We start from the raw sequence: 72,089 nt of genomic DNA, 5'->3' as shown, positions 1-72,089 counted from the left end.
AAACGCGCGAGACGATGCACCACAGTTACGACACTACCGCGACGCGGCACACGGCTCGACTCTACGTAAATTCGATCGAAACAAAGCTCTTGCCGCTTGCCGCAAGAACACGACCGTGCGTGCACGCTCACGTGATGCTCACGATTCGATGCGTGCAACGCTCTCGGTTCCCTGAAGCGCCACCGCTAACAAATGCCTGCGCTTCCGCACATAAAGAATAACCTCATTATTTAGTAATACTTACTAAATTACCAAATTGCTTACTAAATAATTGAGTAACTGTCACCAAATCATTTAGATAAACGCTTTTTCATACAATTCAGTACTAATTATCGAACTGTTTGTTATTTATCACTAAGCTATTTGTACTATATAATTTAGTTGGCTCAACTAAACGCAAAATTGGCTCTTTCAAAATGTTTATAATTATTACAAAATGTTTTGTTATTAATATCATATTCGGTAATAATAATCAAATATTTTAAAAAGAACTGTTACTAAATGTATCTCACAAGATTACCAAGGATTTTTTTTTCAATGTACGATTTATTTAATCTTCTTCACTATCACACACTGTCTATTACTGGAATGTTATTTGTTTTCTTAAACAGATCGCTAATGGGCTACGAACAATTGGATGCTGCTGTCATATTGCTGCAATTATATATTATCTATTTCATGCAAGATATTTAGCGAAAATTTTGAAACCAGCAGAAATACTGAGCGATCTGTTTAAAAAAACAAATAACATTCCAGTAATAGACAGTGATAGTGAAGAAGATTAAATAAAATCGTAGGTGTAAGGCGTAATGAGAAGCGAGAGGTCTTACATTCAAAAAGCACCCCGATTTTACGGAAACGTAGTGAGAGGCGAAGGGACTCACGTTAAAAAAGCACCCTGATTTTACGAAAACGTAGTGAGAGGCGAAGGGACTCACGTTAAAAAAGCACCCTGATTTTACGGAAACGTAGTGAAAGGCGAGAGGACTCACGTTAAAAAAGCACCCCGATTTTGCGGAAATATATAGTGAGAGGCGAAGGGACTCACGTTAAAAAAGCCCCCAATAAGGAGTTTAAAACCGTACTGCAACCTCCACGTAGTAAACTCTGGAAACTATAAAAATTAAAAAGTATACATATTATAAAGCTAATTGCAGACGTACATATGTGCTAGTAAATAAGTTACATCGAACACCCGCAACGCGGAATGGCACTGCACTGGTGCGCCGGAGTGACGCGACGCTTACAATTTTCGTATTTTTAACTATGTTCCACCATTTAAAAAAAATTTAAAAAAATATATGTTATAGTGGACACTTTAAGAGAAATTTCCGCAAAAATTTCAAAGAAGTACCTCAAAAATATCACTCTAAAAAAATATTAAAAAGTTCAAATATTTTTTTTGATCTTTTTTTTGACAAACATTTTGGACATTTTTTTGTTAATTAGTTTTATTAGTCTACATAACATATATTTTTTTTATCAAGATCGGTCAAGTGGTTTTTGAGAAAAATACATTTCTTTATTTTACTTTCTCCCTGCACATAACTTATAAAAAAGTGGATTTTTTTAAATAATGTTTGGTGGAAAGTTTTATCATATTGGTACTAACTTGTGACATTAATGTCAGCTCTGTATGATCAAGGGCCAATTTCACATGCTTATTCCGCTAGGCCCTTTGGTTTTAATTTGATTCTTATTAAAACGTAATTTTGTTTAAATAATGTTTAAATAATATTTGCGGTAAAATTTGTTTCTTTATTTGTCGAACTTAACATGTAAAATATTTGATTCAAATTAAAAAAAAAATAATATAGTCATATAAGATTTGTGACGTGACAAAAGTCGCGTCCCTTACCCCAGATGGGAGCTCGGCCGAGGGAGGCGTCAGGGATGGTGCCTCCGCCCGAGGCGGGCGGAGAGCGAGCCTTTAGGTTAGGATTAAGACCTTTTGCGAGCGTTGCAGGTCGAGGGAGTGCGGAGCAGATGGCCAGGGTCACGACGAGTGTAACGGCTTATGCCGCGTCGAGGGACTTACGGCTGGACAACCAGGAGCTTCCGAGGGCGTACGATCGGCGGGCGGGTCACGCTGGGGCCCACAGCCGGCAGATCAGATGACCTGTCAAGGCGTCACGGATGGCACGAGCGCACTGCAGCCCGGATACGGGGGACGCCCCGACGAAGGTCCCCGTTAAGGAACGGGGCCACCACCGCTGGGTACCGCTCCCGGTCGACGAGCCATGGCCCGTCCAGCCTGGCCGTCGAGGAACCGGACGATGAGACGCGGCCTGGACAGCCGGTCTCAAATAGGCGGACTTCAAAACTACCGCCGGCGGATGGGCGCAGTGACGAGGGGCGCTCGCGAAGGGCGCGACGATCGCCTAGAGGGATCGCTGGCAGGCCAGGGCGCAGCACCGATCAGGCTAGGGAAACCGGCGCGCGCGGGCGCGCGCGGGCCCTGCGTGGTCCCGCCGGATCAAGGAAACGCCACTGTCGAGCGAGCCGCCATCCCGGCAACATCCAGCCCTAAGAGCGAGTGACGAGCCGCCGGAACGAGACGAATTTGTAAGGTCACTGCTCAGCCTTCCTCGAAGTAAGATCGCGAGAATACCTAGGCCCTCCCGGGAGTCGCGTTGTGCCGCGGTAAAGTATGAAATCGGCTGTAATTAAAGAATATCGAGCGCCATACCGCGGGAGGGCCCGTGCGACGAAGTGATCGCGAGTGCCCGCCTCGGGGATGAAAACGTACGGCCGCCGACAGTCAGCGTACATGTAATTTCGTTGTGATATCGTTTCGTGTACTTCGTTGCGTATGATTTCGTTGTGAGTAATTTCGTTCGCGTAATTTCGTTGCGGGTGATTTCGTCGCGTGGAATTTCATGAACGCCGTTGGCTTAACCGTGCCGTAGTTTTGAGAAGTGGCTCTCGCGCGTGAGAGGGCCTCGTAGTTATCGTTGCCGGTTAAGTTCATGCCATTTGTAAGTAGCTATACGTGCGTTTCATCGGGATTAATGGCCCACGGTTGTGTCGAGTTAACGGGTGGGGCCATTCGTGCGTTTCGAGGGGAGAGAAGATCCCCGGCGTTGTCGCGGTAGACCGTAGGGAAATTGCGTAATTGTTTAAGGAGATTGCGTTGGTTATTTGTTAGCATCTCGCGTTTGACCGTCCGGGTGGAATTCGCTGCAACTTATGTCGGGGAATACTCTTGTGCGAATTCAATCGGGATTGCCGTGCAGCTCAGCGACGGAATGAGTATCGCGCTCGTGGGGTGACACGTGGCGTGTGCTCGAATTCTGCTTGTTCGCCGTGGAACTCGCTATCGTCCACTTGTTATCTGCCTTAACCGAAATATAATTTAATGTTTTATGTATTTGAGTGTGATGATTGCGCTACGCTCCCTCTCCTATTCCATCCGCGGTTGATCAAAGAAGCCCACGCCTGAGAAATACTGCGATCTCGTGAATCGTGGTGCGAGGAATCGCACCTGGCGCCCAACATAACATCTCTAAAATACTCAGTCGAGCTACCATCGGGGTTTCGGAGAGCAGTATCGCGAATATTGATAGAGATTATAGTGGAGAAAGCGACGGCGCGCTCCTCCACGGCCGGCGAGACCGTGAGGACATCGTCGTCGTCGTCGTAAATTTTGGCGCCCAACGTGGGGCCTCTCGCCCGAAAATTACCAATTAACGAAAATCGGGAGAGAGAGCGTGCGCAAGTGAATTTGTTTTGTGCAATCATTATATTTATGTGTTTCCCTATGATTTATGTGATTCTCTTGTGTTAGTTATATGTTCGATCGGGTTTTCGAATTATTATTTCGTGGCCCTGGAATTTTGGTGCCATGAATGCGGTGTGTAGTGCCGAGTGAAGGCCGCTTCGCTCGACTTTGTTTTGGTTCGCGCACGGCCGGTATTCGGGAACTTGAGTTTTTCAGTCGAATTCCTGCCTGTTTACGATTTCGGGGACATGCCCTAGGTGTTCGGGAAACGCGAAAGGGGGTCAGTAGGACGGGTCCCTACGCCCCCAATTATCGAGAACGAGGCCCGGACCGCGAATACCCCGGAAGAAAAACTCTCGTACGTGACGCTCGATCCCGACGAATTCCCCCCGCTGAAGTATATTACAATCCGGATAGGCGGCCGGCCCCTGTTAGCGTTGGTGGACTCGGGCTCGAACATGACGCTCCTTGGTCGCGAGGGGATGCAAATAGTAAAAAGTTTAGGCGTCCCAACCACGCGAGAGGGGGGCGCAACAATCCGAATGGCAAACGGACAAATAGCCCCGATTCAAAAAGAAGCCTCGCTTTCTATCCATCTAAAGGACCGGAGTCGGAAGATCTCGGTAGGCATATTGCCGGATTTGGCCGTGCCGTGTATCGTGGGGATGGACTTCCTGACAAAGTTCGGTATCGCGCTAGACTTCGGAAAAGGGGAGTGGCATTTTGCGGATAGGCCTCGTGTCCGCTACCAGTTTCAATTGAAAGAAACAGACCCCCGCGTTTGTGGGCTCGCGGAGCTAACTAAAGATCAGGAAAAACATCTGAAAAATTTTTTACCGAAAATAGTAGCACCATCGGGAGACCCCGGTCTGACCAACCTAACCGAACATAAAATAGAAGTAGGAGAGCATCCGCCGCTAAAGCAACGCTGCTACTTAGTCTCGCCAAAGGTGCAAGAAGCAATCCGCGCAGAGGTAGATAAAATGTTAGCAGCCGGAATAATTGAGCCGTCAGCAAGTCAATGGTCGAACCCAATCGTGATGGTGAAGAAATCGAATGGCAAGTACCGGTTTTGCCTGGATTTCCGCGGAGTTAATAAGATATCTAAAAAGGACGCGTACCCGATACCACCAATGGACGGGATACTCAATAAGTTACGTTCGGCAAAATATATTTCTACAATCGACCTTAGCCAGGCTTACTTTCAGATTCCGTTGAATAAAGATAGCCGAGAGATTACCGCGTTTAGCGTCCCGGGAAAAGGCTTATATCATTTCGTCCGAATGCCATACGGATTAACGGGTGCCCCCGCGACGTTCCAGCGACTATTGGATAGTTTAATAGGCCCGGAAATGGAGCCTTTCGTTTTCGCGTACCTAGACGATATAATTATCGCGACGGAAACTTTCGAGGAACACCTCGAATGGCTAAAACGAGTGCTAGATAAAATTAAAGCTGCGGGATTAACGATTAATATGGATAAATGCGAGTTCTGTAGATCTCAGGTTAAGTATTTAGGCTTCGTGGTGGAGGCGGGAGGCGTCTCGGTGGACCCAGAAAAGACGCGACCCGTGCTAGAGTACCCGGCGCCTCGAACACTGAGACAATTGCGTAGATTTCTCGGGATGTCATCGTGGTATCGGAAGTTCATACCGGAGTTCGCGACGCTAAGTGAGCCCTTGACCCGCCTTTTGAAGAAGGGCAGGCGCTGGGAGTGGGGGGATGAACAAGTTCATGCATTTAATAGCATTAGGAGTAGCTTAATGGCGGTCCCCGTCCTGGCATGCCCAGATTTTAAAGAACCTTTTGTGTTACAAACCGACGCGAGCTCGGTTGGGTTGGGGGCGGTCTTGACTCAGAACCTAGAGGGGGAAGAACGCGTAATAGCCTATGCCAGTCGCGTGTTGTCGGACCCGGAGAAGCGGTACTCGGTGACTGAACAAGAGTGCCTGGCCGTGGTGTGGGCCATTCAGAAGTTTAGGCCGTACTTAGAGGGTTACAAGTTCACCGTAGTTACGGATTATAGTAGCTTGCGGTGGCTCCACAACTTGAAAAATCCCACGGGTCGTTTGGCCCGATGGGCGTTAGAATTATTAGAGTATGATTACACAGTGGAGTACCGCAAGGGAGCCCTACACCACGTGCCCGATGCCTTGTCGCGAATGTATGAAAGCGCGGAAGGTGGAAGAGTAAACGCCGCAATCGAGATCGAGGAGTGTGAGGGTACAAGTGACGAGTGGTATCGCAGGCGGTATAGGGAGGTAGCGACTGACCCGAAGCGGTTTGCTCACTGGAAAATAGTTGATCGGCAGCTATACTTTTTGCGACCGCGACCGGTGATTTCGGACATAGTTGAGGATTTGGACCGGTGGAAGCTGGTATTGCCGAGAGAATTACGCGCCGAGGCCCTTCGCGAATCCCACGACGCGCCGCGGGCCGGTCATTTGGGAGTCGAAAAGACATATCAGCGTCTCGCCGTGTCGTACTATTGGCCGAATATGTTTCGCGAGGTCACTCGGTACATTCGGACGTGCGACACCTGTCAGAGGACGAAGGTCGAGCAAGCTAGTCCCGCGGGGTGGATGGGCCGCCGCGTTATAGAAGGGCCGTGGACTTCGATCGCCGCGGACATAGTGGGGCCCTTGCCTCGCAGCAAGGCCGGCTACCAGTACCTTCTGGTGATCCAAGATTTATTCACAAGATGGATCGAGTTGAAGCCTTTGCGAGCGGCTACCGGCCCGAAAATTAGAGAGGCGTTGGAGGATCTTATCGTGTCGCGGTGGGGTACGCCGAAGATCCTCCTCACGGATAACGGAACTGAGTTCGTGAATCGCGTGATGAAGGGTTTCGCTGAGGAGCATGGCATCACGCACGCCACGGTGCCGCCGTACCACCCGCAGGCCAATCCCGTGGAGAGGGTCAATAGGACCCTGAAAACAATGATCGTGTCGTTTATTGAGAGGGATCATCGGGAGTGGGATAAATACCTTCCACAGTTTCGTTTTGCGTATAATACGGCGGCGCATTCGTCGTTGGGAGCGTCACCGGCGTTCGTGAATTTGGGACGTGAGCTAGTGCCGCCGAACTTGTTGCGTGACCAGGGGGAGGACGTGACTCAGGTGGAGCCGCGGGACCCGGCGGAGTGGTCCCAGCGGATGATCGAATTAAGGGCCGTTCGAGAATGGGTGGCGGAGAATATGGACCAGGCGAACCAGAGGCAGGCCGCGCATTATAATCTGCGTAGGCGACCGCGAAGATTCCGAGTCGGGGACTTAGTATTAAGGCGGCAGCACGTGCTGTCGTCAGCCGCACAGAATATCGCGGGAAAACTGGCGCCGAAATTCCAGGGACCCCTACGAGTGAAACGGGTGATCTCTCCGGTGGTGTACGAGTTGACACAGCTGGACGGGTCAACCGTAGGGAAAGTGCATGTTAAGGATGTGAAACCGTACTACCCCCCTAACACCGAACCTACGTGTGGTAATTGAGCGTGTGCATGTCGAACCCTTCCGCCTCCTTCCTGTTCCCTGAGAAGGAAATTCGCGTGGAGGTTGGAACGGGGCGAGATGAACGGGGTGGGGCGTAGTTGAGGAAATTTGGAAGGGAACAAAGTCGGGAAACAATGGTGCGGTGAATTGGTCGGTTAAATTTGGGGAAAGATTGGGAAGTAATTCGGAGATTTTCGTTTCGGGTGATTTTCGTGTACTGTTGAGTAACGTTGGAAGGGGAGACGCATGGACTGATCGGGGTCGGACGGGGCAAAGCCGTCACCGACGGAGTGAGGTCTCATGAGGGAAATGAATGAAGTATATCAGAAGGCTTGAGCGGTGGTCTCCGGCGGACCGGGGCGGACGTCCCCCTCGGCACTCGTCTGGGAGCGGGGAGTTGTGACGTGACAAAAGTCGCGTCCCTTACCCCAGATGGGAGCTCGGCCGAGGGAGGCGTCAGGGATGGTGCCTCCGCCCGAGGCGGGCGGAGAGCGAGCCTTTAGGTTAGGATTAAGACCTTTTGCGAGCGTTGCAAGTCGAGGGAGTGCGGAGCAGATGGCCAGGGTCACGACGAGTGTAACGGCTTATGCCGCGTCGAGGGACTTACGGCTGGACAACCAGGAGCTTCCGAGGGCGTACGATCGGCGGGCGGGTCACGCTGGGGCCCACAGCCGGCAGATCAGATAACCTGTCAAGGCGTCACGGATGGCACGAGCGCACTGCAGCCCGGATACGGGGGACGCCCCGACGAAGGTCCCCGTTAAGGAACGGGGCCACCACCGCTGGGTACCGCTCCCGGTCGACGAGCCATGGCCCGTCCAGCCTGGCCGTCGAGGAACCGGACGATGAGACGCGGCCTGGACAGCCGGTCTCAAATAGGCGGACTTCAAAACTACCGCCGGCGGATGGGCGCAGTGACGAGGGGCGCTCGCGAAGGGCGCGACGATCGCCTAGAGGGATCGCTGGCAGGCCAGGGCGCAGCACCGATCAGGCTAGGGAAACCGGCGCGCGCGGGCGCGCGCGGGCCCTGCGTGGTCCCGCCGGATCAAGGAAACGCCACTGTCGAGCGAGCCGCCATCCCGGCAACATCCAGCCCTAAGAGCGAGTGACGAGCCGCCGGAACGAGACGAATTTGTAAGGCCACTGCTCAGCCTTCCTCGAAGTAAGATCGCGAGAATACCTAGGCCCTCCCGGGAGTCGCGTTGTGCCGCGGTAAAGTATGAAATCGGCTGTAATTAAAGAATATCGAGCGCCATACCGCGGGAGGGCCCGTGCGACGAAGTGATCGCGAGTGCCCGCCTCGGGGATGAAAACGTACGGCCGCCGACAGTCAGCGTACATGTAATTTCGTTGTGATATCGTTTCGTGTACTTCGTTGCGTATGATTTCGTTGTGAGTAATTTCGTTCGCGTAATTTCGTTGCGGGTGATTTCGTCGCGTGGAATTTCATGAACGCCGTTGGCTTAACCGTGCCGTAGTTTTGAGAAGTGGCTCTCGCGCGTGAGAGGGCCTCGTAGTTATCGTTGCCGGTTAAGTTCATGCCATTTGTAAGTAGCTATACGTGCGTTTCATCGGGATTAATGGCCCACGGTTGTGTCGAGTTAACGGGTGGGGCCATTCGTGCGTTTCGAGGGGAGAGAAGATCCCCGGCGTTGTCGCGGTAGACCGTAGGGAAATTGCGTAATTGTTTAAGGAGATTGCGTTGGTTATTTGTTAGCATCTCGCGTTTGACCGTCCGGGTGGAATTCGCTGCAACTTATGTCGGGGAATACTCTTGTGCGAATTCAATCGGGATTGCCGTGCAGCTCAGCGACGGAATGAGTATCGCGCTCGTGGGGTGACACGTGGCGTGTGCTCGAATTCTGCTTGTTCGCCGTGGAACTCGCTATCGTCCACTTGTTATCTGCCTTAACCGAAATATAATTTAATGTTTTATGTATTTGAGTGTGATGATTGCGCTACGCTCCCTCTCCTATTCCATCCGCGGTTGATCAAAGAAGCCCACGCCTGAGAAATACTGCGATCTCGTGAATCGTGGTGCGAGGAATCGCACCTGGCGCCCAACATAACATCTCTAAAATACTCAGTCGAGCTACCATCGGGGTTTCGGAGAGCAGTATCGCGAATATTGATAGAGATTATAGTGGAGAAAGCGACGGCGCGCTCCTCCACGGCCGGCGAGACCGTGAGGACATCGTCGTCGTCGTCGTAGATTATATATGATCAGATCAGAATATTGCATCTCAAAGTATCCGATAGATGGCATTCGATGTGATCTGTTTCTCGTAATTAAAATTTGACAAAGAGTGTTATAAGATTACGGTATCAAGAAGACACGACACTGTCTCGGAACGACACAATTTTTGTATCAGTTATATCGTGAAGTCTACTCTTATAATAAAGTAGCACGCTTAAAAAATAAAATTTTATATAATCTTGTTTAAGTTTAAATTGGTATAACTTTAAATTTAAAACAAAATTATATAAAATTCTAATAAGATCAAATAACATTTATATATGACAAATTTGACTTATATGACTTATATGATTATATTTGACTTATATGATTATATTTGACTTATATGATTATATTTGACTTATATTTAATATATATGATTATATATGATTATATTTAACAAATTAATTTTGAATTTATTACCATATTTAATCCACATTTGGCAAATTAAAACCATATTAACTCTGTATTTTTTTGGTCTGTGCGGCTGATTTTGCATATTTTAACAAAGCAAGGGCCAGTTTAATCCATATATAGATTAAATAAGATGGGGTACTTTAATTTGATTTAAATATGACATATTTAAATTATAATTGATTTGCATATTCGATTCTAATAAGATTCTTAATAAATTCATATAAGCTTTTAATACGGTTTTAATACAATCGTTTTTCGCGGGGTGCGTCATAGCCCGATAAATTATGAAACACTATGGGAATGCAATGCGAATCTTTATAATTTAAGTTACAATTTGAATGCGCGGGACCTCTGTATCGACCGGTCAGGTGACAATGGTCGCGTACTCGCACGTCGTCTGGCTCGAATAGTTCTTCGCACACGTGACAGTGCGTTGCGTTGTTAAACTTTTCCCACTCGTCTCGCGTGAAATTTGCCATGGGTATATTAGTGGACAAAATGGTCTTTACGTCGTGAGCTAAACGTTTTAGCTCCTCGGCGAACCACGCGACGCAATCCTTATCGCGACGAAACCGATACATAGATAACGACTCGTCGTACGAGCAACGCACGTAGTACCCTATGCTAAACACGCGATGATGTTGATATGTGTACCTGGACATTTCCGGATCCGCTTCCATCTTCTCCAGGGTACATTCCAAGTCGGCGTATACGACAAACGGAACTCGTTCCTTCCTGTTGTGATTTTTAAAGGCCAACCACTTGTCGTTATCGCTCGGTAACTTGATCGCGCAGTCATTCATCTCCCGACAGTCGACGGTGTGGGCAGCCAATTTCTCGTTGGAGCTGAAGTAGTACAAACATCTGTAAAAATAAACGCAAATATTATAAATTTTTATACACAAAATATTTTATATTTTATTAAAAGAACTATAGGTATGTACATACCGATCGCAAAAGTATTTTTTGTTCGTATTCTTGCTCAATTGCGAGCTCACGAGGCGGGATAGGTTCTTGATCCACGCAAAATGTCCCACGTTGTCGTTATGCACGTACAGCAGATTTACGTGTCTGTCCATCTTTCGGTCAGTAACACGTATTGGCATGATAGCAAGTTTCATATTTTTTTTCTCGATGCTGTACACGTTGATGGAGATGTTGTTATGATTTTCAAACCGTTTAATTTGATTCAACGTCATTGGAAACTCAATGTCCGTAAGATCTAGCACTCTAGCACCGACGTGTAATGTGGATACGACGATTCCCGTTCTGTATGTCTCTTGGCTGGATACAGCAGCCACCACTGACCATGCAAAACATGCATTGTCTCTTGATTGCACGTTTATCACCGCATTCTTCTTTTTAATTTCTTGCGGTATTTACACAAAACACCCCGCGTGCAATGGATTGTATTTGTTCACGTTTACCGTTAAATTGAGTATACGCGACAACGCCCATCCGCTATCACGTTCCTGGAATTCCTCCAGCTTTGCTAAATTAGGCTCGATGACGTGTCTTTTGTACCACTCATGCAGATCGGACTCGCGAAAGAGTTCATAGTTTCTCGTTGCAATACTTTTATTCGCGCGTTTGTCACCCGCAACAAATTCACCATATAAACACTCTGTTAATTTTTACATTGTCATATCGCTGCATGACGTTCCGCACATGACTGAGTACAATTTCTCTCGCATTTATAAGAAATTGACGAGGGTCGATGTGTTTGGAATTTATCACCGCACCAGTCAATATACGGCTTTCAAAAGCTGATGGATCTATCTCGCGCCATCTGAGTCCTGTCTCACTCGCACTGCATTCAGCACCCACATGTACGGAACGTTGACGTACCAAGTCTTTCAAACCTTCGAGTCTTGCGATACATGCGACCAATGACTGTTTGAAGCCGATCGATGACTGATCGATTGATAATCGTGGCCGCTTAATTCGGCTTTGTTCTTCCAATGATTCGATAAACTCGTCACATCGTTGCTCCCACGCGGCAAAGTCTTCCCTCGAATTTAACAGGTTTAACAGGGATTACTTCAACAACTTTTGCTCCATGTTATTGCACGATCCTCTTGCTAACGCCATTTGTTGCACTCACGACTTCCAGTTCTCGACTATTGAGCGTATCCTCCAGATTCGTCATTTTATATTCTACTAATGATGCATCGTTTGCTTATCGTATCTAATTTCATCTCAGCAGCAGTACATCGGCGCTATTTGGAAAATTTGCAGTTTTGCACGTGTTCGATGAAATCATCGCGAGACATGTCGCGACATGTTCTTCAAAACAATAACGCTCCATTGAATTATGCGAAATTGCAATTTTTGCAGTTTTGCACGTGTTCCATGAAATCATCGCGAGACACGTCGCGACATGTTCTTAAAAACAATAACGCTCCATTGACTTATCCGAAATTGCAATATTTGCAGTTTTGCACGTGTTCGATGAAATCATCGTGAGACACGTATGCTGTTGAAAAGAAATCATATTTGATGCCCGATGAGGTGATCTCATCACGAATGTTCTTGACAAAGATATCACATTTAACGTATATGTGGATTGTGGTGGCGGTCACCATGCAGCAGCCGTACATTGGCGCTATTTTTGCAAGATTTGCAGTTTTGAGTATGTATAAATGGTTTACGAGGATTCTAGAGCGCAGTCGAGAGTTCGATATGGTTCGAGTAAGTTGCAATAAACAGCCTCCAGATACGATGAACACTCACGGTGCGAACTACTACGTTCCAATTCAGGACGAAACGTGTGAGAAATAGCACAATGAGTAAGTACCGCTAATTTTCATATATACTTGTGCAAAAAACTTTTATAAACATATAATTGTATTTTTTCAGTTTTGATAAACCCCGCTACACGCCACGTATTTTGGGAAGGAGATTTGCCTTGACATCAACTGCGTATAAATTTTTGGATGTCGGAATCAACGCGGGACTTATGTCCTCTGTGGATATACTTATTGGCGATAACCGAGGCAATCGGATAATTCTGCCACATGCAACGTGGGTGACACTCATCGAAAAACATGCATATATACAGCGACTCGTGCAGTCATTGGCACCATCATCGCTAACGTTTCGAGATCTGGAGCTTGTTAAAATACGTGACGCAGATATTGTAAAATTGACGTCGTGTGTTACCAGCTTGTACATGAAACTATCAACTGTACTCTTCCTGTTTGAACTAGAACATTGCGTCGAGAACGTGTATTTTCAACTATGTCAAAATGTTCACGGCGTAAGTGAAAGATTCAAACAGTTTGTAACAATTTTACGTTAAAATTGTATCACCAATAAATGTAACGCAGTTACAATCTTGCGTGAATTTTACGATAAAAATTCGATTATTGATTGCGAATTATTAGCTTACGGTTTGGATACTATTGTGTATAATGCGCTACATGATAAATAAATGCATATAATATAGTTAAAAATAATTTCCTTTTCATTTACCGTTCCCTTTTGTTAAGCTGTCTTCGTTTATTGTTTACTTAAATGTATAATTATAAATTAAATATTAAGATCTAAGCGATTAAATATTGTTGGCGAAGAAAAGATACTCAATCGTGAGCAAGAACGCGCGAACGGGAGAGAGAGACCGCGCGAACGAGCAGACGCGCGCGAACGAGGGCCGGGAGCGAGCGCGCGAGGGAGAGATAACACGAGCGGGAGCGTGCCGTGTGACGTCACGCGGACTCCGCGGCGCGGCGAAACGCGGACCCCCTCGCTCCGCTCCGCGGCGAAAACGCGGTCGCCCCGCGGCGCCGGAAAACGCGGACCCCCTCGCCCCGCGGCGCCGGAAAACGCGGTCGCCCCGCGGCGCCAGAAAATGCGGACCCCTTGCCCCGCGGCGCCGGAAAACACGGCGCCCGAAAAACGCGGTTCCCCCCTCCCCCTCCCTTCCGCGGCGCACAAAAAACGTGGTCCCCCCCGCCGGCGGTTCCCCCCCGCCGCCCGCAGTTCCCCCCGCCCCTCACCCCCCCTCAGATCCCCGGATCGGAACAAACGTAGCTTACCTACTTACCGGAACTGCTACGAGGAGATACTCTCCTCTGGTACCGCAATAATCAGGCGGCATGGGACCCCTGGGAGGATTTCCAAAGAGACTTCCGCAACCAGTTCTTACCCCGGCGATACCGCGCGCAACTGTCGCGAGAAATCCAGGGGCGGTTTCAAAAACCCGACGAGCCCTTCCACAAATACGCGACGGTTCTCTTTACGAGCATGCAACGAGCCGGAGGATTTCCGGCAGACGACCAACTCGAACGGCTCTACGATAATATGAGTCCCGAGTATAAATATTACATCCGCCTAGATGACGTCACCAGTCTAGAAGACCTGCACGCACGTGCCGCGGAGTATGAAGCTATCGAAAAGCAAAACTGCGAGCGAAAGGCAGAGCAAAAAACGGCGGCCACTGCTCCGTCCGTTGCCAGTACAACGTACAACCGGGAGGAGTGCTGCTGGCGCTGTAAACAGCGCGGACACACCCGGTTAAACTGCAAACGGCCGGCCAAGAAATTTTGCTCGCGATGCGGCAAGGACGGCGTCCTCACCCGCGATTGTCACCCGACTCCGGGAAACGCCGCGCGGGCCGGGGGCGAAGCCGCCGCCCCCCGGACCCCGCCACCGTCCGAGTAACTTACCAGCCGCGGCCGCACATCTCCGTCCGCATACGACACCGCGCTATGCGGGCGTTGATCGACACGGGCTCTGAGGTGTCCTTTATTAATACGGACACCGCCCGCTACGCGGAGAACCTCGGATTTGCGACCCGACAGGGGACTAGCTCCGTTCATCTGGCGGACGGAGGGTCCACCCCGATACCCAGGACCATGACGCTCCCGGTGAGGATTGGCCGGAAGGTGCTTGAGCACGACTTCCTGATTATGCCAGCGTTACAAAGCGCCGTGTTAATCGGCGTCGACTTGTGGGCCCGGACCGGAATCGTCCTACGGGCAACCGCACCACGCAAAGACGCACCGACCTTCGAATGCGGAGCCGTAGCCCAGGGACTGGTCTCCCGAACCCCCGACGAGGAACGTCGCCTCTAGGAGTTCCTATCCAGGGAACTCGCCCTATTCGAGGGCATCCGCGGTCCAACCGACCGAATAGCGCACCAGATCCGGGTGAAGACCGACCGACCTATTAGGCAGCGCTACCGACCCGGAACCCGGCTATGCAGGCAGTTATCGACCGGGAGGTAGAGAAAATGGAACAAAAAGGCATAATTGAGCCGTCCCACGGAGCGTGGAGTTCGCCCATTGTGCTGGTTCGAAAGAAAGACGAGGCGTACCGATTCTGCATTGACTTCCGGCAAGTGGACGGAGTCACAGAGAAGGACGCGTACCCTCTACCGCAGGTCATGGCCACCTTGGATAAACTCCGGGGAGCCCGGTATCTGTCAACGCTAGACCTGAAGAATGGGTACTGGCAGATACCACTAGCGCCCAATAGCCGGCCAGTCACCGCCTTTACGGTACCAGGAAAAGGCCTTATGCAATTTCGGGTGATGCCGTTTGGCCTCCACTCCGCACCGGCCACCTTCCAACGGCTACTCGACGAAGTACTGGGGCCGGACCTAGGACCACACGTCCTCGTATACCTGGACGACATCATCGTGGTCAGTCGCACCTTTGAGGAACACCTCCGATTACTGGGCAAAGTGTTCCGCCGCCTCCGAGAGGCTAGACTTCGCCTGAACCCGGAGAAGTGTCACTTCTGCCGAGACCAACTCCGATACTTGGGCTACGTTGTGGACCGTTATGGCCTCTGGACCAACCCGGACAAGGTAAGCGCAGTGGCCAGCCCTCACGACCGTGCGCAAGGTACGACAATTCCTGGGCATGGCCTCATGGTACCGGCGATTTGTGGCCAATTTCTCAACGGTAGCCGCCCCGCTCACTCGCCTGACCAAGAAGGGGGTAAAGTAGGTCTGGAGACCGGAGGAGGAAAGCGCCTTCGAGCGCCTGAAGGAGGCGTTGACCTTCACCCCCGTACTGACTTGCCTGGACTTCGACCGCCGGTTTGTACTCCAGACGGACGCTAGCGCATACGGATTGGGGGCTGTGCTAACCCAACACCAGGAAGATGGGGAGCGAGTGGTGGCGTATTCCAGCCGGACGCTCAATGGCGCGGAGAAGAATTACAGCGCCACCGAGCTGGAGTGCCTCGCGATCGTCTGGGGATCCAGAAAATGCAAGGATATCTCGAAGGGTATTCCTTCACCGTGGTGACCGACCATCAGTCCTTCCGGTGGCTGCAACGCCTGGAAGAACCCACCGGTCGGTTGGGCCGGTGGCTGTTCGAACTACAACAGTACGACTTTGACGTACGATACCGGAAGGGCAGCCTTAATAAAGTCGCAGACGCGCTCTCTCGCCAGCCGGAAATATGCGAGGCGCAGGCCGCCCCAAAGTGCCAATGGTACCGGCAGATCCTGAATGGCGTGAAGCAGCGCCCCACCGAGTTTCCCGACTACCGCATCCAGAACGAGCGACTATATCGCCACATACTACATGACGTGGATTTTCGGGAGGTCGACCCGACGGAGCAATGGAAGCAGTGCGTTCCGAAGGAGGAGCAGACCCCGACCCTGCAGCGATACCACGAGGACACCACAGCGGACCACTTCGGGGTCGCTAAAACTATAGCCCGCATGGCCCGATTGTTCTATTGACCGGGGATGTTCCAAGACATCACCCGCTATGTCCGGCAGTGCCCGACTTGCCTGGCGCACAAGGCACCTACGACCAAGCCGGCCGGGAAACTCCACACGGCACCCGTCACCGAGCTCTGGCGGCAAGTGACCCCAGATCTCGTCGGACCGCTGCCCCGATCCACCCAGGGCCATGCCTGGCTATTAGTTATGCAGGACCGATTTTCGAAGTAGGTCGAACTTAAGCCCCTACGCCGGGCTACCGCTCCCGCCGTTACTAAGGCAATCCTCGACCGGATCGTATACCAACACGGGTGCCCCGACCAGATCATTTCCAACAATGGGACGCAATTAAAATCGGACCAACTCGAGGGAGTCTTACGGGCATTCCAGATCGAGCACCGAACTACTCCCGTGAGGGCACCCCACTGCAACCCGGTTGAGCGCACCAACCGGACAATAAAAACCATGGTCGCTCAGTATGTCAGGAAGAACTATCGGCATTGGGACGAACACCTCTCACCGTTGCAATTCGCGTATAACACCGCCCGACACGAGGCCACCGGGTACACCCCGGCGTACCTCAACCATAGACGGAAGCTCGCCCTCCCGCACCCGGAGGACCGCCGCCACGCAGCAAATGCGGCCCCTCACCAGACCCGACGACGGCTGGAGGAAGCCTACGAGGTAGTCAACTTGGCTCAAGCCTTTTAGCGGCAAGAGGCCCACTACAACCTGAGACGACTGGATTGGCGACCCTGCGTCGGAGACCTGGTTTGGAAGAGAGAGTACCCGCTCTCAAAGAAAGCTACGGGCTTTAACGCCAAGCTAGCCCCCCGCTTTACCGGCCCGTTCGAGGTAAGGAAGATTATCTCGCCCGTTATAGTCGACTTGCGCGACACCCGGGCATAGACACGTACACGTGCAGGACTTGAAAAGCGCGCCGGAATCTCGCGCTCCGTGTCAACAACCGCGCACCACCGCGCACGTAAACACCGGCCGGAGCGTTTCGCGAACAATGGCCCCCGCATTCCCGAGTCGGAAAAACGCGAAAAAAAGAAAAAGACCGCTACCGGTATATAAGCTCGCGGCGCGGAAGACTTTCAGTTGCTCTAGAATAACCAGTCCGATAACATGGATACACGCGCTAGGTTAGAGGAACTATTCGGCGATATAGATGATCTCGACGACCTGTGGGAAGAACCGATCGATCCTGGGCCGACCACCAGCCCCAGAGACGGTCCCCGTCGCCAGGCCCCCAGTGTGGGGACCCGGATCCAGAGGGGCGACGCGGAGACTCGTCGCCGCGCCGCCATATTCCTCGAGACGGTACCGGCACGTCCGGCCCGGCGCCCACCAGCCACCTGCGTACGGGCGAACCTGCGGCCCACCGAACGACCACCGGACGCCGACCGACCACCAGCCAGACCACCCGCCGGACATTCGTCCTCGGCCCCGCCTGGCCGCCAGACTGCTCGGCCGACCACCGCACCCGCAACAACAGCCTCCAGGGGGGCTACACCGAAGCCGGCGACCAGACATCCGCGGCCGAACATCGCCGAGGCCCGAAGACCGACGGCCCAGACCCCCGCCACCCCACCAGCGTGCACCGCCACGATGCCCCCCCATTACCTCCCTTACCACGGCCCGACCCCCTAACCGACCAGGCTCCTACCCCCCCCCTGACCGCCGAGATTGCACAGGCTTCCGCCATCTCCCGGCCCCCAGGACCTGATGTGGATCCCGCTACCCACCGGAGGGAGGGTGCAAGTGCCCCGATCGGCGATCACGATTAATAGGAAGTTCCGAGTCCGTGCCGATGGAGCCCTGTGGGTATTGCAATTCGACCCACAGGGCAATCTCCGGTCGTGCCAACGTCGCTGAAGCGAGCGTACTCTGTAGCGAGTATTCGAAATAAAAGACTGTTATAAGCGTAAATAAACCTGTGTATTTTCTCTCCAAACGGGGGGGGGTGATATGACGATACGCGTATTCGTCACTAGCGCTACGGCCCTGGCGGCCACAAAGCACATGTTCAGCGTGCGCTCCTGTGCCCGGGCGGTAGGGCGGTCGAGCGATGGGGCAGCCCCAGCAGTGGGACAGCCCCCACCGCCCGCACTCGGGGTATAAATAGGGGACTCGAACCGACTCGAACCACCACCGACCACGGGGGTGAAAGTAATAGGAGAAGGGGAGAAACGTCATGGCGGCAGGGCCAGGCAGGAATGGGGAGCCAAGGCAAGCCGAAGACTGTCGATCGGGCACGAAGTCGAAAAGAAAAGTGAACCTACTGAAGTCGTTGTTCTAATGTTGAGTGAATTGAAAAATGGTGAAAAACGCAGATCCCGAGTGACGGTGACGACGTTCTTAAATTCCTCCGAGATAATCTCGCGTTCGCTGCTGCACATGTTCGTCCTCGTAGAGAGATACCCTGGCGAGGAACAGATTTCGTGAGACCGCTGCTGCACGTGTTGCGAATTGTAAGATTCGCCCTCGTACAAGAGATACCCTGGCGAAGGACAGATTTCGTGAGACCGCTGCTGTGATTGTGAGATTCGTCCTCGTAGAGAGATACCCTGGCAAAGGACAGATTTTGTGAGACCGCTGCTGTGATTGTGAGATTCGTCCTTGTAGAGAGATATTCTGGCGAAGGACAGATTTCGTGAGACCGCTGCTGTGATTGTGAGATTCGTCCTCGTAGACAAATACCCTGGCGAAGGACAGATTTCGTGAGACCGCTGCTGTGATTGTGAGATTCGTCCTCGTAGACAGATACCCTGGCAAAGGACAGATTTCGTGAGACCGCTGCTGCACGTGTTCTGAGATTTCTGAGATTTGCCCTCGTACGAGAGATAACCTGGCGATGAACAGATTTTGCTGCTGATGCACGTGTTCGGAGATTCGCCATCAAATCATCCTATATTTGTAAGTACAAATTAATATATGTATAACCATACACTGTTCACATTTGTTTTATATACAATCTGATGAAATGCATATATTTCAGATGAACGAAGGACAGATTTCGTGAGACCGCTGCTGCACATGTTCTGAGATTCGCCCTCGTACGAAAGATAACCTGGCGAAGGACAGATTTCGCTGCTGATGCACGTGTTCGGACGAATAAACAGTGTGATGTCGAAGGTAAATTTCCTTTCTTAAATTTGCCTAATTTTTTACTTTTTTACTTCAATCTAGAATTTTTTAAATTGGCAATATTTAACGTGTGAATATAATTCATCATTACAGACTGCTGCTGATATTAAAGGCAAAACATTTGCTCGGAGGAATTTGAGGAACAAGAGGAAATAACGGGAGGCCCACCAGTAATGCACAGATAAGCGAGAAGACAAAATGTGCGGTCCAGTCATAAAAAAAAGTATGTAATATTATGTGATATTATGTAATATACTCGCGTAGGTAGGATATACTCGCGTAGGTAGGATTCGACGATTATATGGTTCCTTATGCGTGATGCGTGCACATATTTAGGTTATTTGCAAGATTATTTTGCCTTGTGTATTATTACATGTTATACATTATGTATGCTGGTGGGTGCTGGGACCATTTGATTTGGGGAATAGAGTCCGCTCTGGCTACACCGGTAGGTGCTGGGACCGTCATCCGCTGGTGACGGAGTCCGTACCGGCGCAGTTTGTGTAACATTAGCTAGTGGGTGCTTTGACTATTTCCGATTTCGGTAATAGAGTCCGCTCTGGCTACACCGGTAGGTGCTGGGACCGTCATCCGCGGGTGACGGAGGCCGTACCGGTGCAGTTTGTGTAACATTAGCCAGTGGGTGCTGGGACTATTTCCGATTTCGGTAATAGAGTCCGCTCTGGCTACACCGGTAGGTGCTGGGACCGTCATCCGCGGGTGACGGAGTCCGTACCGGCGCAGTTTGTGTAACATTAGCTAGTGGGTGCTTTGACTATTTCCGATTTCGGTAATAGAGTCCGCTCTGGCTACACCGGTAGGTGCTGGGACCGTCATCCGCGGGTGACGGAGTCTGTACCAGTGCAGTTTGTGTAACATTAGCCAGTGGGTGCTGGGACTATTTCCGATTTCGGTAATAGAGTCCGCTCTGGCTACACCGGTAGGTGCTGGGACCGTCATCCGCGGGTGACGGAGTCCGTACCGGCGCAGTTTGTGTAACATTAGCCAGTGGGTGCTGGGACTATTCTCCTTTGAGGATGTGGAGTCCGCACCAGTTTTATAATACAGTGTATTACATGTATTATTACATGTTATACATAACTTATAAATGTATGTGATTTTATTTATAATCAACTTTTTTCACATTTACTTTGTAAACTGTTGTATACGATGCCTTCACGAAAGAAATATTCTTGCAAATTTCCCAATTGTGCCAACAGCTATTATTGTTCGAAAGGTGAAGCCAATACAGTCATAAATAAACGGTTTTATAGATTTCCCAAAAATTCTGACATTTCTACGAAATGGAAAATGATTTGTGGCATCGATATTACTATTAATTGTCAGAATATGTATATTTACGAAGATCATTTTCAGAAAGAGAAGATTTTGTTAACTGTACAAAATCCCAAATGTCGTACCGAAACACATTGATATCTCAAACAATTTAGTCACAATAGAAGTTGCTGCTTTTGACTGCCAGTCAATAAGGACTGAAACATCTTTTGCCGTTTGTATCGATTTAAATAACGATTTGGATAACGATTTAAATTCTGATTTAAATAACGATTTGAATAACGATTTAAACTCTTATTTAAATAACGATTTAAATAAAGATTTAAATATCGATGTAAATAATGATTTAAATAAAGATTTAAATATTGATTTAAATACAGATTTAAATAAAGATTTAAATATCGATTTAAATATCGATTTAAATAACGATTTGAATAACGATTTGAATAACGATTTACATCACAACTCATCATAACAAATGCAATTGTGCAATTGCAAGATATTGGACTGAAAGTAAAAGCTATTGTTTGCGACCAAGGTTCAACTCAGAGAAAAGCTTTATCTGCATTGTGCGCAGAAAATAAAACAAACCCAACTTGTTACACGTTTGTAGTCAAGTCTAAAGCCATAGTAATTATTTATGATGTTCCTCATTTATTAAAATGCACTTAAAACGCCTTGCTTCGTTGTAAAATTAAATTTGCAGAAAACAAAGTAGCTAAATTTCAGTACATTAGAAATGCTTTTGATGTTGATCAAAATTCTTCTTTAAAATTTTTTATAAATTAAAGAAACATGATTTTAATTTCAAAGACTTTTTTATTAAGATGAAAGTAAAAATTGCAGCACCTCAGTTGAGCCATACTGTTGCTGCAGCTATTAATGCTTATAGCATTTCTAACGTGAAGGGGTTGTTTCCAGTTGAATGTATACAAACGGCAGAGTTTGCTCAACTTTATAGATGATCTCTTTGATTGTTTAAATGGTTCAACAATAAATCCAGATGATGGCAAGAGGTATAGATGTTGTTTGCAAGACAGCTCGCCTCACTTAATGTTATATAGCAGATTACTGTCAGAAATGACTAAGTGGAAATTATTTGATTTAACTAACGGAAAAGATGTCACAAATCAATATTATTTCGTGAAAGGTTGGATGATAACAATCAGATCGGTCATGTATTTGTGGCATCAATTAGAAGCTGTTGGCTTCACCTTTCTAAATATGAGAATTTAAATCAAGATCCACTGGAAAATATGTTTTGCCAAATTCGGCAACATGGAATTGCAAATTCTAATCCCACTTGTCATCTATTTGTAGCTGCCTTAAAAACTGTAATATTAAATAATCTCGTTGCACCGGTCTCCAAATCTGCGAATTGTGAAAGCGATAATTGTGAAAATTTGGACAATTTTCGAAAGTTTTTAAGTAATACTTGTGACAGCGAGGGCGAAAATAATAAACCATTAGAGAACACTAGCGACTGTACTCTTCCATGGGTCGATTTTGAAAATTTAAACACTGATGCCTCTCAAGCTCTTTCTTACGTGTCGGGTTATCTTTTAAAAAGGCTACAATTTCCTGATGAAAATTGTTCAAAATGTAAAATTGATTTGTTTTGTACACAACAAGAACAACATCATCTGTACACAGTTTTTAAGGAATATTCAGAAAAAGATTCGTTAACATATCCAAGTAATCAGGTGATTACATTAATACAAAATGTACACAATAGATTATTTCACTTTTGCGATGAAAATGGACATAAGTCAAACTTAATCAACTTTTAAAAAAATATTTTTCAATAACTACAGCAGTGATTTCTGTAGCAATCATCGATGTGATAATATAATCGTCGAAAATAGTTTAGCGTTTTTAATACATAAGTATACTAAAGATAAGAAAAAACCGGTACAAGTAACTTCAGGCCATTACGAAAAAACCAAGCAATTTAAATCATTGTGATTTAGTTGCATTTTCTGTTTATTTGCATTTTTGGTTTCTCTTTTTGATGTATTTGGCTTTCGAACTCTTTAATTGTACGGTTTTTTCTTTTTTCCTCTTATTATAGAATCGCATAATCTGTTATGTGTTCTATTATTATAGACTTTCTTTCGAAATCAAAGTGTATTTTATGTTACACACTTTGAATTAAATGTGATAATACAATCGTCAAAAATAGTTTAGTTTTTTTTTAATACAGAAGTATGCCAAAGATAAGAAAAAACCGGTACAGGCCATTACGAAAAGACCAAGCAATTTAAATCATTGTGATTTAGGCTGCGGTCCACTTGACGCTACAAATGCTTCGAAGCGTTCATCTTCTCCTTTCTTTCAATAAAGAAAGAAGGAGAGGAAGAACGCTTCGAAGCATTTGTAGCGTCAAATGGACCGCAGTTATTGTTGCATTTTCTGTTTATTTGCATTTTTGGTTTCTCTTTGATGTATTTGGCTTTCGAACTCTTTAATTGTACGGTTTTTTTCTTTTTTCCACTTATTATAGAATCGTATATTCTGTTATGTGTTCTATTATTATAGACCTTATTTTGAAATCAAAATGTATTTTATGTTACACACTTTAAATTAAAAATGTATTTCATGTTCAACTTTTAAATTAAAATGTATTTGATGTTACACACTTTAAGGGCGGGGTATAGTTAATTCGGCGAAAAAAAGGCATGTTTTAAAATTTTTTTTTGGCGTAACGGATAGTGTTTGTTTATTAAAAAATTTACATATAATAAAGTAACATTTGAACAACATTCTCCTAAATTTTCATTGCAAAATATTCAAAATTGAGCGAGTGAAAATTAAACCCCGGAGGCGCCTCGAAAAAAAGTTGGTTTTCGTAGCATTTTTCGTAGCATTTTTCGTAGCACTTGGGAGCCAAAAACCCGATTTTCGCTAAAAAAAAATCGGCTAATTTGTTGTTGAAAAATTAGTAATTATTTAAAAAAAAAAACAAAAAAGCTCTCGACAATACCTGGTGAATTATGTGAAGAAGTACTGTGCAAAATTTCAAAGCGATTGGTCCAGTAGATTTTGAATTATCGTGCACACGGACTTCAAATATGACAAGTCTCAGAAAAACGGTTTGAAAAACGCAGAAGAGTTTGGTCGCTTAGCGCTCATTGCACATAAGTTTGAGAACACTTCTCGACTGCATAAAAATCTTTAAAAAAATTCATGCATATTAAAGGTACTCAAAAAATTAATTTTGCATAATAATAATTCCAAAATGTTATTAACAAAATGATGAAAAAAAAATTAGTCAACAAATTTCCCCGCAACCAAATTTTTTTTCGTGATTCGTTCATTTTTCTGAATACGTATGAATTTTTTCAGATTTTTCAATTATCTTTGAATTTTTAGAAATTCAAAATAAAACTCGATAATTTTCTTATACTCACTCAAAGTCGTCGATGCCAGGTCCGTAGAGCAAAAGGCTTCCATCAAGATGATCGAGAGCATCTTTTTGCGTTTGTCTACGCAAAACTCTTTCTTCTTTACTGTCGTGCGCCGCTTGCTCCTCTGCTCTACTAATTCGCAAATCGTCAACTTGTCATGCCTCGAATATACATAACGGGACCGGAACAGGCCCGTTTATCAAGAAATTTATTCGGGGTCGAAAAATACAATAGCGCGCCGCGCAGCTGCCGCCCAGGTATAAAACCCGGTATGGAGCAATAGACGCTCAAATACTCATAACTTCGTCAATTTTACTCCGATCGACTTGAAATTTTAACACAATATTCTTGAGATACTATGCATTCATTTAAAAAATTAAAAAAAAATGGAAAAAAAAATTTAAATACTATACCCCGCCCTTAAATAAAAATGTATTTTATGTTAGACATTTTGAAATAAAAATGTATTTTATTTTATATACAATTTGTTCTTTATTGCGCATTCCCTCATTTATATATATATATATATATATATATATATATATATATATATATTCACGAAAATAACATATTATTTACTAACATATATTATTCTATATTATTTACAGCTTATATAGGCCGTGTTCCGATATACACTGCCAGTATTGAAAATCTATAGTTTACGTATAACGTAAATTATAGATTTTCAGTACTGGCAGTGTATTCGGAATACGGCCGCAGATATAGAACATAGTACCGGGGCCAGGCCGCGTGGGATCGCGCCGATCGCGCGTCGTTTCATGTTCCCACCGTAAAGCAATGAGCTTGCGCTTCTATATTAGTATATGTTCTGTGTGTCCGACTCCTGTTCCCGACACGACCGCTCTCCGAGACCGCTTCACCACGTTGGGCGCTCCCAACGACTTCCTCCGTACAGAGAACGGGTGCTCCCGTTCTCACCTGGGCGCTCCCAGGGTACGGGCCTCCCCAGCTGGGTGCTCCCGGTTGGTATTACCAGCCCTTTCCTGCCTCTGGGTCGAGTGCTCCCGACCCTTTCCGCCGTACGGAAGACGGGCGCTCCCGTCTTCAAGCCGGGCGCTCTACGGGCCGCTCAGTTGGGTTGGGAGCTCCCGACTGAGCTCCTGACCAACCTACCTGCCCGCGAATCCGCAAGGCAACCGTGCCTTTACGCCGATACGCGAATCCGTAAAACCCGTGTCACTACGTATCGCGGACGCAGATCGGATTGAGATTGCGGATTGCGGATCGTAATCTAGCCAATTATAGACGAGCAGCTCATCTGTGATTGGCTGACATCCGATCCGCGATCCGTAAAATTTCGTCTGAAGCATTTTGTACGTATCTCTCATAGAAACTGAGAAAATTACAAAATGTGTGGCAAACCCTATTTTTTTACGAAAACTTAAGAAAGGCATAATTGAAATGACAATTTTTTAAAAACTTTTATTTCAAAACCGGGTCCACTGCAGGATCACATACATATGCATATAAACTTTTAAAAAAATGTTAATATTATTTTTTCTAAAGTAATTTTATGTCATGTTTTATAAAAAAAAACTATAATTTATTAAGAAATTTTTAACATAAACAAATATTTAAAAGGCTATATCTCTGGAAGTATTCATCACAAAAGGTCAAATAAAAAATCATTTTAAAGATAATTTATTAAACCAAGAAACATGTGTATTTGGTAATTGTATAGATGGGGGGGACCACCTTGGATGACCTTGATATTTTAGTATGTTGTCAAGGTCACTCTCCTGAGTGACCTTCAGAAGGTTTTAGCCCGCGCTCGTTATTCGTTAAAAAGTTATTAACAAAAAATTTTTCGAAAATATAGCAGCTATTTTGAGTATTGGAAGGCATAAATGACTAATATATACGTGTGTGTGCCCTGCTTTAAAGAAAATCACAACATCTATAAAACAGAACATGCACACATGTGTGTGTGCCTTGCTTTAACGAAAATCACAACTTCTATAAAGCAGAACATACACACATGTGTGTGTGCCCTGCTTTAAAGAAAATCACAACTTCTATAAAGCAGGGCAACACACGTGTGTGTGTGTGTGTTGGTTTCGGGGCTACCGCACCTCCCCCGAAAGCAGGGGGGGATGTGCGTAAACCTCGGTTCGCGTGAAAAGTGTATGCGTGAACTATTTCGGGGCTACCGCACCTCCCCCGAAAGCAGGGGGGTGTGCGTAAACCTCGGTTTGCGTGAAAAGTGTATGCGTGAACTATTTCGGGGCTACCGCACCTCCCCCGAAAGCAGGGGGGGTGTGCGTAAACCTCGGTTCGCGTGAAAAGTGTATGCGTGAACTATTTCGGGGCTACCGCACCTCCCCCGAAAGCAGGGGGGGTGTGCGTAAACCTCGGTTTGCGTGAAAAGTGTATGCGTGAACTATTTCGGGGCTACCGCACCCCCCCGAAAGCAGGGGGGGTATGCGTAAACCTCGGTTTGCGTGAAAAGTGTATGCGTGAACTATTTCGACATATATATTAGTCATTTATGACTTCCAATACTCAAAATAGCTGCTATATTTTCGAAACATTTTTTGTTAATAACTTTTTAACGAATAACGAGCGCGGGCTAAAATCTTCTGAAGGTCACTCAGGAGGGTGACCTTGACAACATACTAAAATATCAAGGTCATCCAAGATGGTCCCCCCCATCTATACAATTACCGTGTATTTTTTTAAAAAAGATAACTCGGAAGTCGGCCATTTTTTTTAGAAATGTACCTAAAAACCGTTTCTTTTACGGATATCAAAAATACTATTAGTCGTATGCAAATCAGTCAAAAACCAAAATAATGAAAATTTAATAACCTTTCTATTTGATTTTAACAATTTTTTACGTAGGACTACCCATTTCCGACTTATATTGCGAGGAAATATTTATTCTCATAATTTCCGAAAGTCAAAATTTCATTTAAACCGTAATATTTCCAGAAATATTAGTCGCGCAGTATAACATAAATAATGTATTTTGTAGGTAATTTAATTCTCTTTCACTTTCATTGTATGCATTTTTTACTTTCGGACAGCCAGAACTGAGATATATTTTGAAAAAACGCTCGAAGAAACAGCTCTTTCCTCATTTGCCCGATGCTTCAAAAAAATCTATATCGGTCGTACAAAGTTCTACAAAAAACCAAATTGCGAGGAATTTTATCAGCTACATTTTCGCTCTGAATATTCTTTACCGTGAAACTAATAATTTCCGAGTTATTCGCAAAAAACCCATTTTTGTAGTTCTCTTTTTTTCAAGATGGCGCAGGCGGCTCACGCTCTATAGAGTTTCTATAATGAGAGTTTGGACACCGTCCGCCATTTACTGCCAAATAGTGGAAGGGGAATTGGCGCGCTAGATAAAACTCTTAAATTACAATATTCTACGACGCATGAATAGATTATATATTTCATATAAATTACTTTGTATTTTCAATAATTTATTTAAAATTTTGATAATTAAAATATGTAATATATTTCATTTATTAACTATAATACGGCAATATATATATTTTTTCTTATTTTTATATCAATATTAGGTGTCAATAAATCATCAAAATTATATAATAAAATATAAAATGAAATAGGAATATATATTGTATATATCTAAATATAACGATATAAATCGTATATATTTAACTGACGTCATAATTTAATAGTTAATTCTGGCATAAAAGCACTATTTTGCTACCGATAGAAATAACCATATTATTTTTTTTATAAAATGTAATGTTATACTTAGCTGACGATGATGTACTCGTTTTTATAAGGATTTGTAATATTTTGAATTTATTAGTATAATAAGAAAACTAATGAAATCTAAAATAATAAAAACTTTATTTAACTCGTGCATGCATAGCAGCACTTTTGCTGCCATAAGTATCTTTATAATCAACAGTAAATCTCATAGACATTTTTTTTAATCTAAAACTAATAAATCGCTAAATAATTTTATCTTTTATATTATGGCACGTAGGTAAATCGCAGTTCAAATATTGAAATTTATAAGTAAAAAAGTTTTTAAGATCTATCGAAAATGTACTCACTGTAGTTTAATAAATTTTGAATATTTTTTCCATTTCAATTATAAAATTAAAAGTAACATCGTTTATAAACAATAATGACTCATAATTAAAGCACCGAACTCGGGTCAAATACGTATATGAAGATATTCTTTGTTGTTTTGATCCGACAGCATTAATACACGTATCACAGGTTTGATGCTTATTCTTAATTTTTGTGATTATATAACCTCCTATATAATACAAACAATTTAATGTCGCGTTATTAAACTCTATATTCGCAGCACAGCTGTTTAAATCTAAATCATTTAATATATTTGGCATATTTTTTGAACACTTTTCTTCTTTTTTTCATTTTGACGATTTTTTTTCATCATTGCATCAAGAAATTCAGAGAAAAACTCTCTATCATCTTCTTCGTATGAACTATGAGATACATTTTTCATATATTGTGAAATAACAACTAACTTGAGATCATATTTAAATTGCACTGCATTAGGTATAACGTGTGTTGAACGTATAATTGAAAATAAATTTTCAAGGCAATCTTGCATAAATCTGGATGTTAAAACAAATTTAAAATCTTCATAGTTTAGTAAATAATGTGTTAAAATTCAATTATGGATTTTGTAGATATTATAATCCCAGTTTGAAAAGGTTTCCAATGTCCAGTTTCTCCAACTTTCATTAATGATACTAATTCAATAATTCCTTCTAAAAAGGAAATTGTTTCTGTTAATTTTTCTTCATTTAATTTTCCCAATGCTAATTTTAGGCTGCGAGCACTCATGATTTTAAACCATTTTGACATAATACTAATAAACCAAGCTGTTGTTACAAAATCAGGATTATTAGTATCTTTGGATAATAATTCTAATGCTGAACTTACGACAGGGCTTATCACGTTTGTCGCACTGCTAACTTTCATTTTTAAAAAATAATTTTTTGTATCAAGCAATTGCTTCTGTAATTTCGGAGCTAATGCTAAACTAAAATCTAATGTATTTTCTTGCTCTGAACATAACGTTAGTAAATGTGAAGCATCAACAACATTTGTTGGTAACTGATATAAACTAACAAGGTTATCGGGAATGGTAATATACTTTTATTTCTTAACAATCCTTGACTTAAATTTTTAAAAGCGTGAGCTGCATCATGAATAAAATATAACCGTCTTTCATTATCAACTGGATGTGGACACGAATTATTAATTGTTCCATATTTTGAGGCATTAATACCGAACAACTTCCATAAACCCATATTCATAGACCCCATATCAAACGTCACGCTGAGCACACGAAGGCCAATAGCTTCAGCCTTCTTTATAATTTCTTCAATGATTTCTTTTAGCTGTAAAGTGTCTAATACCGAACTACTTGTAAAGTAATACGCAACTACTTGCTTCTATCTGCTACCAATACCTCCTAACATTATGACTAAAACATGCGTAGCAGTATCATATTGTTTTAATTGATTAGGAAGTGTTGCACGACCTAGGTAAGTATTAGTCGTGATCGAATGTGTGACCAGGAGTGATCTTCATCTCATCTAAGATTATACCACAAAATTTATCTAATCCGCTTTGAAACTGAGACACTTTAATAGCTAAAAAATCAAAAACCTCGTTTAAAATACCGCTGTCAAATTGTAACCTTTGAAGTCGTCTACGTAGCGTTTGTAATGATGGTAAGGGTAAATCGCGAGCTATTTCTTCGTAACCAGAACTGCCATATGCGAATTTATATCTATATGCCTTCTGTAAAGTTTCATTGCACCAAACCGGAACTTTTTTATAATATCCGCACAAAAGTTTTATCTGATCATATCGTAAAAAAGCTTCCTTATTGCACTTGGAAATCTCTTCATTTTTTGTACTTCCTTTTCCAGACGTTTAATTTTAAGCTTTGCTTGAAGAAGTTTCCTTTTTGTTGTTTTACGAAGTTCTTCAGCATTTGTATAACACTCAACATATCTTTTCATCTTTTCTTTGTCATTTAAATTACTAAAACTTTCATTGTTTATCAGTTCATTTTGCTGCATTACAAACATTTTTTCATCTTCAGATACTATCTCTTCACTGCTAATATCATTAATATCAATTTCATTATTTTCAGTTACGTTTTGTTCAAATATAAACAATTCTTTATCAGGTGTTTTTGTTTCATTTTGGATCGTAATTTGAGGCAATACTGTTGTACTAATCCTGCAAAATAACATATCAAGAGTAATTTTTAAATTAATATCAATTTACGTTTAAGGAAAAGAAATTAAAAAGTAACTTATTAGAACATAACATTTATCCACTTGTATACTTTGAAAATGGTTAAAATGCAATTTTTTCCTAAAATTATAGCTTATAGCTTCAAATTCAATTTATGTGATAGAATTAAATTAGGTAACAAAATAATTTTAAGTTGATTATTTTAATCTCTATTTAACCACTGATACGTGAAAAAGCATATTACCATCAGAAGTAGCAAATAATGTCGGAACAGCATTATTTTTAAGCTTTAACAATCCATCAGCTCGATTTTGTTCCCAAGCTTCTGGTGCAAAGTGAACCTTTAATGAAAAATTGAATATAATTATTATTATATAATGTAAATAGACTAAAAATAAAGAATTCCATTTTAATTGTTACTTGACATAGCATCGAATGTTTGTTTGGTGTCCAATTTTTTCGTTTCATATTTTCAACCCAAACTGCACACAATTAAAGTAATTTAAATTGACCTGACTGGCAATATATATAACGTCTTTCCGATATGAACATTGAAAAACTGTGAGCCAACTTGGTTTGTCGGATTCACACAGCACTTTTTTCAGATCAATATCGAGACATTATTAATTTTGACCATGGTTTTGGTCAGTTGATGTAATTTCTAAATTAAATAGTTTTTAATTTTATTGCGAAAAATATTACCCCAGCCAGGGTTTGAACCTAACTGCCAGTCAGGTCGATTTAAATTACTTTAATTGTTATTCTATATACTGGCGAAAGAAATTTATTATTCTGTTTATTATACACCGTCGACCTAGTAATCGGTGCTCCATCTTACAGTTGTTATTGCGATAAATATTACCACAGCCCCAGTGGTCGAATTGGCACGACACCCGCACGGTATACGGGAGGTTCCAGGTTCAAACCCTGGCTGGGGTAATATTTTTCGCAATAAAATTAAAAACTATTTAATTTAGAAATTACATCAACTGACCAAAACCATGGTCAAAATTAATAATGTCTCGATATTGATCTGAAAAAAGTGCTGTGTGAATCCGACAAACCAAGTTGGCTCACAGTTTTTCAATGTTCATATCGGAAAGACGTTATATATATTGCCAGTCAGGTCGATTTAAATTACTTTAATTGTTATTCTATATACTGGCGAAAGAAATTTATCAAACTGCACACCTTTTTGGGTCTTTTAGTGGAAAAGTACACATTTTGAATTTTTTTTCTGATGAATTATAGCAGTTGGGTGCTGCGCAGCCAGGCATTTTATATTTATATTAATAACAACTGTAATTGTATTAAATGTTTAACTGCATAAACAAAGGTTAGGTTAGGTTTTACATTGTTATTAAAATTACAAGGAAAAGTTAGATAATTCAAACATTAATTTCAATATATATTACATATTTCTACATTAATTTTATCTAACCTTATTAATAAATAAATGTAATGTATACTTGAATCTCTTATTTAGTACTTACCCTTATAAAAACGTCTTTATATCTTCCGCTCTTCTTGGCTGAAACATATGGCGGATCGAAGAACCAATCACGAATCGTTAACGGGGTGTCCAAACTCTCATTATAGGAACTCTAACGCTCTATGTATGGGGACTTTTAGTATGTTTAAAAGAACACTAAGATGAACCTATATACCAATTTCCAGCTTGCCGGCAATTTTTTCATCCAAAAATTTTGACTGGGCTATATGCATTTTATTATTTTTTACTTCATTAAACCATGAATTAAAAAATAAAAATATTTTAAATTATAATGCAAAAGTTTTATTTCATATGGCAGACATTTTCAAAATTGCAATTGCAGAATTTAGAGATATAATAAATAAGGTTTTCAATCTCTAAAAACTCTCATTAAACTCAGATAAAACGGAAACAATTTACTGTGTTAGGAAAAAGAAATCCTTGAAATTAACCGTGAATGGCATCAAATGTCCTGATCACATTCAGTAAAATATTTAGTACCAATATTTTTTACATAAAGATGTCGGATGGAGTAAAGCAATAAAAGGATACGCGAATTTATATTCTCATACAAAATTTTATTTCTCTTATTCATCGGAAATAGTGTACCTAACACGAAATATAAAATATTATTCTACAAAACATACATTATCACTATACTCGTATACGCATTTTAGTATAGCTCATTAGACCGTCGTGAGACAGGTTAGTTTTACCCTACTGATGACCAGTCATTGCGATAGTAATCCTGCTCAGTACGAGAGGAACCGCAGGTTCGGACATTTGGTTCACGCACTCGGTCGAGCGGCCGGTGGTGCGAAGCTACCATCCGTGGGATTATGCCTGAACGCCTCTAAGGCCGTATCCTCTCTAGTCAAAAGTGGCAATGATATCTCTAGGAGTCTCGTGAGTCGAAAGGCTCAAAACAATGTGACACAACTACTAGGCGGTCATTAGTATAGCTCATCACTCGTATAACAGATTTGCACCTGCTATAAAAACACAAATAATCCAGATAAAATACTGAAATGTACTATTAATATTAGAATTAAACGAAGCCAATGTAGAACTTACACTTGCATTAAAAATCTTTCCAACAGTAAACACAATCACGTATGTACAATCACAATCGGTAATGATAAGCGCTGTGATCGCTTGAAGACGAAATGTAAATTTATTTCAGAAGAAGAAATAAATGGATATAGTTCTTCATTTTAGGTGCTATTTACTATTTGTATTTGAGATGTAAAAAATTGTAATACAAAACTTATTAAAAACATAGGAATTTTCTGTCATTGAAGATAGGACCGAAAATTTTGAGTGCCTTGCATTTTGCTACAATTCCGTAACTTTTAAAAAAGCAATATGCTATTTTATGATCTAGTTTTCCTCAGAAACTTTGCTTTACAGATTGAACCTACAACGGAGTTTATAAAAATTGTTTTGTTTCCGTTATCATTATAAATTTTTACGCGCAAATTAGAATTTTATCTTTATGTTGTTACCATTTTGTAATTACATTTTTCTAATAAAAATCTATTGTAGGTTCTATCTTTAGAGAAAAATGTCCTAAGAGAGGGAAAACTAAACCAGAAAATAGCGGATTGTTCCCTTAGACATTACAGAATTGTGGCAAAATCTAGAAAAATTTCCTCGAACATTTTGCTCTCGGATTAAACCTACAACGGAAATATTTATTATTGTACTAATTATTATTTATTATTTGTAAGTATATTTGAAATGTAGAAAATTAATTTGTAATATAAAATTTATTAAAAATGTCGAAAGTTTTAATAAATTAGTTTAGGTTCTTTATAACTGACAAAAAACAAGATTGAAAATTTCGAGTGTCTCGCGTTTTGCCACAATTCTGTAATTTATAAAAAAGCATTTCTAATTAGATCAAAAAATAGCAGATTGCTTCTTTAGAAGTTATGGAATCGTGGCAAAATGCAAGGCACTTGAAATTTTCGGTCCTATCTTCAATGACAGAAAATTCCTGTTTTTAATAAGTTTTATATTACAATTTCTTACATCTCAAGTATGGGTAGTAAATAGCAACTATGTAAATGGAGAATTATGTCAATTTATTCCTTTCCCTGAAATATAAATTAGCAAATTTCACGCCTTCAATATTTGACCATATAAACTTCCTTTCCCCTCTTAAGGGGACTAGGCAAGGTTGAAAATGCAAAAATTGGCTCGTGTTTAATGGTTTATAACAAGGCCGCGAATGAATATAAAACTTTTTTATTGTTTAGGGTATTAATTATAACATTATAAAATAAAAAAATCCATGGAAAGTCGTTCCCAGATCAATAATATCGGCGTCCCAATGTAATAAGGAAAACTGTCGAATCCACGGTTTTACCACGATTCCAGTCGAACGGATAAAGATTTTGGCAAATTCTAAGAATATTTCTTCTCCTTAGGCTTCTCTCTATCGATTATACCTAAAAAATTAAAAATAAAAATAAAATTAACAAAATGGCGTCCAAAAAACAAAAAATTTGTAAAAATTCGAGTTATTTGTTATTATAAAATTGTAGCAATATTTTTTTTCAATCTGATTTTAGGTATAATTCATGCGTCATAGTGTTTTACAATTCCTGTATAAATTTCAAGTTGATATCTCTATCGGTTCTCGAGATATCGTGGTAAAATCATCAAAAAATGTAGTTTCGAGAAAATCGCATTCAAAGTTTCGGTACAATGTTTATGTTAGAACGGTCGTACTCACGCGGTTCAAAAATTTCCTCTTCGACGCAGTGAATGGCCCCGGATTATCGTCCAATTTCTCGTAATTTTTATTCACTATCTGATTGCCTTGGAAGCGTTTTTTACGCGGTCGCCCTGGACGGACATACGGCGCCGATTTCTTTTTTCCGCTCTCTGACGAAGACATTTTTGTAATAAAGCGATTGTAATACGACAAACTTTCAATACATTAGCACAACCTCTCTGGGAGTCGATTATGTATAAACTTTAAACGAGGTAAAAATTAAAAACAAAATAATAAACAGAATAGAGCATGTAAGCCGAGCTAGATGTGCGTGTTTATTATTCTTTGTGTCAACCGCAATATATACAATTAGAAACAGAAACGTTTCGACTTTATTATTAGGTCGTCTTTAATGCGTCGTTACAAATTAAAACTTAATTCTACATATTGCATAGAGAACGTTAGAAATTAGAATAATGCTCAGACCGTTTGGTCGGGACCAACCGCGCGAATATCTGCGTTCGGCCGGCCGCGCGCCACATTACGTTTTACGCTCTCCTGACCTCAATTTTGCGAATTTTTCAAAAAAACAAACGGGAAGATATTTCTAAAGAATCACAGTATCGGAATATGCAAAAAACCGAAAATCGATTTTTTCAAAATTTTAACCTTGCCTAGTCCCCTTAAGATAGGAAGTGGTTTCGCAATGTACAATATTGGGTCCAAAACTTTTACTAAAACACTCGCGTTTTATTTAAGCTTATAATATTATTTTTTTATAAACATTGATATATTTTCAGTAGATAAATAAATTGAAAAAATAGAAAAAAATAAGATAGTACGCGATTAATTATTTAACATGAATATCAGATGAGATTGATTTTGAAACTTTTTCCAATTGAACACACACAATTGAACAAAAAAATTGCCTTCTACATTCAGAGGAATATATTCAAAAGGCTACAAAAGATGGACTATAATTCAATATATTCATAAAAAAAACTTGAGTAGAGGTAAAACTACCATTACAATTCAAATATAGAAAAAATATAATTATATAGTATCCCAAATATTTGCATTTGCAAACTCGTATCGACTTAAATTTACTTCGTTTGTTTTCTATAAATAGGTTTATTATTTTACTTCTTTGTTGTGCCAATTACTTGCAATTATCTGTTCTATAGAAATTTACACCTTACCTAATATGTTGATTTTAGAAAGAAAAAAATAGGAAATATATAAGTAAATAATACAATAAATAAAAATATAAAACTTATTAATCAAATTGTATACTAAATAATGAGTGCAATCAAAAAGCATTTACTTTTAAGATTGCATTAGTGCTGGTCTACAACATTGCTTTAAGCCCCTTGCACAATAGGCGATAGCGATAGCGATAGCGACAGCGACAAGGTTGCCGACAGAGCTATACCTTTGTCGGCAACTTTGTCGCTGTCGCTATCGCTATCGCTATCGCCTATTGTGCAAGGGGCTTTAAAGGACATTTAAGCTCTAAGCCGTAAGAAATTGGCTAATCACAATGGAATGTAAGAAGAATACTCGATTGTGATTGGTCAATTTCTAAGTCCCCATCTACAATAGGTGTTTTAAGCCCTAAGCCTTAAGAAATTGTTCAATCACAGTTGAATTTGAGGAGAATAATTGACTGTGATTGGTCAATTTCTTAGGGCTTAGGCCTTAAAACACCTATTGTAGATGGGCACTTACGGCTTAGAGCTTAAATACCCTTTAAAGCAAGGTTGTAGCCAGCACTTAAGCCCATTCTACAATAGCCGTAAAGTATTCATTAAGACGTAAGCAGTAAGCTATTGACTAATGGGATTTTTACAATCCAAGAATGATCGGCTGTAGTTGGTCAATTTTTACTGCTTACGTCTTAAAACATACTTTTACGGCTATTGTAGAATGGGCTTTACATTCATAACAACATTGAATGCTAACCCAATAACTGGCGCGTCAGCATTATTTGTACAATATAAGCAAATACATTAATAATTGCATTATAGTTGGTGCCTTAGAGAGTAGAAATTCCTAGCGATAGATAGCACAACGCAAAGTTAACGCCTGCAAAGCGAGCTTCTTTCTTGGATTTCCGAACGGAAAAAGGTGGTTTTATTTAGTTTAGTTTAAACTAAACTAAAAAGGCTAAAAAATCAAACTGTTTAATTTAAAAAACCTTTTCTAATTTTACATTTAGTAAAAATTAAAGATTTAAATATTCGTAAAGCGAAACATTAAAGTTCTAAACGGAAAGAAAGCGTGATACTGTAAACTTCAAAAGGACGAAAATCCAAAAAGGAACAAAAAAAACTTTGTTAGCTTCTCTTTATTTGTTAATAAATGAATCATCATTTCTGGACACAATAAATAACTGCGTATCGTCTCTGCCATGTAGGAAGCAGATTCTCGAGAATTTAAAAAATTTATTAAGGCTCCTGTTCATTCATTGCAGCCATCTTGACGTCAAAAACGAAAAAATATATCATGAAAATTCTTACAACGTACATTAAAATAAGAATATTTTTTAAATAAAATCGCATTTGTAATCGATGGATTTGTAAAATATACCAAAAACTCCCCTATTGTGTAGATAATCAATAACCCATATATGTGTGTCTAATTGAATTGTATCTATATAATCAAGGACGAAAACAAGCTGTTTTACAATTGCCGAATTGAAATAAATATTTGCTTTCACATATTAAATTATAATAGATGGGAATCCTCGGTATATTTTAACACACACTACAATTATTTTAAATATAAAAACACTACAGTAAAATGAAAAATGACGCTGTATGTATGTTACAAGAATAATTTAGCTTTTTAAAGTAATTTTCATTTTTTATAAGTTACAATTTTGCCAAGAGTGACGCTGTATGTACTGTCAACATAACCTTGGCAATCGAGCTAGCAGAAGCCTTACGCCAGCTTGCAATCACGGTCGTGAATCACGACCGTGCTTGCAATAGAAAACATTTACAGAATAGCACGTTAGAAAGTGTCTAACGTAGATGTTTGACACACACATTAAAAGGTTTCAGAATATACTTGTTCTGTATACATTTTATACAGTCATCTGTACATTTTCGCGCACGCACGTATTCATCCGACTACAATTTTAAATAAGAGGAGAGCATAATTTCTAAGTAAATTTTCTATTAACTCAATAAATAAGTTACTTAAGTATGTTAAATAATTCAATAAATAAGTAACTTATATGAATCGTAATTTAAATGTTTATAAAATTTTCTATGTATTTACTGTCTACATTGTTTGTAAGACCATTACTGCATCAATTATTCGTTGCAATTCGCCTTCGTTATTCGCCAATTTTTCCTTGTTATTCTTTTGAACATCAAGAGGTACCTTTACATCATAATCGGGCACAGCTAAATCCTGTTTCAATTTTTGTATAATCTCGACTAATTGTCCTTCCTTTTTTTGTAACTTTTCTAACTCTTTCTTTGGATCAATCAAACCCTACAAAATACATTTATATTAATAAATATATAATAATAATTATAGTAAAAGTATATAATGGTGTAATGTGTTTACCTTTAGTAATAGATGCACTTGAACCTTTTCGGTTACAGTAACAATAGCACAGCCTACCGGTGGTTTTCGCATGCTGAGAGTAGAATATGCAAGAGTTTCTATAAGTAATTTATACCGAATAATCTTCTCCTTTAAAGCCGAACCACTACACACGACATATGCTTCAGTTTTCGTTTTATTCGGTAAATTGTAAGTTGCGCGGGCAGATCGAACATTTTTAATTATTTTTTGCGCAAAGTCAACGTCCTTTTCGACGTCTCGGTTTCTCCAACGGCACTGAAATACATCAGACATGTCGCAGCTATGGTACTGACTTTAATCACGCGTCATAATCGCGGTTGTAAATATATAATTACCTACCTTAGCATCATCTGGATACGGACTTACACATATACTTGGATATATTAGCTTCTTACGAGGTAAACGTTGATAAAGCTCTTCCGTTATAAAGGGCATAAACGGGCTCAACAAACGCAACCCCACATCTAGCGTTATAAATAATACTTTTTGAGCCGCTAATTTAGCCGCATTATCTTCGCTTTGGAATATTGGCTTGAGGTATTCCTAGTAATAGACACGTAAATTGTTGTATAAAAAGATTTTTTCTCCGTGTCCCATAATGTACCATAACATAAAAAAATCAATTATTACTGACCAGATAAATATCACACAAATCATATAGCCATAAATTGTAACAGGTAGAAGTAGCTAATGCAAAATCATACTGTTTTATTGCTTCGTCGCAAGTCGCGGCGGCGTAACTAACTCGTGATAACATCCATAAATCTACATTTGTCTCATTCCCAGTCAGCTATAATAGGAAAATGTGTTACGAGTACAGATTAAAATTTTTGCTAATTTTTATAAACAAAAGTGTTACTTGTATATTAAATAAAGCTTTACCTCAAATGTATCGTCATTATTGCGTTGATGCTCGTTAACGTATACAAGTTTCGGTATCATTTTATTTTGTTCCGCACGAAATACAGCCTTTTCTTCAGCCGTAAATGTGGCGACATGGTCGTACCAACGTTTAATGTGCAGATGCCTTACAAGATCAATGTTTAATTTCTTCAATGATCGATGAACTGACGAGTCAAGTTGCGAAGGTGTATAACCATCGAGGTACGGGTAATCCGCCAAGTAATTATTTAGCGCCTCCTGCACGCACGATTCATTCAAAGTCCACTGATACCACTCACTATCTCCAACCATGTCAATACAATTTGCGTTATTGTAATTCTGGCGTAAAATAATTTACAATTACATATTTGATATTTTACAATAGTCAGAACATGGGTGACTTTCATAAATGATTAAAATTTACCTTATCATTTAAATTGTCGCATTTAAATTGAGATCCAAGATGGGTAAGTGCAAATTTTGTAGCGTTCCATATCTTGTTGCAAAAGAATCTGTATCCTTGTACGCGGAATATATCAAGATTTATATCTCGCCCTTGAGTAGTATAGGCACAGAGAGCGAATCGCAGAGCATCCGTTCCACATTCGGGAATGCCTTGCGGATAATCACGCTTCTGACCTTCTTGAGCTCGTTCAAGCTCTTTTGGATCCAGGTTGGAATCTAACAATTGTCTTTGGAGATCCTGAAAGAAAACAAAACATTCTTGATTTAAAAAAAAATTACGGAACACACACATGTAATAAATAGCAAGTCATTCTTCCTACACACTTCTAAAGATATTCCTTTGATCACATCCATAGGATCTATTACATTTCCCAAGGATTTACTCATTTTTCTTCCATGTGCATCTCTCACCATCGCGTGCAGATATACTTCTCTACAAGAGAGATAGATTATTTCTCCATACAAAAAATATAGATATTGAATGCATTTAACATACTTGAAAGGCAGCTGTTTCAACAATTTTTGACCCATAAAGACCATCCTAGCAACCCAAAAAAAGACGATATCATGGCCAGTTTCTAATAGCGTACCTGGATAAAACGCCTTGAGCTCAGGAGTCTGAAAAAACACATTCCAACATAAAGTTTTTTACTTTAAATTTCATAAGCTCAATCGCTTTGTTTCTTAAGGCTCCTGGAGCCCTATTCTCGAATCGTTTTCATGAAACTCGCATGCAAAATTCAATACTTTTCAAATAGAAAATCGCATACGAAAATCATTAGAGCAGGCTCAAGAAAACGGTTCCTGGGCTCTTTCCCGACATCTCGCGAGATGTGACGAGAAACGTTGAGAATTCTTGCATGCTATTTCCAAATAAAAAATTGCATAAAATAACACTTCAGATCACTTCAGCACACTTCGAAAATACTCCGAGTTCAGGGGTCTACCCCTTTCCCTTGACAGTTAATAAACAGCCGTAAAATGAACGTAATACGAAACCGAGTCATGCGCCTGTGCATACGCCTGCATCGTTTCACATTCGTTTTACGGATGTTTAATAACTGTCAAGGGAAAGGAATGCAACTCGAATTATTTTTGAAATGTGCTAAAGTAATCTGTAGTATTATTTTAAGCAAATATCTTTTTATTTGAAAATACCATGCAAGAATTTTCAACGTGTCATTTCTCGCTTCTGACGTCACATTCCAACATGGCCGCGACGAGTACCCAGGACCCAGGAGCCTTAATTCACTGTATTATGGCATACATACTTCATCTGGCCAACCAAAGACAGAGAATGGAAAAAGAGCAGAAGAGAACCAAGTGTCTAATACATCAGGATCTTGCTCCGCAATAATGTCGTTTACGTTAACGTCCAATTTCTTAGCCGCTTTCTCTTTAGCCTCAGCCTCGGAATGCGCACTTACCCAATATTCATCTATCTATATGAGATTTTTTATTCATTATGTGTAAAACTATCTGCTTAAAAATCATTCAGTACAAAAAAAACCTAATTTTTGAAAATTTCATAAAAATTACCTTCTTTGCGTTCATAGAACTAGTAGACTTAATTGCATAGGCAGGAATGCGATGGCCCCACCAGAGCTGACGCGAAATACACCAATCTCTGATACCATCCATCCAGATATACCAAGTTTTCTTAAATTGTTCTGGAATTATTTTCAGAGCACCCGTACTTACCGCTTCCCTAGCTTGAGCAGCCATTTCGTCACACTTGACATACCTGAGTACAAAAAAAATCAGATAAAATTCTTAAAAAAAAGGTCAACAAACACAAAGGTTTAGTACACAATGCGTTAACTTACCATTGTGGCTTCACGAGAGGTTCGACCACATCTTTCGATCGACTACATATGGGTATTACCATTGGATTGTCTTTTATACTGATCAACAGGTTTCTTTTTGTCATCTTTTCAATGATAGCTACTCTGGCTTTAAATCTTTTCATTCCCTGTAATCAAGGGCTATTTAATTCGTGTACATTTACTTTGGTATTTATATAATAAAATCTCTCGCGCGAAAAAGTTCTCTATATTATATCTATAAAGAGAAATATGATACCGTAAATTCGCCATAATCTCCAATAACGTTTCCATCATCGTCAAAAATGTTGATAAATGGCAGATTATGCCTCTTTCCAACCTCATAATCATTTGGATCATGAGCTGGCGTAATCTTTACAGCACCTGAGAAATAGTTCAGTTATCCTTGACCTACTTTCACCACAATAGACTTGTTCGCGTTGCTTGAAATCCCCAAACATTTTTGCACTTGAAATGAGATAAATATATATTCGGCCGTTGGAGAGAGAGAAAGCGAAGATGCTGAGTGCAAAAAGTGCAAGCAACGCGTACAGACCCAATGTTACTTTCACAATAGCTTAACTTTCAACACACATACACACACACGCACGCACGCGCGCGCGCGCACACACACACACGCACACACACACGCACACACTTGCTGATTTATCAAACTACTTATATGTATACCAGTGCCAAATTCCATGTCGACGAACTCATCTCCTATAATAGGTATATGCCTGTCGCAAAATGGATGCTGCACATATTTTCCAATATATCGTACGTATCTACTGTCCTTTGGATGCACTGCAACAGCGGTATCTCCTAACATAGTTTCAATGCGAGTGGTTGCCACAATTATTTTGTCTTCCGAATCAAGGAGCTGATAAGCGAAAGATACCAAAATACCAAATTCCACTTTCTTTTCGTAGCCAGGTATAGAAAGCAGAGTCGGTCCACTTAATTCCACTTTATCAACCTTTTTTCAACAAATATATTTTTAATAAAGATTTTCAAATTGGTCATTGTACATATACATTTAAAATATACATTTGTTAAAGAAATATCTATCATCTACATAGTACTCACTTCAATATCTGATATCGCACTTTTTAAAGCGCACGACCAATTAACTAAACGATTGCTGCGATAAATAATACCTTCATCATGCAAGCGCACAAATGCCTCTGTTACGGCTTTACACAATTTAGGATCCATTGTAAAACAAGCACGGCTCCAATCAAAGGAACCGCCCATCTTCCTCAATTGCGAATAAATTCTATCGCCTTTTCTGAAAAATATTTCAAATAGATAACCTGATTAAATATTATATATACATATTATATTTTGTTTTCCATGTAATTGTACAAGTTGTTTTAATAAATGTTTTGTTTACAATTTTACTTACTCATATTTCCACTGCCATATTCTCTTGACAAATTCTTCTCTACCAATATCATGACGAGATTTCTTTTCTTCTTTGGACAGCTTTTTTTCTACAACTACCTGGGTAGCAATACCCGCATGATCACAACCCGGATTCCAGAGTGTTGTACGACCTTTCATACGGTTCCTATATTAATTACATTAACAATTAGAAATCCAACGACTGCAGTTCTATCTTTTAGAAAGTGTCAAATTATATCCTAAATTCATATAACATTTATACCATCTGGTAATAGCATCTTCTACAGCGTTAGTCAGAGCATGTCCAAGATGTAAGAAACCAGTTACGTTAGGCGGTGGTATTACCATTACAAATTTTCCCTTTGGATTTTCCTCCAATATATCTTTTTTCTAAGATGAAATTTTAACGTATACAGATAAGTACGATAATATCCAATGATATTACATATATTTCAATTTTTATCTTTTCCAATTTTTTGATTACTTACTCCATATTCTGGTTTAAAAAAACCTTCCTTTTCCCACCAAGGATACCATGCAGCTTCCACATATTGCGGACTATACATCTCTGGCATTGGGCATGTGACATTTTTCTTTTCTCCAGGTGGTGTATCGATAGTATACAAGATTGCTGTAGTTTCTTTCTTGTTATCATTTTTCTACGATATATCAGATTAATAAATAAATTATTAACACATTGCTTACAAAAATGCAATATTTCTTTTCCATTAACACTAATCAACAATATTTATTGCCAATAAAAATATATGGAAATATATAAATATTTCTAAATTATGGTGCAAGTACAGTTAGGAACTGTAAATACCCAGAAAATGTAATATTAAAATTATGTGAAATAATTATTACTCAAATAAATGTATTTAAATTATTTTACTAATCTCTCCAAATCTCAATATCAAAAAGCTAAATCCATGAATATGTAAAGAGTAGTTTGGATCCAAACTACAACAAATTAAACAGAAAACTAATTATAAAATAAAAATACAATGCGCCAAAATTTATCAAAATTATATGCAAGTTTCCTGTCAAACTTGAATAATGCAACTATCGTGCTTTATTTGTGTGACACAGATCACTCTCGAATAATATGTACTTAAATTGCACGGAGTTTCAAATAACGGTAAAAAATTGTAATAATTTAATTTAAAAATTTTTTTTCAAATAATTCCTTGAATTAAATGCCCAATTTTATATAGATCTGGAGTCTTGAATTGCAATTTTCAACAGCACAAAACGTAATCTCTAAAATTGTATGAATCCTAAGCCGTGATCAGACCACGGATTGGGATTGAGATTGGATTGAAATTTGACCAATTAGAGCAAAGTTCACTAAACTTGAAGTTCGTTTTCTTTACTCTGATTGATTAAATTTCAATCCAATCTCAATCCCAATCCGTAGTCTGATCACGGCTTAGTTTTCAATAACTTGAAATAATTTAATCACAATATATTATTTAAGGATTATCTGTATGTATAAATACAAATGGCAGTGCAATCAATTCTATACAGCAACAATATATAAAAAGATTGCTTTACATTTTATGTATTTTATAGTTACATAGTAAAAATAAACACAGAAAATAAAAGTCTGACGCAAAATCTCTAAGAAACAGATACTACGTTTACGCGAGCGTTACTTCTGTAGTAACTTACGATAATTCGTTCGCGTAAACGGGATTTTCCTTCGCGTAAACGGGATTTTGTAGTAACTTACGATAATTTACGTTTACGCGTAAACGTAGTAAGAGGCTTCGTTTATACTGACCGTTTGATATATGTACACATACTATATTCGTATTAAATTAGCTTAATATTACTACGTTTACGCGAGCGTTACTTCTGTAGTAACTTACGATAATTCCTTCGCGTAAACGGGATTTTCCTTCGCGTAAACGGGATTTTGTAGTAACCTACGATAATTTACTCCGCGTAAACGAGTAATATATCGTAAGTTACTACAGAAGTAACGCTCGCGTAAACGTAGTATATGAATGATATAATAAATCAAAATAATACGCATACTTATACAATTAGTAGCAGTGTAAACATTAAAATACTAAATAATGGTCAATTTAAGTTTTCTTCAAAAATATATCTTTCATAATTTTAGTAATGAACGTATGTGTATGTGAGATCATAAGTAATCTACGAAAAATATTATAATTAATAGCATATCGTGTAAAAAAAGACAGATATATGCTCTAAAATTTCAGACTCGTACTACGTTTACGCGAGCTTTACTTCTGTAGTAACTTACGATAATTCCTTCGCGTAAACAGAATTTTCCTTCGTGTAAACGGGATTTTGTAGTAACTTGCGATAATTTACTCCGCGTAAACGAGTGATATATCGTAAGTTACTACAGAAGTAACGCTCGCGTAAACGTAGTAATAAAAGTTAGCAACAAGACACCATATATCATTTGACCTGTGCTTTGAAACCTTATTCCTACTATTCTATTTACTTCGAATCATTTGGTGTAAACGTATTGAAAATTTAGTGCTTGGTGTGTACTATCCTGTAAAAAGTGTGTGGCGTAAATTAAGTTTATAACTTGATTTTCTCTCTATGGAAAACATTCGAAGTGTAGGAATGACAGGTGTGGAAGTAGAAATAACTAAATAAATTCTAGTTAACTCAGCAATTAGTTCTTCCTTTGTTGCGATAAAAAAATTTGGAACTGAATTTTTGCACATTTGGACAGATTTAATTCTTTATCTCTAGATATCGAGGTTTGAATCAATTGAATAATTCAAACACTCAACAAGAATAAATTGGTAAATTAATTGCGCGAATGTTCGAATGTTAACAAATTTGGACCACGTTTGTAACACTACGTTTAAGCAAGCGTTACTTCTGTAGTAACTTACGATATATCACTCGTTTACGCGGAGTAAATTATCGTTACTACAGAATCCCGTTTACGCGAAGAAATTATCTAAGTTACTACAGAAGTAACGCTCGCGTAAATGTAGTAGTAGTACATATGGCTGATTAAAGCGATCAAGTTAGAGTTATTTATGAAACCTACTTAATGAACGGTTAAGCCCATTCTACAATAGCCGTAAAAGTATGTTTTAAGACGTAAGCAGTAAAAATTGACCAACTACAACCGATCATTCCTGGATTGTAAAAATCCCATTAGTCAATAGCTTACTGCTTACGTTTTAATGCATACTTTACGGCTATTGTAGAATGGGCTTTAAGGCTATTCTACAATTGCGTAAGAGTAAGGAGTAAGAGTAAGAGTAACAAATTGATCAATCACAGTCGATTATTTTCCTCAAATTCTCACTGTGATTGGTCAATTTCTTACTCTTACTCTTACTCCTTACTCTTACGCAATTGTAGAATAGCCTTTAGACTCCATATGGATAATAAAGATACCAATATTTTCAGCACTCTCTCTCTATCAGAGCCAGGTATGGACTTACCTCTGGTTTCTCTTTTACGTTTACCGGCTTTTCAGTCCCCTTTTTCTCCTGCTTCTGTTTAAATTTCTCCAACTTGGCCAACTTCTTGGCCTCCTTTTGCAACTGCTTGGCCGTTTTCTGTGGGCCATTTTCCACGACCGCGGTCCCATCGTCCTTCGCATTGACCATTTTCTCCTATTGCTTTTTTTTTAACAAAAAGTTTACACGTCTATTTTCTGCTTAATACTTATTCACACAAACCGGCTTATGAAACAAACTCGACGATTGCAAAGCTAACCACGTTGATTGTGCTGCGCCGTATCGTCCAGAGCATGGTGTAAAGAAAGAAAGGTGTGCTCATACCGAGGACGCGTTTTCGTATCGTTCTGCGCATTGTATACCAACCACCTCCATTTTTAGATTCGTATGTTTACGTTGAAAGACACTTTAAACCTTAATTTTAGACGTCTGGGTTGCGTTCCAAAATTCACTCTGGGTAACTAAAATCTATAGTTTACGTCACGTACACTATAGCATTTTAGTTAACTAGAGTGAATTTTGGAACGCAGCCCTGTGCTGCAGTACCCGGCAATTACGCGAGTAAAAAGTATATTAACATGCCTTCATGTGCAGTAAAAAGTTGCCGAAGTTATACGGGAAAAAAGGGATCTGAAAATCTCAGATTTTTTAGATTTCAAAAAACAAAAAATATTAATATTTATTTACGTTTTATATTATTAGTAAATAATTGTGTTTATTGGTTTTTCATTGTTTCATTTATTTTATTATACTTGACCATACATATTGTATATGTATATTTAATATATATACGTTCGTAATAAAATGTTCCGTTCGTTACTTGTTCATCTTAAAAAAATTTTTTGTAAATTCATTATTATTTTCTTTATGTGTAAATGTTTAATTTTTTTATTACAATTTTATATAATATATGCATATTGAACGTACATTTTATTTTCTTCCTTTATTTTATCCTTTTATTAATTTTATGCAAATTGTATAAAAATGAGTGTGATATGTCAATTTAATTTGCCACTACGAAATGGCGGCCGCTGGAACAAAATTTGATTGGCTGTTCAAAAACCTGCGTAATAGCACACCTTACTTTCTTTACACCATGGTCCAGAGCGCATGGCGCATGCAAACACATGCAAATGGTATGAATATGAAGGTATTGGTTGGTTTCCAACACTCAAACGTAACCTCAACCGCAACCGAGCCCGCAACCAGTGGCCACAGTATAACCATACCCAGTAGCGACACTGAGTGTCGGCACCTTTGATGTAGTTGTCCTCAAGTCACGTGGTACGTCGCCATATTGTCAGATGTACCGGCGCTACAATTGAAATGTACATATATAATTAAAAAATGTATATGAGTATATATAATCAAAAAAGATTTTTTGCGCAATTTTAATTATAATCCAAAGAATTTCTTGAAGTAGAAGAAATGAAAATAATACTTCTGTGTATTTTGTATCATTTTATTTCAAAATTTTTCGTAACTTATTGTGTAAATAGAATTGTAAAATGTATACAAAATATATATAATTATTGAGCTCAAAAGCGAATATAGATCATTGGGCGCAAAAGCTAATATTTTTATTTGTTCTGTCATTGAGTAAAAAATGCATAAAAATATTTAAAAAAAATACTTATGTTTATTCCGAATACTTGCGTTAAAATTTCATAATTTTTACTGAAAATTTTAGTAATATATAAATATTAAGATATCCATTTTTTTTTAATTAATTGTTCCTCATGGACATCCTTCAGTAGAAAGAATGTGCTCCAAATGTCAATGTCAACTGAAACAATAATTGGAATAAGTGAAAACATATGTAATATTCACTATCATTATGTGCTGTTACTGTATAATACTTACATAAAAAATAGTAAAAATGTTAAAAAAAGTAGCAGAAATGTTAAAAGGAGTAGCAGAAATATTAAAAATTTATTTCAGAAAGTAACACATGCATTTTGACATTCACAAAGTTGCCAAACACATTTAGTTTTATAACAATAAAATTATAAACGAACTTCAATAATAAATTTAATTAACGAAAACACATTTACTTTTATAAAAGTAGATATTAAATAATTTGCATTTATAAGGAAAATACAGACATTAAATTCTAATCGTGACGTAAAATTATAGTTTTTCTGTGTCCGGATTGCGATTTGAAACGTTTATTAATAAATTTTAATGTATAAAATAGTCGAACTCGAGCATATAATTTCAATAAATAATTATGCGGAAAATGTTGACACGGATGAATAAATTCAACTTCTTTAAAAATGGTAATGAGGATACGAATTATATGCTTTTGTACAATCAATTCCTCAATTTTAGAAAAAAATAAATTTTCCAACGTTTTAAGATATATTACGAAATCATCGTGCGGCATAGATAAATTTCCGAAAGGATTATCTTCAGTAGAATTGTAAGCCCTAAAGAAACAGTAATATGAAGTTTCATTTAAGTCGATGTACGAGTGTGCATATTGAGAACAAATCTCACACAAATGTTTTTGAAGACATTTACGTATTACGTATCCACAAATATATCGGAACGCATCTTGTTCGTTTACGTCCATCTGACGATAATCATGATCATCCAAAAGTATTGGTGTAATGTCATCTGTCTTAGGTTCAACATCCATATAATTCTTCTCTCTAAAGTTTGTAATAGCTACAAATATATCAGCACTGTCTCTTTCACAATTTCCAGTTTCAGCAGTACAATATTTCATAGAAAAAATTTTTCTGAATGAATAAAAAAACTGAACTGGGGTAGGATTAATAACATTGCCGTTCAATCCTCGAATAGCCGAAAAAAAGTGTTCCAAACAGTCCTGAGTAAAACGGCGTAATAATAGAAATTGCATTTCTGGAAACACATTTTGCAAATGTTCCCACATTTGAAGAAGAGAATTTATATTGTGTTTCATGCATTTGAAAACTTGAACTTTATTAGAAATATTAACACCAGTTTTATTAAATATCGTTATTTTGGATAAATAATCTTCAATTTTTGAAAGAAATTCTAATTGATATTGCGCTCCCCGAAAAGCTTGTTTAAATTGTGATGGATGTTGAACCGAAGATGAATTGAATAGATCAAAGTAATCGTTCATATTTTGGATAAAATCTGCTGTTCTAAGTGCAATTGGAGCAACCGCAGATTTAAAAGCTCCAGAAATTACCATTTTCCTCAAGCTACTACTCACTGTAAAACTCAAAATTTGTGTAGCCAAATATACTTTCATTTTATCGAAATTTGAAAATTTCATATGCTTATCAGTGAGTTTAGGTGCAAGTCGAAATTGCCTAGTTTGATCTTGTTGAAATAAATCATCAACGCACTTCCAAGATATAGGTTTAGAGTCATACTCAATAATATTGTCATGGAAATTATTCCTGACAGCTTTAATTATATGAGGTGAATCAAAAAGATGTGAGATTCGCTCGTTATTAACAAAAAAAAATGGATTGTTCTCTGTCACACCTAAGTATTTAGCGGTTAATTTAAAATTCCCTCCCATGTCTGAAACAAACGCTACTACTATAAACCCCGCATTTTGCAGTTTTGTAATTGCTTGAGGAATAATGGTTGTTAATTTCCTAGCAGAAAATGAAGAATGAAGAAAGAAGTAAGCCAAAGGTTGTTTCCAATTGTTGCAAATCCCTCTGATCATTAAAACTGCAACATTACATGCTGGAAGATATGATTTACCATCACCCAAGTCTTCAAATCCAATGACTTCATCCTGACTTATATTATAATACAGATTTGCTTTAATTGATGCTTCATCAATGCATAAAATGCAATACTTCTCGAGAGGTGACGAAGAAGCCTGTAACTTTTTTTTCAAAACATCGAAAACAAAATCATGCAAACCTGGAGTAATTTTCAAATGTTCAATCATGCGTTGTAAGGTTCTTACACTGGGAAGGATAAATTTTTGTGCAAAAGAATTATAAATTCTGCCTCCCCCAGAAAACAATATATCTAAACAAAACTTTTTAAATGGAAGCGAATATTTTCGTCCTTTGGCTGACTTATATCTACTAAGACGTACTTGAGTTTTTACAAAATTTGCAATCTCTGGTGGTAGAAATTCGTCTGTAGCTTCACAATATTCATTCAAGGACATTTTTTGTCTTATTTTTGAAGTTTGTATCTTATTTTTCTGTCGTTCTAATTGTTGTTTTAATTTTCGAATTTCTCGATGTAACGCTTCAATTCTGCCTCTCAAAATTCTTTTGCGCGGGAAATGATTAGAAAATTTTGGCTCTGTTTGACTATATTGATGCAACTGTTGTGGTTATGTTTGAGCATATTGATCCAAATATTGTAGCTCTGTTTGAGCATACTGATGTGACACTGATTCCACTTGCTCATGTTCATATTGCCCATGATGGTCGTTAACTATAATATTTAAAAATACTACATCACTTATGAAACTTAAAAAATTAATGATTATATTCCATTCATTACAAAGAAAAAACGAATATATAAATTATAATAACCATACATCAATTTTATTTTCTAATTCACAAAAATTTCATGTTACTAGCATTAGTTAATTCTATATTGAACTAAAATTATTACCTAATATTGACTGACATTCAACTTTGTCTGAAAAGCCAGTTTCAAATAATTCCAATTGTTGCTTATCATAGTTAGATTTAATGATATCACACTCAACTGAAATATAGTAATTATGTTCACAAAATTTTTGATATTTCCAACCATACACACACACACACACACACACACACAGAGTTCAAAACTGCTTACCTGATATTACTGTATTTTCCTCAGAATCATCACTCAAATTAAATGTTGCGTTGTTTTCACTTGATAATTCAAAAGATTTATCATTTTCCATTTGTTCGGGGATTGCATGTGGTTGAAGTCTGTTTTTCAAATCGTTTAAAAACATCGACGATTTAAAATGATCACCACAAACTTTGTAATTTTTATATAAATTTTCTGGTGACGTGTTAATTTCGCGACCACATTTTTCCAACCACAATTTTGCTCTGAAAGATGTTTTGTATAAAATATTAATGAAAAAACACTTGATATATAATTCAATTAACAAATCCGCTAATGGAAATTATTTTTACCTATCTGGGTCTTTTGGAAAACGAAAAAAACTGGGACCAGATTCACGCCCAGAAATATTTGAACAATTCTTCATGGCACAACTATATCCACCTCTCTTCATTAACTTCATTTTAATGTAGCACGTCACACCCGGAATTTTCTTATCACTAATAAAAAGACACAATTTATTCAAATAAAAAATATGTCATAAAACTGTAGAGGTTGAGGTTACCTACGATGTTCGAGACGCAACTGGGCGCAACCATGTTGTGAGATGTACGGACTCGCACATGCGCACTAAAATTTTATTCCGGGTCGGACGGCTGAGTGTCGCTACTGGGTATGGTTATACTGTGCTTCTGGTTTTATGTGTGAATACGCACACACACCATTGAACTGCTCACGCGGACGCACGGTAGAAAGACATATGCTAAGACTGCGGCGTTGCCGCGTCTGTGCGGCGTTGCCGCGTGCTCCCCGCTTTAGCAATACCACAGTATAACCATACCCAGTAGCGACACTCAGCCGTCCGACCCGGAATAAAATTTTAGTGCGCATGTGCGAGTCCGTACATCTCACAACATGGTTGCGCCCAGTTGCGTCTCGAACATCGTAGGTAACCTCAACCTCTACAGTTTTATGACATATTTTTTATTTGAATAAATTGTGTCTTTTTATTAGTGATAAGAAAATTCCGGGTGTGACGTGCTACATTAAAATGAAGTTAATGAAGAGAGGTGGATATAGTTGTGCCATGAAGAATTGTTCAAATATTTCTGGGCGTGAATCTGGTCCCAGTTTTTTTCGTTTTCCAAAAGACCCAGATAGGTAAAAATAATTTCCATTAGCGGATTTGTTAATTGAATTATATATCAAGTGTTTTTTCATTAATATTTTATACAAAACATCTTTCAGAGCAAAATTGTGGTTGGAAAAATGTGGTCGCGAAATTAACACGTCACCAGAAAATTTATATAAAAATTACAAAGTTTGTGGTGATCATTTTAAATCGTCGATGTTTTTAAACGATTTGAAAAACAGACTTCAACCACATGCAATCCCCGAACAAATGGAAAATGATAAATCTTTTGAATTATCAAGTGAAAACAACGCAACATTTAATTTGAGTGATGATTCTGAGGAAAATACAGTAATATCAGGTAAGCAGTTTTGAACTCTGTGTGTGTGTGTGTGTGTGTGTGTGTATGGTTGGAAATATCAAAAATTTTGTGAACATAATTACTATATTTCAGTTGAGTGTGATATCATTAAATCTAACTATGATAAGCAACAATTGGAATTATTTGAAACTGGCTTTTCAGACAAAGTTGAATGTCAGTCAATATTAGGTAATAATTTTAGTTCAATATAGAATTAACTAATGCTAGTAACATGAAATTTTTGTGAATTAGAAAATAAAATTGATGTATGGTTATTATAATTTATATATTCGTTTTTTCTTTGTAATGAATGGAATATAATCATTAATTTTTTAAGTTTCATAAGTGATGTAGTATTTTTAAATATTATAGTTAACGACCATCATGGGCAATATGAACATGAGCAAGTGGAATCAGTGTCACATCAGTATGCTCAAACAGAGCTACAATATTTGGATCAATATGCTCAAACAGAACCACAACAGTTGCATCAATATAGTCAAACAGAGCCAAAATTTTCTAATCATTTCCCGCGCAAAAGAATTTTGAGAGGCAGAATTGAAGCGTTACATCGAGAAATTCGAAAATTAAAACAACAATTAGAACGACAGAAAAATAAGATACAAACTTCAAAAATAAGACAAAAAATGTCCTTGAATGAATATTGTGAAGCTACAGACGAATTTCTACCACCAGAGATTGCAAATTTTGTAAAAACTCAAGTACGTCTTAGTAGATATAAGTCAGCCAAAGGACGAAAATATTCGCTTCCATTTAAAAAGTTTTGTTTAGATATATTGTTTTCTGGGGGAGGCAGAATTTATAATTCTTTTGCACAAAAATTTATCCTTCCCAGTGTAAGAACCTTACAACGCATGATTGAACATTTGAAAATTACTCCAGGTTTGCATGATTTTGTTTTCGATGTTTTGAAAAAAAAGTTACAGGCTTCTTCGTCACCTCTCGAGAAGTATTGCATTTTATGCATTGATGAAGCATCAATTAAAGCAAATCTGTATTATAATATAAGTCAGGATGAAGTCATTGGATTTGAAGACTTGGGTGATGGTAAATCATATCTTCCAGCATGTAATGTTGCAGTTTTAATGATCAGAGGGATTTGCAACAATTGGAAACAACCTTTGGCTTACTTCTTTCTTCATTCTTCATTTTCTGCTAGGAAATTAACAACCATTATTCCTCAAGCAATTACAAAACTGCAAAATGCGGGGTTTATAGTAGTAGCGTTTGTTTCAGACATGGGAGGGAATTTTAAATTAACCGCTAAATACTTAGGTGTGACAGAGAACAATCCATTTTTTTTTGTTAATAACGAGCGAATCTCACATCTTTTTGATTCACCTCATATAATTAAAGCTGTCAGGAATAATTTCCATGACAATATTATTGAGTATGACTCTAAACCTATATCTTGGAAGTGCGTTGATGATTTATTTCAACAAGATCAAACTAGGCAATTTCGACTTGCACCTAAACTCACTGATAAGCATATGAAATTTTCAAATTTCGATAAAATGAAAGTATATTTGGCTACACAAATTTTGAGTTTTACAGTGAGTAGTAGCTTGAGGAAAATGGTAATTTCTGGAGCTTTTAAATCTGCGGTTGCTCCAATTGCACTTAGAACAGCAGATTTTATCCAAAATATGAACGATTACTTTGATCTATTCAATTCATCTTCGGTTCAACATCCATCACAATTTAAACAAGCTTTTCGGGGAGCGCAATATCAATTAGAATTTCTTTCAAAAATTGAAGATTATTTATCCAAAATAACGATATTTAATAAAACTGGTGTTAATATTTCTAATAAAGTTCAAGTTTTCAAATGCATGAAACACAATATAAATTCTCTTCTTCAAATGTGGGAACATTTGCAAAATGTGTTTCCAGAAATGCAATTTCTATTATTACGCCGTTTTACTCAGGACTGTTTGGAACACTTTTTTTCGGCTATTCGAGGATTGAACGGCAATGTTATTAATCCTACCCCAGTTCAGTTTTTTTATTCATTCAGAAAAATTTTTTCTATGAAATATTGTACTGCTGAAACTGGAAATTGTGAAAGAGACAGTGCTGATATATTTGTAGCTATTACAAACTTTAGAGAGAAGAATTATATGGATGTTGAACCTAAGACAGATGACATTACACCAATACTTTTGGATGATCATGATTATCGTCAGATGGACGTAAACGAACAAGATGCGTTCCGATATATTTGTGGATACGTAATACGTAAATGTCTTCAAAAACATTTGTGTGAGATTTGTTCTCAATATGCACACTCGTACATCGACTTAAATGAAACTTCATATTACTGTTTCTTTAGGGCTTACAATTCTACTGAAGATAATCCTTTCGGAAATTTATCTATGCCGCACGATGATTTCGTAATATATCTTAAAACGTTGGAAAATTTATTTTTTTCTAAAATTGAGGAATTGATTGTACAAAAGCATATAATTCGTATCCTCATTACCATTTTTAAAGAAGTTGAATTTATTCATCCGTGTCAACATTTTCCGCATAATTATTTATTGAAATTATATGCTCGAGTTCGACTATTTTATACATTAAAATTTATTAATAAACGTTTCAAATCGCAATCCGGACACAGAAAAACTATAATTTTACGTCACGATTAGAATTTAATGTCTGTATTTTCCTTATAAATGCAAATTATTTAATATCTACTTTTATAAAAGTAAATGTGTTTTCGTTAATTAAATTTATTATTGAAGTTCGTTTATAATTTTATTGTTATAAAACTAAATGTGTTTGGCAACTTTGTGAATGTCAAAATGCATGTGTTACTTTCTGAAATAAATTTTTAATATTTCTGCTACTCCTTTTAACATTTCTGCTACTTTTTTTAACATTTTTACTATTTTTTATGTAAGTATTATACAGTAACAGCACATAATGATAGTGAATATTACATGTTTTCACTTATTCCAATTATTGTTTCAGTTGACATTGACATTTGGAGCACATTCTTTCTACTGAAGGATGTCCATGAGGAACAATTAATTAAAAAAAAATGGATATCTTAATATTTATATATTACTAAAATTTTCAGTAAAAATTATGAAATTTTAACGCAAGTATTCGGAATAAACATAAGTATTTTTTTTAAATATTTTTATGCATTTTTTACTCAATGACAGAACAAATAAAAATATTAGCTTTTGCGCCCAATGATCTATATTCGCTTTTGAGCTCAATAATTATATATATTTTGTATACATTTTACAATTCTATTTACACAATAAGTTACGAAAAATTTTGAAATAAAATGATACAAAATACACAGAAGTATTATTTTCATTTCTTCTACTTCAAGAAATTCTTTGGATTATAATTAAAATTGCGCAAAAAATCTTTTTTGATTATATATACTCATATACATTTTTTAATTATATATGTACATTTCAATTGTAGCGCCGGTACATCTGACAATATGGCGACGTACCACGTGACTTGAGGACAACTACATCAAAGGTGCCGACACTCAGTGTCGCTACTGGGTATGGTTATACCACAGTATAACCATACCCAGTAGCGACACTCAGCCGTCCGACCCGGAATAAAATTTTAGTGCGCATGTGCGAGTCCGTACATCTCACAACATGGTTGCGCCCAGTTGCGTCTCGAACATCGTAGGTAACCTCAACCTCTACAGTTTTATGACATATTTTTTATTTGAATAAATTGTGTCTTTTTATTAGTGATAAGAAAATTCCGGGTGTGACGTGCTACATTAAAATGAAGTTAATGAAGAGAGGTGGATATAGTTGTGCCATGAAGAATTGTTCAAATATTTCTGGGCGTGAATCTGGTCCCAGTTTTTTTCGTTTTCCAAAAGACCCAGATAGGTAAAAATAATTTCCATTAGCGGATTTGTTAATTGAATTATATATCAAGTGTTTTTTCATTAATATTTTATACAAAACATCTTTCAGAGCAAAATTGTGGTTGGAAAAATGTGGTCGCGAAATTAACACGTCACCAGAAAATTTATATAAAAATTACAAAGTTTGTGGTGATCATTTTAAATCGTCGATGTTTTTAAACGATTTGAAAAACAGACTTCAACCACATGCAATCCCCGAACAAATGGAAAATGATAAATCTTTTGAATTATCAAGTGAAAACAACGCAACATTTAATTTGAGTGATGATTCTGAGGAAAATACAGTAATATCAGGTAAGCAGTTTTGAACTCTGTGTGTGTGTGTGTGTGTGTGTGTGTATGGTTGGAAATATCAAAAATTTTGTGAACATAATTACTATATTTCAGTTGAGTGTGATATCATTAAATCTAACTATGATAAGCAACAATTGGAATTATTTGAAACTGGCTTTTCAGACAAAGTTGAATGTCAGTCAATATTAGGTAATAATTTTAGTTCAATATAGAATTAACTAATGCTAGTAACATGAAATTTTTGTGAATTAGAAAATAAAATTGATGTATGGTTATTATAATTTATATATTCGTTTTTTCTTTGTAATGAATGGAATATAATCATTAATTTTTTAAGTTTCATAAGTGATGTAGTATTTTTAAATATTATAGTTAACGACCATCATGGGCAATATGAACATGAGCAAGTGGAATCAGTGTCACATCAGTATGCTCAAACAGAGCTACAATATTTGGATCAATATGCTCAAACATAACCACAACAGTTGCATCAATATAGTCAAACAGAGCCAAAATTTTCTAATCATTTCCCGCGCAAAAGAATTTTGAGAGGCAGAATTGAAGCGTTACATCGAGAAATTCGAAAATTAAAACAACAATTAGAACGACAGAAAAATAAGATACAAACTTCAAAAATAAGACAAAAAATGTCCTTGAATGAATATTGTGAAGCTACAGACGAATTTCTACCACCAGAGATTGCAAATTTTGTAAAAACTCAAGTACGTCTTAGTAGATATAAGTCAGCCAAAGGACGAAAATATTCGCTTCCATTTAAAAAGTTTTGTTTAGATATATTGTTTTCTGGGGGAGGCAGAATTTATAATTCTTTTGCACAAAAATTTATCCTTCCCAGTGTAAGAACCTTACAACGCATGATTGAACATTTGAAAATTACTCCAGGTTTGCATGATTTTGTTTTCGATGTTTTGAAAAAAAAGTTACAGGCTTCTTCGTCACCTCTCGAGAAGTATTGCATTTTATGCATTGATGAAGCATCAATTAAAGCAAATCTGTATTATAATATAAGTCAGGATGAAGTCATTGGATTTGAAGACTTGGGTGATGGTAAATCATATCTTCCAGCATGTAATGTTGCAGTTTTAATGATCAGAGGGATTTGCAACAATTGGAAACAACCTTTGGCTTACTTCTTTCTTCATTCTTCATTTTCTGCTAGGAAATTAACAACCATTATTCCTCAAGCAATTACAAAACTGCAAAATGCGGGGTTTATAGTAGTAGCGTTTGTTTCAGACATGGGAGGGAATTTTAAATTAACCGCTAAATACTTAGGTGTGACAGAGAACAATCCATTTTTTTTTGTTAATAACGAGCGAATCTCACATCTTTTTGATTCACCTCATATAATTAAAGCTGTCAGGAATAATTTCCATGACAATATTATTGAGTATGACTCTAAACCTATATCTTGGAAGTGCGTTGATGATTTATTTCAACAAGATCAAACTAGGCAATTTCGACTTGCACCTAAACTCACTGATAAGCATATGAAATTTTCAAATTTCGATAAAATGAAAGTATATTTGGCTACACAAATTTTGAGTTTTACAGTGAGTAGTAGCTTGAGGAAAATGGTAATTTCTGGAGCTTTTAAATCTGCGGTTGCTCCAATTGCACTTAGAACAGCAGATTTTATCCAAAATATGAACGATTACTTTGATCTATTCAATTCATCTTCGGTTCAACATCCATCACAATTTAAACAAGCTTTTCGGGGAGCGCAATATCAATTAGAATTTCTTTCAAAAATTGAAGATTATTTATCCAAAATAACGATATTTAATAAAACTGGTGTTAATATTTCTAATAAAGTTCAAGTTTTCAAATGCATGAAACACAATATAAATTCTCTTCTTCAAATGTGGGAACATTTGCAAAATGTGTTTCCAGAAATGCAATTTCTATTATTACGCCGTTTTACTCAGGACTGTTTGGAACACTTTTTTTCGGCTATTCGAGGATTGAACGGCAATGTTATTAATCCTACCCCAGTTCAGTTTTTTTATTCATTCAGAAAAATTTTTTCTATGAAATATTGTACTGCTGAAACTGGAAATTGTGAAAGAGACAGTGCTGATATATTTGTAGCTATTACAAACTTTAGAGAGAAGAATTATATGGATGTTGAACCTAAGACAGATGACATTACACCAATACTTTTGGATGATCATGATTATCGTCAGATGGACGTAAACGAACAAGATGCGTTCCGATATATTTGTGGATACGTAATACGTAAATGTCTTCAAAAACATTTGTGTGAGATTTGTTCTCAATATGCACACTCGTACATCGACTTAAATGAAACTTCATATTACTGTTTCTTTAGGGCTTACAATTCTACTGAAGATAATCCTTTCGGAAATTTATCTATGCCGCACGATGATTTCGTAATATATCTTAAAACGTTGGAAAATTTATTTTTTTCTAAAATTGAGGAATTGATTGTACAAAAGCATATAATTCGTATCCTCATTACCATTTTTAAAGAAGTTGAATTTATTCATCCGTGTCAACATTTTCCGCATAATTATTTATTGAAATTATATGCTCGAGTTCGACTATTTTATACATTAAAATTTATTAATAAACGTTTCAAATCGCAATCCGGACACAGAAAAACTATAATTTTACGTCACGATTAGAATTTAATGTCTGTATTTTCCTTATAAATGCAAATTATTTAATATCTACTTTTATAAAAGTAAATGTGTTTTCGTTAATTAAATTTATTATTGAAGTTCGTTTATAATTTTATTGTTATAAAACTAAATGTGTTTGGCAACTTTGTGAATGTCAAAATGCATGTGTTACTTTCTGAAATAAATTTTTAATATTTCTGCTACTCCTTTTAACATTTCTGCTACTTTTTTTAACATTTTTACTATTTTTTATGTAAGTATTATACAGTAACAGCACATAATGATAGTGAATATTACATATGTTTTCACTTATTCCAATTATTGTTTCAGTTGACATTGACATTTGGAGCACATTCTTTCTACTGAAGGATGTCCATGAGGAACAATTAATTAAAAAAAAATGGATATCTTAATATTTATATATTACTAAAATTTTCAGTAAAAATTATGAAATTTTAACGCAAGTATTCGGAATAAACATAAGTATTTTTTTTAAATATTTTTATGCATTTTTTACTCAATGACAGAACAAATAAAAATATTAGCTTTTGCGCCCAATGATCTATATTCGCTTTTGAGCTCAATAATTATATATATTTTGTATACATTTTACAATTCTATTTACACAATAAGTTACGAAAAATTTTGAAATAAAATGATACAAAATACACAGAAGTATTATTTTCATTTCTTCTACTTCAAGAAATTCTTTGGATTATAATTAAAATTGCGCAAAAAATCTTTTTTGATTATATATACTCATATACATTTTTTAATTATATATGTACATTTCAATTGTAGCGCCGGTACATCTGACAATATGGCGACGTACCACGTGACTTGAGGACAACTACATCAAAGGTGCCGACACTCAGTGTCGCTACTGGGTATGGTTATACTGTGGTTATACTGTGCCAGAAGTTAGTTTCTCGACGTTGGCGACACTGAAACGAAGTTTCGTATTGTCACCGCGCGAGGTCTCCAACATCAATTCGGAGTTCGGCCGTGACTCCTGTCGACCCTTAAAAAAGTCGACTTTCTGCCAAGTCAGTATCGGTAGAGGTAGAAGTCGACTTCAAGTCGACTTTTTGCTCTTAGGGAACAAGATTGTAGCCAAAATATCGAATGAATCTTATTCAATTTAGGATATTCTTAATTAGTAAGCTCATCTGTAGTACGCTAAAGAGCCCAATTTTGCAGTTTTGCTCTTAAAAATTTATAATAAATAAAATACGGGTTAAAGTGCAGTTTAACGTGCACTTAGTGCAAAAAGTGCACCTGAGTTTGCCTGGGTCTCCATCAAATGTTTGTAGAATACATATGTCATATATGTCGTATATATAAGAGAGGTAATTTATTAAATATAAGAGATATACATTTTATTATATTTACTATAAACATTTTAGACACTTTTATCGTTACTTCCCCTAAAACGTAATCATCATATTTTCTGCAACACAGTGCAGCTGAATTATTAATTATCATAAATACACATATGTACACCTGATGACCACTTCTAGAGGAAGTTTTGCTAGGCGATAACAAGTTCAGAAATTTTCCAATCTCTCTCGTCAAATAAAGCGACAAATTCGAATTATTATAATATAACTTTGAATGTACTGAATTGAAACAGTAGCCTTCTCATCCTTATACTTAAGAACAAAAGACGTTTTCTATATTATAATTTTTTTCGAAGTTTCGAAAAATTTGAAAATTAAGATTTTTAATTTGAATCAATATGGAAGCAATCTCGGCAAAATAATTCATAAATACCCACGTATTGCCTCTTAAACGTTTCTTTAGTTGCGCGCAGAACATATTTCTATCTGATGTAACATTTCTGAAACAAAAAGATACGTGTCAAGAATTAAATTCGAGTAAAAAAATATTAGAGCAAAAATTTGTATTTAAAAAATATCGTTATTTGTGTTAATTGTTATTAAACATACTATACAGGGTGCCCGATTCTCTAACGACAAACATATGCGTAAACTTTGTTCTAACAGAAAAGCTGCAAGCTAATTGGCTAAAAACTGTGCGATAGCCAATCAATTTGCAGCTTTTCTGTTAAAGTAGAGTTTGCGCATACGTTTCTCGTTAGAGAATCGGGCCCCTCAGTAACGTTCCATTTTCAAAAAATGATATTTTTATGTATTATTTGCCATTCTGATCAATTGATAAATCAATGGCGATTTAACTTACTATAAAAGCATTGTTGTTGGATTTTCCATCAAATTCCTAAAGGCGGCTAACCATTGTGCGCCTACCGCACCATCAACAGTACGGTGATCGCAGCTGGCAGTTACAGACATATATTGGGCAGTCGTAAAACTGCAAAAATTTGCATATTTAATACTCGTATGCCATAAAATGTGAAATTAAATTTGTCTGAAAATATTACGTCAAGTTACCCTTTCTCGTTTTTGGCAGGTATCAGTCTAGCTTCCGTGGTGCCTATAGCAAGAATGATAGACTGTGGAGGATTTATTATAGCTGAAAAATTCTTAATGCCAAACATGCCCAAATTGGACACTGTAATCGTTCCTCCTTGAAATTCGTGCGGTTTTAATTTTCCTTCCCTCGCCTTTGCGGCCAACGCTTTCACGTCTTTACTGATTTGAACTATTCCCTTCGTATCGGCACCAAACACTATAGGAGTGATTAGACCGCTGTCTGTACTTACTGCTACACTAACGTCCACGTTATTATATCTGGAAGAAGATATTCAAAATAAATGCGATGATATTCGATATAAAATATTGCAACAATATATATTCAAACATAAGTAATATAATAATATAATAAAATACAAATATTCAAATATACATGTAAATGTATCAAACTGCATTTTATAATAATATATAAAATACTCACTGTCGAATTACATTTCCTAACCAGGCGCTGTTGCCTTCTGGCACTTTTTTACAAGCCATTGCTATTCCTTTAATGATAATGTCATTTACGCTCAATTTGATCTTATCTTTTTCTAACAATTTATTAAACTGTTCTCGCATCGCCAATGCAGCATCCATTTTTACATCTACCGAGAGGTAATAATGTGGGATCGTCTGCTTGCTTTCCAACAGGCGTTTGGCAATAACCGCACGTATATTCGACACAGGAATATCTACTCCAGTTGGCGCGCCAACCCCAGTTACCAGTTGTACTGGTTGTATCGCCGCACCCTCCAAATCTTTAGATGTTATAGAGCTATATAATCCTGTTCCCGTTAGACCCTACAAAGAATAGCATGAAGAATAACACATAAAGAATACAAGTTTTATATCTACAAACTATCACAAAAATGAGTGCATATATATATATATATATATATATATATATAAAAGATGTCTTAATTCAATATTGCACAAGTTAATATATATATATATATATATATATATATATATATATATATATAAAAGATGTCTTAATTCAATATTGCACAAGTTAATAATGAAGAAGAAATATTACAGAAATCAAATTGAAAGAGTGGAGAAATAGGAAGGCAAATTAGCTCGTACTTGCCTCCATTCTTTCAATTTGATTTATAAATCAGCAATCTTGCAGCACCTGTAAACTAAGTCCTTTTTCAGCTGCTAATCTTCTCGCTAATGGACTAGCGTATATTCTTTCTCCGGAAGGTGGTGCGATAGAAGGAACTTTTACTGTAACTGGTGTAGTTTGTGCTGCCGGTGCTGGTGTAGGTGGTGGCGTAGGTACTGCAGGAGCTGCTGGTGTAGGAGGAGACACAGCTACTGTGTCTTCTTTAAAATCTTTGAATGCAGGTACATTAGATTCGTCTTGTACAATAATGCAAACCAGTTTGCCTATAGGTATGTTCTTTGTTCCCGCAGGTACTAAGATTTTGGCTAGATAACCTTCTTCGGGAGTTTCAAATCCCATAGTAGCTTTATCTGTTTCAATCTCTGCTAGTAGATCACCTTCGTTCAACTTGTCACCTAATGAATCACATATAAAAAGTCAATATGTTTAACAAACAATTTTGTATCTTCAGAAAAATTAAATCTATATTTGTTATATCGTAAAATCGGTAGATGATTTACCCTCTTTCTTCTGCCAACTGATTATCGTTCCTGTTTCCATGGTGGGAGACAACGCTGGAAGTGGGACCTTGATGTGATCGGGATAATCGGAGTAAAAACTGAGCTGTTGCTGCCATGGTGTTGAGACGAAACGCAAAGCACTGTGAAGCCTAAAACATCGAGAGAATTAATATTATTATTCTACGCTATTACATTTCTTTTTGCGTGATAAATGATGATTATGTAAGCCTCTCCGTCTATCTTGATATAAGAGATTAATATTCGAATATTTCACCATAAACCCACTAGGAGTTTGAGCTAGATCACGTTTAAATTGACGTTGAAATAACCTTAAAGACCGTCCCCGATCGCGAAATTTAAAAATTGCAAAAAGATTTGAGCGTGAGAGCAACTTCGAGTAGTGGATGCAGTACCTCTGCTGATGTTTTCTGTGAAGATACCGGACGACTATAGATCTATTGCCGAATCGCACGGAACCACAGACGATCGCGCGTGCCAACCCGTTACGTAGGCTCAACGTGGTTCGTATCATATCTATCGGGATTCTCGACGGTGTCACGAGCTGATCCGGAAGCCCTCGATGAGTCCGAAATGAATCTAAAACGGATCCACTCGCCTGACGAGGTGACGATAATCCCGATAATCCGTCAACAAATTCGACGTAAATGCGAAACGGTACCAGATGACGCCGACGGACGTGCCGAGCTGTGCCGAGCCGAGTGGCCGATGCGCCGATGGTGCCCGGATGGTGGCCGAGACGAGAGGTCGTCGGCAAGGTCACGTGGTTTCACGCATCGGAGGTGCTGCCTGTGCTGTGCAGTGAAGAGAAAAGTAGAGTCAGCAAAATTAACAGGCGTTCGGGAGAACAGCCGACGATGTTCTCTGAATGTTTTTTTTAAACAGTTTCGATATTTCGATATTAGCTGGTCGTAGTATGTATGTACATACATACATCCATACAGACTGTATTTACATACAGACGGATATGGGAATAGAACTATGAATCTATCGATTTTGTTTTGACAATAGAAACTCGAGTTGTTCGAATGACTAATGCCCGATCTAGTAGTAAGCTGTAGTAAGCCTCAAGCCGTAAGAAATTGACCAATTACAGGCAAATGTGAGGAGAATAATCGACTGTGATTGGACAATTTCTTACATCTTGAAGCTTACTACAGCTTACTACAGCTATTGTAGATCGGGCATAATACCAGAGAGAAACCTGAGAGAGGCCATCCCGGCATTTTTCGACCTAAACAAATTTAGCCCCCCCAAGTAGATTATTGATATATTTTTTTTTACCAATTGTTTGGTGGTTGATTGGTAGTATTTGGTACCGTATTCAAAACGTTCGGTAGTTTCTCGTTTTTCTATAAAATCAAAAACAAATTCTTGATCTTCTTTTAACCCCCCCCACTTTGTGGTAGTTTTTTTTTTTTTTTAATCGATTGGCGATTGATTGGCAATGTTTCGTACCGCATTAAAAACTTTTGGTAGTTGCGCGTTTCTTTAAAAAATCAAAAAAACAAATTTTTGATCTTCTCTTAGCCCCCCCCACTTTGACTGTGGTAGTCTTTTTTTCACTAAAAGGAATTGGCCTTAAATTTTATAAATCGCGCGGCAAAGCCGAACCACGGAGTACGAGTATTATAGAAGAGACATAAAGTTGCATTTTCACGAGCCGCTGAAACCGATCGTTCGAGCGACAAAACAAATCACGTGACGACGTTTGTACTATTTTGGTACGATACGCCTTTATAATTGGCCTAGTTTACACCGATCACTTGATACGCGTATTAAATAGTAAATAACTAGTAAATAAGTCTGATTATTGGCTGATCAGTTCAAATATACTATATGATACGCGTATCAAGAGATCGGTGTAAACTAGGCCAATACCTTAAAGGTCAATCCAGACAAACTTGCATAGCGCATAAACATAAGCATAAGAGAATTGATTGGTCCATATGCATGTGCATAAGGAAATAGACCAATCCGTTTCGTTATGCATATGGTTATACACCTATGCAAGTTTGTGTGGATATAGCTTAAGGGCCCGGACACACACTTCTGCACAATGCATAATGCGTAAGCATAAGAAAATTGATTGGTCCATACACATGTGCATAAGGAAATAGACCAATCAATTTTCTTATGCTTACGCATTATGCGTTGTGCAGAAGTGTGTGCGCTCCGCTTAAGCCCTAGAGCATGCGCATGTGACCCCAGAGTTTAGTGCGTGTACATACGTATGCGCTCCTGAATGCCCACAATAGGTGCGTTCGGGAAGACGCTATTATGCTGCGTTTCCACTACACGCGTCGCGTGTTGCGTCACAACAAGATCTTGCGTCGGAAATGACGTCATAAAATGAAACGTTTTGGTTGGCGTTTGGATAACTCATGACGCGGCGTCGTGACGCGACGCGCGACGCGTGTAGTGGGAACGCAGCATTAGTGAATGTGTGCAATCGTCACTATACATAACTGGAATGTTAAAATAAAATTTTCAATAACTTACAGCTCTTAACATTACCAATCAACCACTAAACGATTGGTAAAAAAAGAATTTAAAATTCCCAACAGTTAAAGTGTAGGCGCTGAAGAAGGTTAAAAATTTGTTGACAATTAATTCTTTCTTTTTAAAACGCGAAACTACCAAAAGGTTTCAATGCGGTACCAAACATTGCCAATCAATCGCCAATCAATTAAAAAAAAAAAAAAAAAAAAACTACCACAGTCAAAGTGGGGGGGCTAAAAAAAGATCAAAAATTTGTTTTTGATTTTCTAGAAAAACGAGAAACTACCGAACGTTTTGAATACGGTACTAAATATTACCAATCAACCACCAAACGATTGGTAAAAAAAAAATATATCCATAATCCACTAGGGGGGGGCTAAATCTGTTTAGGTCATTTTTCGTCAATTTTTCTGTGTCGCATTTTCCGACGCGCCGCCTGAGAAAGTGCGCATCAACTACGTCGTTTCGCTCGGTAACCGCACATGGTTTGCGTCCGTGCTAATGGTTCGTGTCCGAACTAGCCAGTAAGGGGATATGCTGCGGCCGCGGCGGCCGCGGCGGCCGCGCTCAGCCGACCCCGGCGCTCGCCGCTCGGCAAGCTTCGAGCGAGGAGAGAAGGACAGACATACGATTTACAGTCTCGGTTGTCTCCGTTTATAACGTAGCTGTTTCGCCGGCTATGCGACGTTGCCACGCATTTCGGGTATTGCGTACGGTGTCTCGCCGAGTGGCGAATCTCGAGTTGGCAAATCGACGAGATGCGCTACGTTACATTTATAAATATTTATAAATTATATATATATATATATATATATATATATATATATATATATGTATGTATGTATGTATATATTGTATATATAATTTATGATTATAAAAATTGTAAATAAAACAAAATAAATATTTATTAATATAAAAATTATTTGTTAACGTAATACTATATTTTTATTAATTAAGGAAGGAAAGGATTTTTTAGGAGTCAGAGGAACAGCTACGCATAAATAAAATATATTACCTATATGTAGGTATATTAATATTGTTATTTTATTTCAAAGTAAAAATTAAAAGAAGTACGTATGATATAAAAGTTATTTCTCATAATAATGAATTTGAATTCCCGTGATTTTTTTCTCTTCTCCAGCTTCGCCTCTGCCTCTGCCTCTTCCTCTACCTCCACCTCTGCCACGCCACTGCCACTGCCACTGCCACTGCCACTGCCACTGCCACTGCCACTGCCACTGCCACTGCCACTGCCACTGCCACTGCCACTGCCACTGCCACTGCCACTGCCACTGCCTCTCCCTCGCATCGCGTTATATACCGTCCGCATCAACGAGCTTAACGTTTCAGGCTGTAACAAAAAATAAATATTTTAAGTAAAATGACATTTTCGTGTATATATATATATTGTCACGACCTTTTTGCACTCCCGAACCGCTCCGGGACGTGTGCCGGATCAAAAGGATTTAGGAGAGCGGGATGGTTGGCCTCTCTAGTGATTTCCTCGCACCTCTGATACTCCACGAAATGTTCCGAATGTTGGGCGCCAGACGCGTAACTTCGCGTCCACATAATCGCGAAAACCTAAACGAGACGCAAAACGAAGTGGGGAGGTGCGTGGAATCGGCTAGCTTGACCTAATCACGGGCGGGGTTAATGAAGGGCGGCGCGATATTCGGCGGGGTGACACGTTAATTTCATACTCAGTCAGATAACAAAGAAAATAACATTTATTGAGTATTGGTTGTCGAGAATATAACAACGTTTATCCATCCGGCTCCGATCAAACACAAGATACATTCAATAGATAAATCAAGAATAACCGGTGGCGGAGTGCCTGGATTCATCTAACAGAAATAATATTAAAGCGGACGCGAGACACCCACGGAGTATTAATTGAGTCTCTAATAAACACGCTGAAGGCGCTATTCTCAAACAATTAATAATTCGAGTCGAAAGTTATAATACGCAAGAATACTACACTTAATATCACTAATAAGGGTGAGTTCAACATAAAATGTCGCAAAATAACGGTACGTCACGCTTGGATTGCGTGAAAACCACGTCCGGAACCGTACAAAAACTCTGTCGCCACGATATCTTAACCTGACGCGAGTGATTCTGCTCGGGCGCAACGGGGAGGCGCCGAGTCATTTAACCAGGCAAAGAATACGATTACTAAGGCAAAATACTGGATTAATGTGGTTCTCCAATGATGCGGAATACCGGTCAACGCAAACTAATAGAGTCGCGATAGCGCTAATAACTACGGAACGCCATGAAGAACTACGCAAGTAACAACGCACGAAACGTGTGAACGCCGGTAATTTCTTAACGCGAGTACAAGTCTAACATAAGTAATCAATCGGCGGGAACGACCTTCGGCCGCCATTAACAATGCCATCGACATCCCAACGCCAAATTCGAAGTGATCGCGAGCAGGGACGTCGCATAATAGGACGTAACGCAAGTAATACCGGACGCAAAGTTCTCAACGCGAGAGCAAACCTTACGCGATCAACCCGTAATAACGAGATCCGAACACGCATCGACACGCTAACTCCGACGCTCGAACACCAGAATTTCCCGACGCGAAGAAACGGTAACGCAATTTACGACGTACCGGCCCGTATGCGGCCGTACACCAAGGTCGCGAGAACAACGCAATATGCTCGCGATATTGAACTCATTAACGCCTATCGCGACCTCCAGGGATTTGCCATAACGCTTGTACCACAGTTCCGCGGCCACGATACCATCCCGAGGCCCTTCGCTCTCGTTATCGATCGCGAAATTACACTCGATCTTAACATGCGTTATCCCGAGCGAGAGCGTGCACCGGAAGGCGGTGTCGTGGCTTTACATCTCGCGACTTACGGGCAACCTCACCGGTAATACGCCTCCTCCTGGGCTCCTTGCCGTCACCTTCCACCAACGATCCTCGATCCGCCAGATAAAGATCGAAATGCCCAACTCGGGGTGGCTATCGCGTATCTTAGCAAAGCGTATTATCTCGCCGACGGACGACCAGAGAGTGAAACGCTAAACCAGCTCGATTGCGGAATCGATACGGTACCCCTTCCTGAGGGGCGCGCGAGCCAATCGGGCGCGTGCTTGCAAGCCCGCGGCACAGTATATACAGTAGCGCAACTCTCGGTCGGCACCTTTGATGTTAGTGTTGGCCAAAATGGAGTGCGCATGCGCGAAATAAAGCAGTATTCTGTCTCACTTCTCTCTTCGTCATCTCTTTCTTTCCTACTCGTTAGCCCATATTGAGGTTAGTTTAACGCAGTTGGCGCGAGATACAACTATATCTGTTTCCAGCAAACACAGAATACACCTTTGATAGCAAATTGTCGCCAAGATGGCATTAAATTTGGAATTTGATGCCATCTTGGCGACAATTTGCTATCAAAGGTGTATTCTGTGTTTGCTGGGTTAGTCTCAATAAAAATTATGCAGAATTATTCTTAACGATGTACAATGTTTACAATACGCGCAAAAAAATGAAAGAAATTAAAAAAAAAATATTGAAAAATATTACATAAATAATAGATGAATTGTTAATGATGCAAAATAATGAAATATAAATACTAAAATATGAAATATTATACTAATAATAATAGTATATATATATATATATATATATGTTATATATAAATATATATTATATAAAATAAGTCAGGAATAAATGTAAAATAAGTATATAACACATAATATATATAGATTAATTTTCTCACATAAAAGTATACACACATAGTATACACACAAAGAAATTATGTAAACATTTTAAATTAATATATAACACTTTTTAAATGTATACATTTATTTATTTTTATAAAACATGTCACATTTTACAATATATTATATATTAAATATATATTATACATTTTTTTTGTAATAATAAACACAATTTTTTAATGATACGATAATATGTAGTTATAATATATATTAATAAAATTTTTACATTTTATATAAATACTTAAATAAATTTTTACAAATAATGGAATACATATTATTGAAAATTTTACTGATAATGCTAAGCTATTGCACAAAAAAAATTGCATGGCTTATTAATATTAAAAACTAAATATATAATTCGCGCATTGTAATACTAATAATAATACACAAACTTCTTCAGCTTCTTTTCACCAACCTCTCTCATCTATTCGTATCTCAGCTACTCGATCCACCTCGATACAAATCGAAAAGAGAGACAGACAAAAAGCAAAAATAATATAATATAGTAATAATGAATATAAATATAAGAATATATAATTACATAAATACTTATAAAAACAAGGCTAGATACAGATATAAAAAGTGAAGATCAAAAAAGTTTTTTTTATAAATGTAGAATATTTATAAGTTTTCTATTTTTCCTCTTACTTTCTTTCTTCTTACATGATTTGTTATGTTCTGATAATGTATAATAAATACGCATACGCAAAAATAATTTGATAAGAAATATTTTAGGAAAATGCGGACACGGCGGTTCAAAAATTATATTTTGCACAAGCTGAAATAAGTAACTGCCAATATTTTTCTGAAAACAATTTTTTTCAAAATTTGTCACAAATATTTCTTCTAATTTATGTATATATAAACAGAAATCATCGCTTGCTACATTTAAGTTCCCGAACATGTTTGTTTCATTGTTTTCATAAGCTCGAAATGAAGAATATAACGTTGTATCATCAAAAGTAGCCTTGCTTTTATTTACATAGTCTATACATGTATATATCACATAAATGTATTTCTAAACATTTTCTTGTTAGGTACCCACATACATATTTAAATGCATTTTCTTCTGGCAGATCCATTGTATAATAATCATGATTTGGGATGTCTAAAATTATACGCGTTGAAGATGGAACAGATTCAGATACGGTAGATGAAGTAGAATTTGGTGTCCCAATTAGACTTAACATATCATCTCCATCTGGAGCACAATTTTGCGTATCTGGATGTTTCAGAAATGTTATACTGAACAGTTTTTTGAAAGCGCGTGAAAATTGTATAGGTGTTGGATTTAAAGAATTACCACCTTGTTGTCTAATCGAACCAAAAAAATTTTCGAGACAATCTTGATTAATCCTACGTGTTTTCAAGTATGGAAAATTGTAACATTTTAATTTTTCCCAAAGTTTTATTATACTTTTAATCGTTATCTGCCAGCATTCAAAACATCTTACTTTTACATTAGTACCCTTTTTATCAATGACTTTAATACTTTTCAAAAAGCATATCATTTCTTCTAAAAACTGTTGTTGTATTTTGCTTCCGGTAAAAACTTTACCATATTTTTTAGGGCTACTTGCAGTAAAAGAATTCAAAATATCAAATAATTTATCGAAATGGTCTATTAAATCAATGGTTCCAACTGCTTCACTTGGAAGTAAACCGTGAGACATTTGTGTACACATGCCTGCAGCGCAACGATTGCTAAATACTTGGCAAGCAAGTTTCACTTTCATTCTTTGAAAACCATTGGGTTCAATATGGCATTTCGTTAATTTAGGTGCCAATTTTATCCATTGTTTACTATCTTTCATATAAAATTGAACAATGTGAGTCCATGATGCTATTTTATTATTAAACTGAAAATCATGCTTTAGGAGATTATTACGTGTTGCTTTTAATAAATGAGGAGTATCAAAAATGTAAAGTACTTCTTCCTCCTCAACTAAAAAGATTGAGTTTTTTGTCGAAATTCCTAGCTCGCGAGATAAATGGATAAAATTAGATCCCATATCTGTTATTAATGCATGTACTGTTGCACCACTCATTCTTAATTTAATTATTGTTTCAAATATTATACTTTTTAAATCATGA

At 38.4% G+C, this 72,089-nt stretch overlaps 4 protein-coding genes and 1 long non-coding RNA gene across 15 annotated transcripts; all 5 read right to left on the bottom strand.

The window, feature by feature from the left end:
• Nucleotides 1-29,359: 29,359 nt before the first annotated feature.
• Nucleotides 29,360-35,028, bottom strand: LOC143896747 (uncharacterized). Its single transcript, XM_077404762.1, has 3 exons — nt 31,835-35,028; nt 30,438-30,637; nt 29,360-30,327 (listed from the first exon to the last, which is right to left on the bottom strand). Exons 1-3 carry the CDS (start codon nt 31,930-31,932, stop codon nt 29,939-29,941), a joined length of 687 nt encoding a protein of 228 aa, XP_077260888.1. The 5' UTR covers nt 31,933-35,028; the 3' UTR covers nt 29,360-29,938.
• A 153-nt stretch (nt 35,029-35,181) lies between these two features.
• Valrs (Valyl-tRNA synthetase) lies at nt 35,182-46,920 on the bottom strand. Of its 2 annotated transcripts, XM_077404758.1 has the most exons (19): nt 46,779-46,920; nt 46,502-46,681; nt 43,535-43,705; nt 43,309-43,436; nt 43,048-43,212; nt 42,729-42,930; nt 42,330-42,618; nt 41,899-42,023; nt 41,643-41,788; nt 41,356-41,560; nt 41,088-41,258; nt 40,313-40,434; nt 40,141-40,249; nt 39,776-40,054; nt 39,352-39,690; nt 39,104-39,259; nt 38,809-39,012; nt 38,449-38,724; nt 35,182-38,373 (listed from the first exon to the last, which is right to left on the bottom strand). In XM_077404758.1, the coding sequence occupies exons 2-19, from the start codon at nt 46,667-46,669 to the stop codon at nt 38,158-38,160; spliced, it is 3,471 nt and encodes a 1,156-aa protein (XP_077260884.1). In that variant the 5' UTR covers nt 46,670-46,681; nt 46,779-46,920; the 3' UTR covers nt 35,182-38,157. The 2 variants fall into 2 exon arrangements, with proteins under 2 accessions (XP_077260884.1, XP_077260883.1); XM_077404757.1 differs by having other exon boundaries at nt 46,502-46,830.
• Nucleotides 46,921-47,712: 792 nt separating this feature from the next.
• Nucleotides 47,713-51,979, bottom strand: LOC143896740 (uncharacterized). 8 transcript variants are annotated; one of them, XM_077404749.1, is made up of 7 exons: nt 51,850-51,979; nt 51,634-51,780; nt 51,302-51,546; nt 51,113-51,208; nt 50,234-50,929; nt 48,176-48,305; nt 47,713-47,834 (listed from the first exon to the last, which is right to left on the bottom strand). In XM_077404749.1, the coding sequence occupies exons 1-5, from the start codon at nt 51,903-51,905 to the stop codon at nt 50,826-50,828; spliced, it is 648 nt and encodes a 215-aa protein (XP_077260875.1). In that variant the 5' UTR covers nt 51,906-51,979; the 3' UTR covers nt 47,713-47,834; nt 48,176-48,305; nt 50,234-50,825. The 8 variants fall into 8 exon arrangements, with proteins under 8 accessions (XP_077260875.1, XP_077260879.1, XP_077260877.1 ...); XM_077404753.1 differs by having other exon boundaries at nt 47,714-47,834; nt 50,580-50,929; XM_077404751.1 differs by having other exon boundaries at nt 47,715-48,305; nt 50,234-50,360; nt 50,445-50,929.
• Nucleotides 51,980-61,043: 9,064 nt separating this feature from the next.
• Nucleotides 61,044-64,614, bottom strand: Muc (dihydrolipoamide S-acetyltransferase muc). 3 transcript variants are annotated; one of them, XM_077404747.1, is made up of 7 exons: nt 64,351-64,611; nt 63,735-63,883; nt 63,241-63,629; nt 62,545-62,906; nt 62,082-62,381; nt 61,873-62,001; nt 61,044-61,510 (listed from the first exon to the last, which is right to left on the bottom strand). In XM_077404747.1, coding segments are annotated over exons 2-7 (1,221 nt in total). In that variant the 5' UTR covers nt 63,775-63,883; nt 64,351-64,611; the 3' UTR covers nt 61,044-61,509. The 3 variants fall into 3 exon arrangements, with proteins under 3 accessions (XP_077260873.1, XP_077260871.1, XP_077260872.1); XM_077404745.1 differs by having other exon boundaries at nt 64,148-64,608; XM_077404746.1 differs by lacking the exon at nt 61,044-61,510 and having other exon boundaries at nt 61,872-62,001; nt 64,148-64,614.
• Nucleotides 64,615-67,293: 2,679 nt separating this feature from the next.
• LOC143896746 (uncharacterized) lies at nt 67,294-69,273 on the bottom strand. The gene is made up of 2 exons (XR_013256740.1): nt 69,144-69,273; nt 67,294-67,605 (listed from the first exon to the last, which is right to left on the bottom strand). It is a non-coding gene; the product is annotated as an uncharacterized LOC143896746 (long non-coding RNA).
• Nucleotides 69,274-72,089: the final 2,816 nt, after the last annotated feature.

Source organism: Temnothorax americanus, unplaced genomic scaffold, assembly GCF_048541705.1.
Source record: "Temnothorax americanus isolate GAGA-0224 unplaced genomic scaffold, ASM4854170v1 Scaffold196, whole genome shotgun sequence".
NCBI classification, from domain to species: Eukaryota; Metazoa; Arthropoda; class Insecta; order Hymenoptera; family Formicidae; genus Temnothorax; species Temnothorax americanus.
The sequence above is the reverse complement of the archived record's forward strand: the minus strand, read 5'-3'. Positions and strand labels throughout refer to the sequence as shown.

Coding starts and splice junctions, on each gene's coding strand:
- LOC143896740 (XM_077404749.1), bottom strand. CDS start 51,905: ATGTGCGAGTCCGTACATCTCACAACATGGTTGCGCCCAGTTGCGTCT. Junction 51,547..51,633: donor TTTCCAAAAGACCCAGATAG/GTAAAAATAATT, acceptor AACATCTTTCAG/AGCAAAATTGTGGTTGGAAA. Junction 51,209..51,301: donor GGAAAATACAGTAATATCAG/GTAAGCAGTTTT, acceptor ACTATATTTCAG/TTGAGTGTGATATCATTAAA.
- Valrs (XM_077404758.1), bottom strand. CDS start 46,669: ATGGTCAATGCGAAGGACGATGGGACCGCGGTCGTGGAAAATGGCCCA. Junction 42,619..42,728: donor GTGCGATATCAGATATTGAA/GTGAGTACTATG, acceptor TGTTGAAAAAAG/GTTGATAAAGTGGAATTAAG. Junction 38,374..38,448: donor AAGTGCATCTATTACTAAAG/GTAAACACATTA, acceptor TGTATTTTGTAG/GGTTTGATTGATCCAAAGAA.
- LOC143896747 (XM_077404762.1), bottom strand. CDS start 31,932: ATGCCTGGCTGCGCAGCACCCAACTGCTATAATTCATCAGAAAAAAAA. Junction 30,638..31,834: donor CCAAAAAGGTGTGCAGTTTG/ATAAATTTCTTT, acceptor GTTATTTTGCAG/GATTAGTACAACAGTATTGC. Junction 30,328..30,437: donor GATAAACAATGAAAGTTTTA/GTAATTTAAATG, acceptor AAGCTTAAAATT/AAACGTCTGGAAAAGGAAGT.
- Muc (XM_077404746.1), bottom strand. CDS start 64,266: ATGATACGAACCACGTTGAGCCTACGTAACGGGTTGGCACGCGCGATC. Junction 63,884..64,147: donor CACAGAAAACATCAGCAGAG/GTACTGCATCCA, acceptor TCGATGTTTTAG/GCTTCACAGTGCTTTGCGTT. Junction 62,382..62,544: donor TTAGGAAATGTAATTCGACA/GTGAGTATTTTA, acceptor ATCTTCTTCCAG/ATATAATAACGTGGACGTTA.